At 36.3% G+C, this 72,089-nt stretch overlaps 1 protein-coding gene and 1 pseudogene across 1 annotated transcript; both read left to right on the plus strand.

Annotated features, from left to right (window-relative positions):
- Nucleotides 1-4,590: 4,590 nt before the first annotated feature.
- On the plus strand, nt 4,591-19,282 carry LOC128556718 (uncharacterized). The gene is made up of 6 exons (XM_053542368.1): nt 4,591-5,041; nt 9,125-9,341; nt 10,004-10,155; nt 10,684-10,884; nt 12,216-12,297; nt 17,175-19,282. Exons 1-6 carry the CDS (start codon nt 4,591-4,593, stop codon nt 18,163-18,165), a joined length of 2,094 nt encoding a protein of 697 aa, XP_053398343.1. The 3' UTR covers nt 18,166-19,282.
- A 2,944-nt stretch (nt 19,283-22,226) lies between these two features.
- Nucleotides 22,227-59,865, plus strand: LOC123550825 (uncharacterized; annotated as a pseudogene).
- The last annotated feature ends 12,224 nt before the right edge of the window (nt 59,866-72,089 follow it).

The following is a 72,089-nucleotide window of genomic DNA, read 5'->3' on the forward strand; positions in this document are numbered from 1 at the left end:
TCTGAAATCTACATCAATAATAATAAACATTCTAATATGCTTGTTAAACATGGCTGCATAAGCTAAATTGATGTCACATTAATTTGTGATGACATTAATATTTTTGTTTTATAATAAGAGCATATTAGAATCGAAATAATGTAGAGCAAAATCAGTGTTTTACTTAAATTAATACACTCAAATCAGTTGTACATCCCCGGAATAATTCACTCCGGCTATGCCCTTGTGAAATTATTCCGCAGACGTATAACCTATTTTCGTGCATTAATAATGTTAAAACACGGTTTATCTATACATTATTTCCTAATTAATTTATTCCACACTGCTAAATATTTATGCAGATATTTATTTGATATTATATACCAAAACCTACATCAAATATCTTAAGAACATAATGACTACATGCCTTGTATAATACAACCATAATAATGTGGTGTGTGCCTGCTATAAATTAATTAAACAGAGCTGTTGGAAGCAGCATGTACTCCCAGCTCACAGACTTGCTGATTATAGAATAGCATCTGTTATATTATTACCATCATAATATTTTTATAGCTGTAGAAAGTATTACACATTTACAGACCACTTTTATTAGACTCTTTTGTTGTAAAAATATCTTAACCTTCACATCCATAATATCGTACCCTAACTTTAGCATGAAGATACTTGAACATAGTACCACCACACATCAATATATGGCGTGATCCCCCGCCTCTAGAGAGCTACTCCAGATTTCAAACAGTATCTAAGGATGTTATATGATATCTGCATTAAAATAACATATGTACAGTATGTTCTGGCAGTATGGGCTCAAACTGTATCTAAAACCTTCCAAGATATGGTCAAAATAGTGAAATCATAGACTAAGTCTTAAACTTTGAACACTACCTGATCACTTTCAGTTTCTATGACCTCTCCTGAAAATCTAGAGCTACCCAGGTACCCATTCTTGTTCATAAATACATTTTCATGTAGAGTGTTTCTATATTTCTTTGCCATATGGGCTCAAACTGGGTCGAAAACCTTCAAGACATAAACATGGTTAAGAATATATCATTGCCTCCTAAGCTTATATGACACCACTGGCCTTTCCCCCTTACTCAAAATTTTGACTTAGGTACTAAAAAATTTTATATAATATATCGGAACCAAAATATCCAGTTAGTAACTTGAAATTTTAAGTCAGTATCTTAATGTGATGTTTTAAACAAAGTTATTGCACCAAAATCACTTGCAACCCATTTGCACTGTCATAACTTTATCATGACATCAGGGGTTCTAACTGACCAATCAGACAGCTGCATTTTCGAGTACCTGCCAGTTTCCACTTGGGCAGAAGGAAGTATTTTTACAATGAACATAATTATAGTGACTTTGAAAATAAATATCAATCAAATTAAGATTTTTTACTGCACAATGTCATGCCCAAGATGATGCTACAAACATCAAAACTGCAAAAGTTCATTGAAATATTATATGGATTTAATACTTTGAATTTAGTTTTATTCAAGTTTGAGATTTTACACAGGAGTCTATGATAAAGTCTGAGTAAAATTTAATCATGACCCAAGTGAAATTAGTATCATTCCGCAATGTTTCTGACATGTTAAAATTATGAATCAGTTCCGGAAATATGAACAAAATAAAGTTATAGCAAACTGGAAACGTTCAAAGGATTACGATTAAGTTGGCAGAAAATTGGTGTTAACAGATGACATATAGATTCAGCTGCAATTATTGATACTTATTAAGATAATCGGCACTAAATGTCAGCATTTTCACAAGTCTGATTAGAAACCAACATAATTTCCATACTCCTAAAATCACCATACACAAGTGTACAATTATCTCCCTTTATAGTCTCTTTTTCTAAAAGGTGCTCTTCATAGTGGAGGTGAACAAATAATAAATGCAATATATTTTCAGCTGATTTATCTATTAATTTAGTATTTCGGGAAGAGATAGCTGCCTAATAACTCACTTTGTGAGAGTAGAATGAGCCAGAAGCCTCACAAAACTCAATTATTCCTCTGTCATTGGATACAACAACTCACAATTTGTGAGGGGAGGAAAAGCCAAGAGCCTAATACACAACTCAATAATTTCCCTGGCATTTGATACAATAAGAAATAAGTAATGACTATAAATAAAGTCACAAATGACAGAAATTGAGATATCTGTTGGCAAACATAAAAATATTACTTTAAGGCTTATTGACTGTTATTTATGAACAAGAGGGCCACCATGGCCCTAAAGACGCTCACCTGACCATGACTTTAGCTATATGCCATGACATATTATATCATTAAATGCAACAATTTGTTTTGAGAGAAAAAAAATGATCCCAAAATATGATAGAGGGGACCCAGGTTAGAAAGAGGACTAGTCAAGTTGACCCATCATGTCATATAGGAAGCCTGCGATAACTAGATAGACATTATACAAAGTTACAAATAGGTCCTTTTACACAATGTCATGTCAATATGGAGCATCAAACTTCATGATAGTTTTATGCAGCACAATCAATACAACCTAAACTAACATTCATGTTATACTTTAAGGTAGTTAAGGTTGTGTAATAACAATGAACAATGTATGTATCTCTGTATGATAGTTCATCATTCTCCAGCTTTTACGAAAAGTCATTTGTGCATTGAGCTACATTTACAACCAAAGAATGCCTAATTAATGCCTAACGGAAATTGTCGAGTGCCATTACAGGTTCATTACTTTAAACGTAACGTATGTAAATATCAACAATAGATGTTAATTGATTACATGTGTGTATTAAACTGAAAATGACAAAGGTTGCAACTGATTTCACTTATTATTTCTGGAAAGAAGTTGTAGATCTAATTGCACTGCCTAACATGATGCTAAAAACTTTGACAATACCAGTAAAATTTTGACTCAAGAGTCAAATAGCTGTGTCAGAATTTGGAATATGAACACGGCAACTTTATGCTTGATCCTCGAACTTGCAGTTCTGGTAAAATACCAACATCTTCACAGCACAAGGTACTAAAAAGTTGTTTCTTTAAACAATTTTAAGATACCGTTTTAAGCTTATCTGAGTTTACATTAATTAGAACCAATTTAACTAACAGTACATGTACCACTTCTAGTTCCATTTTGAAGTTAATTAACAAATTGTTCAAGGTTTTAAGTTAACAGGATTTTGAAATGGCGTGCCTTTTAAAACATGAATTAAATACGAGCCTAAAATGTAATTTCGTATCTTAACCACATTTTACAGATCTTGAGATTTCAAACTAAACAGCTGCTGATCATGTTATTTCATCAGTGGCTTGTCTGCAATATGCACATACAACTTTTTGTTATATATCAAGGTCACAGTTGTGAGCGGTGGTGTATTGAATATTAGAAGTTAGCCATAAACCAGGATATTACTGGTCTGAAACCTTCTATACATTGGGCTGTATGTAGGGCTGTCTGTTACTGTAAAGGACTATAATATATTGTTTGAAGGTTCTGGGTCAAGTGGTTCTCAAGTTACTGGGCGGAAACCATTTTCAGTGCTGAGGCCCTGTGACCTAGATGCTTGATCTATTGACCCCAAAAACTATAGAGGTCAGCTGTTTCACAAGGCCAAAGTGCTTCTCTAGTTATTGGGCAGAAACCATTCACTCTACCGATAGACAGACAGACTGAACAACCTACCGAATATCTCTTCAAAGCTGAAAGAACAATGTCACTTTTCCCCCAAAGCAGACTTTAGAGTGTCTCTAAGCAGGCTTTAATTAAGTACAAAACATGCATTTTTATGTAGGACACTATGTTAAAACTAAAATAATACATGCTAAACTGAACAGTGATTTTATCATTGTCAGACAAAATGATTGTTTAGATTTCAGGTGTATAGAAATTATATCATGAGGGCTGTATTATTTCTAAAACAAGATACAGACAGAAAGCTGCACTGCTGATTTTTGTATGTACATGTAACTTACATGCTTTCCCATATATTCTATACATTTTTGATATAACAATAGCACTTAGAAACCAGTGAATATCTGTATGCACGTGCAAACCACTGACAGCCTGACTTTTAACCGTACAATCAGCTGACACTAAAATATCTGCTGATTTTGGTCAACTCTTTAATAGGCTATGTGAAAGGTGGATTACATGAAGCAATTCTGCAACAATATTGGTGTCAGAATCCGACCACAAGTGCTTGTAACTCGCAGACCACCAACTCTACAAGAGGCAGTAATTAAGTCAAGTACTTCCTCTTCAATCAGTCATATACTCTGTATTGACACAATTCTCACAAGCTCTTAAAGTGACTTATTCCATTTCTCCTATATTTTCATGCTAGCTAATGTACGTGAATGAACAAACTTATGTCAATAAAAAGACAAGAACTAATCAACCATATTGGTAGACATTCATTCAATCATTCAGTCATTCAGCCAACCAGTTGGTCAGTCAACAAACAGCACTATGGTATAACTCGTTTAAAAGGGTCAACCGTGTTGTTGTACTTATAAAATAGACTGGCCTGGTTTATAGGCTGGTCAGGACTACGATATGTATTGTATTTTGCCATCGAAATATTTCTATAAAATGCTTCTTCCCCTTCCGTATGGATCCATCCATGTTTACAAACACGTTTGTTTATTTTATGGACTGTATATTAAAACAAGGATTGTTTTTATTACAGGGGTATACACAGCCAACACACATAACATATACTCGAGTGGTTGCAGCAATGAAGGAATCAATCTTGTATGTCCCGACAACCACAAGATCGCCATCAAGCGTCTTTTCTACGGAGTGAAGAACGATGCTAGGTGTTCAGGAAAGGGCCGCAAACATTCAGTCGACTGCTGTCAGCCTACACACAATGACTGTTTGGTTGTCGACGACACAAAATACCCATTTTTAAATATGCTGTGTTCGGGACAGTGGAATTGTGATATTGAGGCAAAGAGTATAGAGTCGGGAACATCGTGTCGAGCAAAAGGATACGGTCAAATGACAGATTATATGTCTGTTATACATGATTGCATACCAGGTATATCTTAGTATAGATTTTATATACACGTTTATACAACTACATGTTCTTAAAGACACTTGCTGCAGTTTCTTGTATGAGAGATGGGGCAAAAATTTCCAATAATAGAATTTGTTCAAACTTTGTATATGAACACAGTTTCATGTCAGAAAAATGCAAAAACAGTCATAGTTCCGGAGTTATCTGCCCTTGAAACTGGATTTTTCCTCAGATTTGCACATTCAAAGGCAGATAACTCCTGAACAAGCAGGGTGACCTTCGATTTTTTTTTCATAATTCTGTTTCTAACATGACGCTGTGTTCATATACAAAGTTTGGACAAATTCTATTATTGGGATTTTTTTACCCAAAACTGCCGCATTTGTCCTTAAAACTGTATTCAATTAATTTACAGTCTCAATACTCCCTAAACTTGTATCCTGTAGTATTTTACATAGCAGTAGTACTGTAGTTACCAGTCCAAGTGGCTACTTCTTACAGTAATTCCTATAGAAATCTTATCATAGTCTCATATAAATTTAGATGCCCTGTAAAATTGTAGTTTTTCATCAGCCTCTGGACTATGTAAGGACCTGTTTGAGTCACACCAACTTACTGTTACATAATATATATTTGAATATAAAATTATGCTAAACACTAGAGCTGCTTTTGAGAAAAGCACATGTCTCCCACAGCTGCCTAATCATCTGAATAGTAATATATGAGTCAATCATGCACTAAGACCTCAACTGCCTTATCAGACTTTGAGTGCTTTGATTATCAAAAATAAGTTTCAAGGGCCATAATTCCGAAGTGCCTGGGCCGATTTGACTAATTATCGAACTTGGCCGAGGACATATTAGCAAACACATTTTGTTTAAGTTTGGTGAAGATCGGACGAGAAATGTTCGACTAAGAGTGCGGACAAGCTTTGTGACAGACAGACACACAGACAGGAGTAAATCAATATGTCTCCCACACCACTCTGTGGTGGGAGACATAATTATTACTGAAGAAAAGGGATGGAGAGCCACTCTACATTTTACATTGGAAACAATTCTAGGAAATACTTTAACAAATCATTTCATTTATGCTTCTGGACAAGGGGGCCATGAAGTCCTTGTTTCTCTCACCTGACCTAGTTGATACATCTGATGACCTAGAACCATGCTAAATTTCTAAAATGAACTTGACTGCCCGTCTTTCAATTGGGACAGTACCATTAACTGTTAATAGGGGTGCATACCAAAAATAAACTAACTGAATAGCGAACATCCATGCAGTCTGATCATGATCTACACTGGTTGCAAAGACAGAAGCAGTCGTGTCCAGCATGATAAGGTTTAACTATCTGCGTACACTTTAAAATACTGTATGAACCAAAAACACAGGTCAAGGATAAAGTGCAAACAGAAGACAGATACATTCATACACATTTGAGCCACATCATGAGAAAACCAACATAGTCCATTTGCGACCAGCATGGATCAAGACCAGCCTGTGCATCCGCACAGTCTGGTCAGGATCCATACTGTTCGCTAACAGTTTCTCTAATTGCAGTAGGGTTTGAAAGCGAACAGCATGGATCCTGATCAGACTGCGCGGATGTGCAGGCTGGTCTGGATCCATGCTGGTTGCAAATGCACAACGTTAGTTTTCTCATGGCGCGGCTCATTTACATTCATTATACAGTCCTGGCTCCAATCTGTCCAAATACAATAACACTTTGCACTTTGAAATACAACTACAAATCTTGTTATTTGATAATTGTTTCCTCTTTTCATTGAAATCTTGTTTCATTTTTCTTTCTATGTTTTTTTTTTCTTTTGTAAAATAACAACTGAACATTGTTTTCTACAAGTTGTATATATACTTTTGGGTGGCCTTGGCAAGTTGCTTTATGATCTGTGTAAATGTTCAGTAAGAATTTGATAGCACACCAGATATGACTAACATTCAAAACAGAAGACACAGCATGCCACATAATTATATACAGATTTTAAACTTTAAACAAGAGGGCCATGATGGCCCTATATCGCTCACCAGAGTTGATCTGGCCTACTGATCTAGTATTTGACCCACATGACCCAGTTTCAAACTTGACATAGAGATCATCAAGACAAACATTCTGACCAAGTTTCATGAAGATAGGATCATAAATCTGGTCTCAAGAGTGTTAACAAGCTTTTCATGTGATTTGAGCATGTGACCTAGTTTTTGATCCCACATGACCCAGATTTAAATCTGACCTAGGGATCATCAAGATAAACATTCTGACCAAGTTTCATGAAAATAGGGTCATAAATGTGGCCTCTAGAATGTTAACAAGCTTTTCCTTTGATTTGAGCGGGTGACCTAGTTTTTGACCCCACATAACCCAGTTTCAATCTTGGCCTAGGAATCATCAAGATAAACATTCTGACCAAGTTTCATGAAGATAGGGTCATAAATGTGGCCTCAAGAATAATAGCAAGCTTTTTCTTTGAACTGACCTAGTGACCTAGATTTTGAACCCACATGACCCAGTTTTGAACTTGGCCTAGAGATCATTAAGATAAACATTCTGACCAAGTTTCATGAATATAGGTTAATAAATCTGACCTCTAGAGTGTTAACAAACTTTTCCTTTGATTTAATCAGGTGACCTAGTTTTTGACCCAAAATGATCAAAATATGAATTTATCCTAAAGGTCATCAAGACAAACATTCTGACCAAGACTCATGAAGATAGGGTCATAAATGTGACTTCTAGAGTATTAACAGCTTTTCCATTGATTTCATTGAATGACCTAGTTTTTGACCCCACATGACTCTGATTCAAACCTGACCTAGAGGCCATCAAGCCAAATATTCTGACCATTTCTCATGAGTTTCAAACTTTGTGGTTTCTAGAGTGTTAACAAGTTTTCCTTTGACCTGGCCTAGTGACTTAGTTTTTGACCCCTGATGACCCAGTTTCAAACTTGACCTAGAGATCATCAAGACAAGCATTCTGACCAAGTTTAATGAAGATAGGATCATAAATGTGGCCTCTAGAGTGTTAACAAGCTTTTCCTTTGATCTGACCAGGTGACCTAGTTTTTGACCTCACATGACCCAGATTCTAATATGATCTAGAGGTCATCAAGACAAACATTCTGACCAATTCTCATGAGTTTCAAACTTAAAACTGTGAACTCTAGAGTGTTAATAAGATTTTCTTTTGATCTGGCCTAGTGACCTAATTTTTGACCCCACATGGCCCAGTTACCAAACTTGACCTAGAGATCATGAAGACAAACATTCTGACCAAGTTTCATAAAGATTGGTTCACAAATGTGGCCTCTAGAGTGTTAACAAGGCAAATGTTGATGCATGACGCACACCGCATGACGACGGACAATGACCAGCCACAATAGCTCACCTTGAGTACTTTGTGCTCTGATAAGTTAAAAAATAAGTTGCAGTGACAGTCTAATGGATATGGTGTAGTCAACACAAACCTGAGGTCATAGGTTCCAACACATGCTCTAAAGACAAGACCCTAAACCAAGACAAAATACCCTTCTTATGTCCAAAGAGCTATAAAATAAATAGATCCGCAACTTGAAAGGCATATAGAGCAAACCTCACCAATATCACATGGGAACTGAATGAGATCTCGTTTTACTGGTGTATAAAGCAGACAGCAGAAGGAGAAAAATTTGTGTCATGAAAAACTTTCTATCAGATTGTTAGTTTATAATGATAATGGTGTTTTTTTTAATGTTATTAGTATTTTATTTTCTACATGAGCAAGGAATGAACTGATGATTGGAAGTCTGAGAAATCAACAGTTGTAATTTGAAAATTGGACCCAATTCGGTTTATTACGTGCCGGCTGTATCACCGGTGTAATACTTTAGTAAGCGTCTGTTGATTTGTCGGCAAACGCTTCAAGTAAGATAATGCACTGACACAAGCTTATGCAAGATTATCTCCTGCTGCCATTCTGTGTATTTTATATATCTTTGTTATGTCTACCAAATGAAATAGTTGTTAGTCGTACATACACCAGTTATTTTATATTAATATTCTTACCAAAAGAGTAAAACAAGTTCATGAGTTGTATTTATTTTGTTTCAGACAAAGACATCACATTTCTCTGTTCAGACACTCATAAACGCGGCAAGCTCCTATATCTTGCCAATGAGAACTATCCTAAACCAATGGTACCTGGCAAACAGCAATGTCAGTGCCTCATCAAGACTGGGAACCATGTGGGTATTGACATCCATGCTCTTGACATAATCATAACTCGCTCTGAAGCTGGGAACCAATGTAACCAGGACATCGAATTAAGGTATGGTACATTAAGTTTTTAATTAATACGGAATGATTGTTATTACAAAATGTATACATTATCTGTTACGCTATATTTAAGCTTGAACAAATTTCATTTGTCCTTTCTTGCAAAGGGATATAGCGTACAATTTATCAACAAAAATATTTGTTATTGGCAAAACACAAGCATGAATCTACCTTCCAAAACAAAAAGTATCAAAAAGCCAAGTCAGTCTTAGAAAATTATCCATGAAACATAGTTGCTCAAACCCATTATATAATATGATATGTATAATATATATGTTTGAGCTATGACCTTGATCTTGATATTACAAAAAATTATTTCAAATAAAAATGTTTAATATATAACTACTGAAGATGCATAATATAAATCATATTTGTCTTGTCTGAGAGGTCTGTAACAGATTGCTAAATATTGAATGATGAAACATTTTAGTCAATGAAAAAGGTGTAGACTGCTAAATTTTGAATGATGAACTACTTTAATTCAATGAAGAAGGTGTAGGCTGCTAAATACTGAATTAACAACTACCTTGATTAAGTGATAAAGGTCTTCAAAAAATATCTGAAGCCTAGACTTTAACTCTAAAAGGTAAAATAATGATATACAAAGTATGTAATACATGTATATATAAACTTTTTTTTTTATTATTATCAAAGGGATGATGAGGGTCATCGTAAAGAGATAACATGTGGTCATCCTGGGCTCTATGCCTTCAGAAATATCTATAACAGTGATGTTAGGTCAGTGACATTGACCTTGAACAACAATGCTCCTAAACCACAAGGATATGTCTGGATTCAAGCTAAAGGTATTTTTCAAATATTTTTATTTGTCTGAAACCTTAAAGCAGCTTGTCTCAGGATGTATGTCAAATCACCACAATTTCTCAATATCTGCACAAAAAACATAACAGCTCTTTCCAAAAAAAAGATACCAGTCCTGGATTCCTTTAGGAAGTTAACATATGAGAAAGTTTGTATGAATAGAGACATTATTTAAACATTACCAGAATTGTGTGCAATCTTACAAAGACTTTCAATTTCTGACTTACATTTTCCAAGTACTTTAGAACCATGTAAAAATTGATTCTCGCTTACATCGGATACCCTGACTCATATTCAGTGCTGGCCCAGAGGTTAATATGACTCTAGCCTTTTTATCCATTCCAGGAGCGTGAGCATTTGTCAACTACCCTCATTGTAGTAGAAACATTTACCTTTTCTGCACTTAAAAAATTAATTATACTACAGCAGTATTTCCTGTAAATTTAATATGCTCTTCAGAAATACATTTGTATTCACAATCTATTTTACATTTTCTCATATTTTCTGAACAGCCAAAGAAGATAAGGACTTTGTTGAGATATTTTGTGGTGAAGAAATGAGACGCCATCTTGGATATCCAGTTGATGACGCTGAAAGCCGAACAATTGATAATAAAGTTCCGGAGAACAGAGATCCGATTGTTGAACCTACTGATGTTGGGGGTCATACCAACAGCTCGAGTGCAGGAACACCAAATGTTGTCTCAGACATGGGTACAAATTCATTATTTATCATTTCGATAATGTCATAAGTTAATCATCAGATTTTTAACCAGGTAGGGTTAGGAACGTTATTCAACTGGGTGCAGAAGTAGAACACACTCAAAAACTACATGACATTAAGACCTATATAATGGGGAATATCTAAAACCACTAAGTCTGTCTTGTATTTTTGTAAAATTTTAATCAGTTTCTTATCTTAAAGATAATGCTCTTTCAATTCTCCATATAAGATTTTATCATTGTAGTGATTTTATATAATTCATCAAGAAACAAGGCAGGTAGATCTTTAGAAAAATCTTGTATAGATCGAAGGTTTTCAGTACTGGAAGGTATGAAAAGTAACAGTAAAATGAGCCGTGCCATGGGAAAACCAACATAGTGGGTATGCGACCAGCATGGATCCAGACCAGCCTGCGCGTCCACGCAGTCTGGTCAGGATCCATGCTGTTCGCTAACAGTTTCTCCGATTCCAATAGGCTTTAAAAGCGAACAGCATGGATCCTGACCAGACTGCGTGGATGCGCAGGCTGGTCTGGATCCATGCTGGTCGCAAAGCCACTATGTTGGTTTTCTCATGGCGCGGCTCATTTGTTATAATGTAAGGCACTTGATACTGCAGTTCTTTCCTAAAGATAAAATTTTACACTGAGTAACAGACTCAAATCAATATGCATTGCTACAAAATTTAATATTATTCACATTTATAAGGGACTGCTAGGGTAAGCCACTAAGGGGTGGTTGTTAGCAAAATGTATCAGGACTATTTGTAAAACTTACACCAAAATTTGTTAAGGATATTATTAGTTTTATATTCAGAATGTAAGTTTTGTTGTGTTTTGAAGTCACACTGGCAAATTAAAGGTCGTACGGCGGCACTCAAGGTTTTTAATTGGTAGAGGAAGACAACAGGTACCCCCAAGCAAGTAGGCACCTGGGCAGAACCACAAACCTTCTGTTAAATGCATAAGTGAAAAAAGTGTATGAAATACTATTTGTTTGTTTTTGGTTTAACGCTGTTTTTAACAGTATTTCAGTCATGTAACGGCGGGCAGTTAACCTAACCAGTGTTCCTGGATTCTGTACCAGTACAAACCTGTTCTCCACAAGTAACTGCCAACTTCCCCACATGGATCAGAGGTGGAGGACTAATGATTTCAGACACAATGTTGTTTATCATATAGTCACGGAGAACATACGCCCAGCCCGAGGATCGAACTCACGACCCCGCGATCCGTAGACCGACGCTCTACCTACTGAGGTAAGCGGGCGGGGTATGAAATACTACCGTATGACTCACCTTATATATTTTATGTTTACTGCAGTTTTGCTGATAGTTGGTCTGGGAGTTGCTGTGGGAATTGTCATCTGCCTTGGACTTATAGGCATTGTCATTCTCTGTGTCAGGTAGGTGCTTTCTGTGTTATGTTCTCACAATCTGTGTCTGGTAGGTGCTTTCTGTGTTATGTTCTTACAATCTTTGTCTGGTAGGTGCTTTCTGTGTTATGTTCTCACAATCTGTGTCTGGTATGTGCTTACTTAATCACAATCTAAAATAATGATTATGAACCTGTGTCATATGATAATTCTAAAATGGTTTAACTCATCAATGCTTTCAGAAGAAAATAAAATAACATCAGTCTGTAAATGCCAAAAAAAGAAACTAATTCTGAGTGGGCCAATATTCAAAGGTATTAGTCTGAACTAATACAGTTTTAACACTTTTCTTCACCAAAGACTTTATATTCAGGAACAAGTAACAATTTTCCCCAAAGTCTACTTCTTCCAAAACAAACAACAACACAGTACCAGATTGCCAGTTTCTACCAGAATTTAATCAGTCAATAAGGTGTCTTGGCTATTTTCCCCTCAAGCTCTGCACAGTCGGTTTTTCTTTGAACACCAAAGTGTTAGCTGATCTGGAAGTTTTCAGACTAGACTATTACTCATCAAGAAAACTTTTTTTTCTGCACACAGTTTAAACATGTTTCCTTGATAAATCCAATACAGTAGACTGGTACAATATTTTCTCCTCTCGCAATTCCAGATATACACTCAAAAAAATTAAAAATGCAAGATTTGTATGCAGATATTTTGATTTATTATATGCCTATATAAAGTCTGTCAAAAATTCCGATTGTAGTTCACAAGTAAATATAAACAGCCAGAAAAAATTCTGTATTGTACCATTTGTATTGTATGTTGCCAGACTACTTTCTTTTGATATGCATTACCTGACACAGTTCTATAAAAAAGAGCACATAAAAACTTCACTCAGTTCTGTTTTAACACTGAGTGAGAAACATGGAAGATTTTGTTCAATAACAAAACAAAACAGCTCTCGTGGATTTTGCAAGGTCAGATCACACTACTTTTTCAAATTTATCCTAGATTTCAAAATGACAATCAGTCTGACCAGGATTCTCAACATCAAGTTGAAAATATGGCCTCTTGAAAGTCAACATAGTTTTTCTATGATTTTGCCTGGTGACCTACTTTTTCTTACCCCAGATGACCCAGTTTTGAATTTAATCCAGATATTATAAAGACAAAGATTCTGACCAAGTCTCATTAAAATTGGTTCAAAATTGTGACCTCTACAGTGTTAACAGTGAAACTGTTGGGAACACATAAAACAGACATAGGGGTATCTCAAAAGCTCACCTTGAGTGCTGTTTAGCTCATAAAAACACAAATTATACTTGATGACAATGGCCTTGACCTCTTGGAAAGAAATAAATCGAACAAATGATAAGGCAATTAGCAGTATGGTTTTAAATTTTAATGGAACTTTCTATAAAAACTACATCGGCAAAAATTACAGTAAGCTTTTAGCAAATGTAAGAAACTCTCTAAATTCAGATCTCCCCTACCAGTGGCAGGGACAACCAAGTAATTAATGCACTTGCAATATGCTACTCCCTTCAGGCAGTTCAGTGCAGACATTTAGCTGAAATGTTAGAATCCTGTGCCAGTACACAGATTACTGAGCCACGGGTGTCTGGATGGTGCAATTTTCTGCACCGTATTTCCGTGCACTGACCCCCCTGGTGAGTAGGAAGTAACTATTTACATACACTGAATTAGTACCTTCAAGCATTCCACAGCATTACCTAGTGCCAATAGATAGATTACCAAACCAGGCTTATCTGGGTGGTGCATTGTTCAAGCCAACAGACACAATGAATATTAATGAAGTTTCTGAAGCACTTTTAGTGTGCTGGAAAGATAATTTGAGCCGTGCCATGAGAAAACCAACACAGGCTGGTCTGGATCCATGCTGTTCGCTTTTAAAGCCTATTGGAATTGGAGAAACTGTTAGCGAACAGCATGGATCCTGACCAGACTGCGCGGATGCGCAGGCTGGTCTGGATCCATGCTGGTCGCAAACCCACTATGTTGGTTTTCTCATGGCACGGCTCATTTCTATTGTATGTGGAACGTAAGTTTAGAGCCTGTTAAACTAATCTGAAAATAAAAATGGTAATTTGCATCTTAAAATTAGAAAAATGTCTTTCATTATCTCCCTTTCCTTACTGTAAAGTCTCACAGGGCTTTGAATAATTATATTAAAAACAAAAACAGTAGAATATTTCCTATTTTGTAAATCAGGTATTCAAAGTTTTGACATTTAGATGAAAAAAAAAAATTAATTCATTTTTTGTTCATAGCAAAACATGCTGCAGCCAGATTACATTGTATGAACTGCAGAGAATATAGTTTTTACCAACTTCAAAATAGCACTTAACTAGAAATAGTCAACAGTATTTCAAAACAACTTTCTCAAATCACTTCAAAGTAGAGTCAAAGTGATATTTTCATTTACAAAAAACTTGTATATCATGTACTCAGTTTGCAAAAATATCATCCGTGGTAACATAGCAGTATCTTATTTTGAATTTAAAGGCGTACACTAGAGTCTCGATCTGTATATTAGATGGTCGAAATTTTTCCCAAAAATATAATTTCTTCAAACTTTGGATATTGAAGGCCAATCATCTAAAAAAAAACAAAGACATGCGATAAAAGTCATAGGTCACCAGTACTGAAAAAAGAGTTACCGTAGATACCCATGTATAATGCGCACCCGTGTATAATGCGCACCCCCGATTTAAGCCCAAAATCCTGGGAAAAAAACATTTTTGGTCAATTTTGAGGTGGATGGAAAACGAAAGTAGAGTTTACATTGACGCAGGTAATTAATTTTATCTCCGCGGCAGAGAGCAGCATCGGTCTCGCGGTACTATCGATTTTTGTTTTCTTGAAAATAAAACCAGTAAAATAATGTAATATTTCTTGTTTTACCTTTTTAGTTTACTATTTTGAATAAATAGATAGCAGCTAATTCAATATTTCGGAATAGTATCTTTCAAAATGACATGAGCTTCTCAATTCAAACCGATAACAAAAGGTGTGATAGTCTTTTTGTCACGATCAAATAGCCAGTAATTACCGGTAATTAACGTGTCACCTTGTGTCAATTATGTTGTTCACAGTTTGATCTCGTTTAAAGATAATTCCCGATCTTTAATTAGTATCATAATTTTTGTAATTTATTAACATTTCTTTCATCAAAATACTTTTAAATTTATATGAAATTAATTTTGTTTTAAAGAAAAATAAACCATTCGATCTTTTACAGAACGTAACGGCAATCTTAGATTTTAGCGGTGACAGTAAGCGCGGGGAGCAGTTTCCCTTTACCAAAATGGCGAACATCGGTGACAAACTTGTTTTGAAGTTGGAAAATTGTCTATACCTGTGTATTATGCGCACCCACGGTTCGCGGGTGGTCCCGGGGGTAAAAAAACTGCGCATTATACATGGGTATCTACGGTATCTGCCCTTGAAATGGCATTTCCTCCCAAAATCCAAATTATTTTGATCTTCAAATCTGCAATCCCTACAAAATAGCCATTTTGGCCAAAACAACAACATTTCTTAAATGATATCAGAGCACAATTGCCAGAGTTATCGTATGAAAATGCAATCCCATTTATAAATTGATGGTTCAAGCTGCATTATATATGACTGAAACTAAAAGTCACTGTTGCAGTTATAACTTGCAGTAAGTACATAATGCAAAACCAAATTTTTTCATGTAAAAATGCAACCAAGACTGATAAGCATTAATAAAAATGATTAAACAAATATTAGTTATATCACACTGTTAAAGTATGAAACTGGCACAAAAAATGTACATTCTCAAATTATCTATGAGGTTGTTGGAAGTTTGTGCCCTACATTAAGATCCAGGGATTCTTTTCTTTGAAGTTCAAAAATACCTTCAGTCAGTCATGTTTCAGATTTAAGTTTTAAGCCAAACAGGCTTATCAGCATTGATACAGTGTTGTTTAGCCCTGTAATCTTGTTTCAGAATATTAGATTGAAAGCCAAAAGGCTTATCAGCATTGATGGGGTTACCTTGATTATTTAACAGGTACTTCCTTTCAGAAATTCCCCAATCTCATCAAAAACTGATTTGAGATAAACCCTCTTCGGTTTGAAGAATTAAAGCAATCCTTTATATATTTTTGAAATTGATATAATGGAGTTTGATCAAGTGGCCTGTGGTTCTATTTATTCCTGAATATATTATAGCACATATTTTTGAACAGCTTTGCCAAGCTTAGTATGGTCAGTTTTAATGGTTACACCAAATTTCTAAATCCATAAATATCCACGTTATTACACAGTGTGTAATGTACAGCAAGAATACTGAAAATATTTTCACTCCATCTGTGACTGAATAGCTTTAAAACAGAAGGAATCAAGGCTTATCTTGTTCCAAATATTAGCAGATAACAGGGTATCAGAAAAAACTACATATAATACAGTATAAACTGATATTTCAAGCTCTGATTACATTATAAGATGCCAAATTAACCTTTAAAAAACTCCAGCTTTTTGTACAAAGTAATGAAAATCGGTATCAAGGGGAGGCTAGTCAGTTATTCAATGATAGTTCTATTTAAACATAATGGCCTCCCTTAACATATTGTAATGAGGAAACTTTATACAAAAATTTATGTCAAATGTGCTAGATGACTGTGTAACATGTTGTTATTTTACATGTTAACGTATTAAGGATACCTACATGTAGAAAGCCTGTATAATTATGTTATTTATATTAAAATATCTTGAAAATTGGTTTACTTATTTAATCAAGTTTATCTGCAGTTTTAGATCATTCTAATTTATTTAAGGTCGACTTTGATGAAAGCTTGGAGCATGTATGAATCTTAATTGGATATCTGACAACTTACTATTAATTTTCATTTCAGAAGAAGCCGTGAACAGAAAAGGCCAAGACGACTTGAGCCGCCACCCTTTCCTTCTCCAGTATTGAAAGGCAAGGATACAAACCATGCATCAAACACATACTGTCACTATGACTACGACGAAGACAAATATTGCTCAATTAAACGAAGCCCAATGAGAATGACAAAGTTATCGGATATGGACAGATCGGCTGGGAAACGTCTGAAAGAAGCGTTCTCGCAAGGTGTTGCATCAAACGAATCAATCAATCAAAATGGTTATGTTAATTACTTAGAACACATGGATCATCTTGATCAACTACCTCTGGAACAGAATGAACCACTCTTAGAGAAGGTTGACGAAGTTGATAACACGGTAGAAAGTGACGAAGATGAGGTTATTATGCCAAGATCTGAATTTATCACAATCGGCAAGGCGATACAACCACGAACTACGGATCGTGAAATGATTGGAACAACTTTACCACCAAAAAAAAAAATTAAAAATAAAACTGTAACATTTTCTCCTGTTGCTATGGTAACACCACTGCCTTCAGGCTCGGAGGAATCTGTTCCTGAAGATTTTGTCGATGATCCAAAATCTAACTACTTAGAAATGTATAGTAAAACAATGCCATCAAGGTCACCCGATAAGGTCAAGAAAATTATTCTCGCACCTGGAACACAAGACGATATGTTTATTGGTTCGTTTCAAGCAGCAGACTGTGAAAATGTTACCGAGGAGGATTTATGGAAAGCATTTCATATAAAACTTAGTGATAATGTCTCATCTGATCCTGAACTGAACCTAAAGAGGAGAGAAGTACCCAAAGTACTGGAAGAAGAGGACCCGGATTATGACGAAAACCCATATGACAATCTCCCTTATATGAATGTCGGGAGTTTACGAAGACATAATAATCCTGAAGATAAACAAAAAGATCTTTATAAGGAAGTGATCAGAAGAAACTTCAGTCACGAACCAACGATGGAAGTTATTCCAGAAAACTGTTAAATTTCAGAATGAAACCGCAGAATTCTGATCCGACTGACTGTAGTGTGTGGTGGAATGTTACAATATTATTTTGGTAATATTGTCAAAATAATAAAGAAATAAATCTAAGCAAAGCTGTTGTAAGTAAACTCATTCAAGAGGTTAGAGGGTTCAAATCCCACTAACATCACAGCCGTTTATTAAAGCGCTTGTACATTTTGTGAAATGAGCTCTGAAATAGTTTAAAGTTAGATTAAACTAATGTAAAACAAGTTTAAAGACCTTGAACTTAAAGGTTTTGGTGAATCTCACAATGTCTATATTTTTTCTTGTGAATGTTTCATGTACTCCCTACGGCCTTAACTCACTGTGATTCCAGATTTCTACAAGGGCACATTATGTTGTAGAACAAATTGTACTAGACTGTGCATACCGGTAGCTTATTCATTGTGTTTTTTGATAGAACTGTGTTTTCTGTTTGTTAAGGTAGAAATAGATGAAGTATTGTGGAACTAGATGGCATTTCTGTATCAATTTCATGGGTTTTGTTCTCATAAAAACTAAACTAACTTCAGTCTGTCTTAAGTTAGTAAATTGAGGATATCAACCAAAATTCACTAAAAACATACTGTTTGTTAGAAATAAAGGTCATTTCTATATGGATAAATAGGATGATGTTGGCAAAAACATGACATTTTAATGCTGCAAAAGGCCGATTTTAATTAACAAAAAAAATTAAATAAATTGAACAGAACTTACTGACATGGTGCTTTGAACTTCTAATAGTAAACTACTGGAAAGGAGCCTGCCAGTGTGTTAGTATCTCCATGTAAGTCTAGCCAGAAGCCAGGAAAAACAAATCTTCCTTTACTGTCACTGACATCAAAAGTAACATTTTCTAACAAAACATGGAAATGTAGGAGAATAACCTGAAAAAGACAGAATAAGGTATTAAAGGGTAACTGTGCAATATAGTTGGGTAGTGTATGTATATAATGTATAAACCATATCATGTGCTGCATTGTATATACTGATCATTATTGAGAATCATTATTGTTTTTATCCTGTATTTACTTATGTACTATGTGTATGAAATATACAATAATCAAATACTGAAATAAAAACAAAGAATTTATAATCAAGTGTTGGTTAATAAAACAAATGAACTTTGACCTTGAGATTGACCTAGTGACCTACTTTCACATTTCTCAAGCTACAGGCTTTGTGTTCTGAATTGAAATTTGACCTTGATTTTTACCTAGTACCTACTTTCATGTTTCTCAAGCTACAGCCTTCAATTTGAAGCACATGCATAGTTTTGTGTACAGAAATGAACTTTGACCTTGAAATTGATCTAGTAACCTACTTTCATATTTTTCAAGCTACAGCTTCATATTTGGACTACATGCATGGACCACATGCAGTTTTATGTACCGAAATGAACTTTGACCTTGATCTTGACCCTGATCTAGTCTTGAAATTTGGAACATTCAAAAATGGCTCAATGGTGGGTGCCAAGATCACTCTGTGATCTCTTGTATTAATTTATTTGAGCTCAATTGTGAGGAAAGCTTATTTAGCTTATTTGAAACACTCTCATGTCCATTTCCTTGAAAAAACAGTAATGATGTCATGTGAGAAGGCATGGTTGTGAACCCTGTGGACCTTGAACCCATGACTACACTATGATGTTCTTCTTCTTCTTCTTCCAATAATATGCTGGGCCCTCTCTGGAGTAACATCGCATATGTGACTGTACAATGCCGTTGTGAGGCGCGCCGTGCAAGTAAAATGGTTAAAAGCTGATAAAAAAAACCCTAGTTTGGGTGTCTAGTGGAGTCTAGCTACCCCAGCCTTGAAGGACTCCAAGGTCTGGGCGGTCGCGATGGACTCTGGGAGCTGGTTCCACAACCGGATGCCAGCAGGGAAGAACGAGTGGCGGTACACGTCAGTTCTGCAGAAGGGTAGCATGTACTTCTGGCTATGGCCACAGGTGGACAGTGCTGCTGGGTGTAGATATGTATTCCGGGGAATGGCAACTAGGTCGTTGGTAATCCGGTACATCATAACCAGCTTTGCATCGGTCCGCCGCTGCTGTAGCGTGTCCCAGCTGAGTTTCTGGATCATTCCTGGTGCTACTGGTGGTTCTGTAGTTGCCCATAACAAATCGAGCTGCTCTACACTGTATCCCTTCCAGCTGGGTGATGTTCTTGCTGATATGCGGGTTCCAGGCTGGCAAGGCATATTCCAGTATGGGCTTGACTAGGCTGGTGTAGCACTGGGCCTTGGTGTTTCTAGGGCACCTGATCAGGTTTCTGCAGAGAAAGCCTAGGGTGTTGTTGGCCTTTCTTGTCTTGTCTTCTATGTGGGCATTCCAGGTCAGGTTGTCTGCTATGGTCACTCCAAGGTATTTTCCGGTTTTGGTGAAGTTCAGGTTATGGCCATGGATGGAATAGGAGGCTTTGATGAAAGTTCTTTTCCTGGAGATGCGTATGACTTCGCATTTGGTAGGGTTAAATGACATCTGCCAATCAGATTCCCACTGCTGTAGCTGATCAAGGTCTTCTTGTAGTAACAGGGTGTCCTGGACAGTGCGGATCTTCCGATAGAGGAGGCTGTCGTCGGCAAACAGGCATGATGTGGACCGATGAGACTTTCTGCGGTAGGTCGTTAATATACACGAGGAACAACAGGGGCCCTAGTACAGTTCCCTGGGGAACACCAGAGGAGACATCGGCTGAACTTGACTGTTGTCCTTCAACAATGACCTTCTGGGTTCTGTTGGCGAAAGCTCTGTATCCATTTCAGGGTGTTGCCGTGGATACCATAGTGGCGCAGTTTAAGGGATAGGCGCTGATGCGGGACCTTGTCAAAGGCTTTGCTGAAGTCCAGCAAGATGTTCATAAAAGGAACAATATCATTTGCTAATAAGGTTACCTAAAGTTAGTCCAACTCGTGACATAATTCTCACTTTCATTTCATGTCAGTCTGATACTAAGTCCAACTCAGTCACATCTGAAAACAGGCCTAATCAATTATTATCATAAGTGATTCACATTCAAAAATAAAGTTTAAGCTCCATAGAGTAGGAAACAAAAGAAGTATTTTAATTTGCTGTAGGCAATACATTTATCTCACAAACAGAAATGTTCTTCAGCATGTTCTGCATAAAACCTGTAGAAAAACAGCTATTAAAAATAGACATGAACATACAGCATTTAGCACAGTGTAAAGGTGTGCTCGGCTTATCTGCCACACTTTATCCCTGATGTTCATGAAAGAACAAGCACACAAGAATAGATATAAATAGATCAATCCCTATATATTTTTTGCTTTCAAAGGTTGTAAATTGATGTTAGATCCTTGTAAAAATATAACTAATAATACGCTAAGAGACTTAGTATTAGCCTCGAGATGGTGTGCTCCCCATTAAGTCTTATCCGGTATGTCTACATGATAGTGAATGAAATACACCAACAGTGACGTAATAAAGCTGTGAAGTCATCAATGGAGGAAAATAATTAGATAATATAGGTCAGTAGGTGACTTTCTTCAGGTACTGGAAAGTGCTCATGACAGGACATATAGCATATTACACAAAAACACAGATCGACTGACAAGCTCACTCCTATATACCCCCAAAACTTTGTTTTGTGGTGGTATCATAAGTTTACTATTCAGAAATAGTTCACTTTCACAATTACATCAGTATTGTGCTGGCAATCATATATGAAAGACTGAAGTACTTGAATTATGCTGAATTTATATAGCTGTTGCTTGTGACTCTGCAGACAGAACATCTGGGGAGGTAACTAGAGTCACTGATTGGGACTACCTAAAGTAGTGCCTGATCTAGATCAAAACCACAGGTAGAATCTGCATTATAAATCTGGTTCCCTCATGCACACAATGAAATCTATATGATAGAAAGGTGTGGAGATCAGTGGCAAGGTGGTGTTGTAAACATTGGAGAAATCAGTGTCACATAGCAGAGAATTTGCTTCAAGAACTGCCTTGGCCAACCTCCCAGCAACATAGGGATACTAGGAGTAAAGGGTTTTGAGTCATTAAAATCATAAAACATGATCACAGCATCTATCAAACAGAGAAGCCCTCGAGGTAACTGCTGAAATGGTCCTCAATCTCTGATAAACAAAATGATGTTTTATAACCAAACTAAAAGTAAATCAAACCTGGATTATTTGTTTTGGTCATTTTTACTGCAAAATTAAAATTAAATTCAATGGCACAAAAATTCATCTTTTTGGCTGAGAATGGTCAACTATTTCCTTGAGACATTTTATTTGTTTATTTTAAATTTTATTTGTTCTTTCGAAATTCAGTTTTGTTGATTGATGCAATGACACAACCTAAACAAATTTGAAATTCTCACTGCCCCCCACCAATCAAGACACTGATTTTTGCAATCTTCCTAAACCTGTACTCCTGCTGGTACTTTTGAGCAGTAGCTCAGAAGGTACCTGTAGTGTTTAACGACCGAACCATTCAGACAAGCTTCTCATTGAAGCCACTTGTTCTTTGGGAAATCAGACTGTCTCATATAACCGTTTAAAGATTTATTTCCTTTTAAAAATGTGCAAGAGTTTATGCCCTTGTCAGTCTCGAATATAAGACGAGCAAAGTAATTCGAAGAAATAAGTAAGATGAAAAAAAAAAAGAAAATTAAAAACTGGTACCCTGTGTAAATGGATACACAGAATTTGTACAAGTCCTAAGGTGCATGGAAGTGATTACACAGGTAACTGAAATTTATCAATATTTTGTAACAAGAGGACCATGATGGTCCTGAATCGCTCACCTATCCCCACATGACCCAGTGTTGAACCGAGTATGATGTCGTTATTTCTATTACTTGACACAGTGACCTAGATTTTGAGCATATGTGACCTAGATATCATCAAGATAAAAAATTCTGACCAATTTTCATGAAGATCCATTGAAAAATATGACCTCTAGAGAGGTCAAAAGGTTTTTCTATTATTTGACCTAATGACCTAGTTTTTGAAGGCACGTGACCCACTTTTGAACTTGACCTAGATATCATCAAGGTGAACATTCTCACCAATTTTCATTAAGATCTCATGAAAAATATGGCCTCTAGAGAGGTCACAAGGTTTTTCTATTTTTCGACCTACTGACCTAGTTTTTGAATGCACATGACCCAGTTATGAATTTGACCTAGATATCATCAAGCTGAATACTCTCACCAATTTTCATGAAGATCCATTGAGAAATATGGCCTCTAGAGACGTCACAAGGTTTTTCTATTTTTAGACCTACTGACCTAGTTTTTGACCGCATGTGATCCAGTTTCGATCCTGACCTAGATATCCTCAAGTTGAACACTCTGATCAATTTTCATGAAGATCTCTTGAAAAATATGGCCTCTAGAGAGGTCATAAGGTTTTTCTATTTTTAGACCTACTGACCTAGTTACTGACCGCACGTGACCCAGTTTCAAACTTGCCCTAGATATCATCAAGGTGAACATTCTGACCAATTTTCATGAAGATCCATTGAGAATTATGGCCCTTAGAGAGGTCACAAGGTTTTTCTATTTTTAGACCTACTGACCTAGTTTTTGAACCCATGTGAAAAGTTTCGAACTTGACCTAGATATCATCAATGTGAACATTCTGACCAATTTTCATGAAGATCCACTGAGAAATTTGGCCTCTTGAGAGGTCACAAGGTTTTTCTATTTTTAGACCTACTGACCTAGTTTTTGACCCCACGTGACCCTGTTTCAAACTTGACCTAGATATCATCAAGGTGAACACTCTGACCAATTTTCATGAAGATCTCATGAAAAATATGGCTTCTAGAGAGGTCAAAAGGTTTTTCTATTTTTAGACCTACTGACCTAGTTTTTGAACGCACGTAACCCAGTTTCAAACTTGACCTAGATATCATCAAGATGAACATTCTGACCAACTTTTATAAAGATCCCATGAAAAATGTGACCTCTAGAGTGGTCACAAGCAAAGGTTTACGCACGCACGGACGGACAGACGCACAGATGGACGACGGACGCCAAGCCATCACAAAAGCTCACCTTGTCACTTTGTGACAGGTGAGCTAAATATCTAATATCAGATTCTGGACTTAAGGTATTAGATCACTAATACCGAACCTCCTTTTTGAGGAATATTCAGTTCCTACCATAAACCTACTTTGACAACAATTGTTAGGGGTGCGTAGGTTCAAGCCCTACTGGGACCAAATTTTTTTTCCCTTATTTTCCTTTTTTTCTAGTAAGTTTTTACTTCTTTCAAGACTTATTATTGGTTTCTTGTACAAAAATGGAAAAAGATGAATCTTATAAGCAATTTCTTGGTGTTCAAAGTGAATTTACTACTTAAACAGAAGGTGTAGAGCTACACATCTTCAAAAATATCGAGTTACACGCGGTGAAAGTTCTCTATTTTGCTTTCACTCTTAGATTATATATTGTGGAAGAAATTTGGATAGGTTTTACGTCTGTCCTAAGGTTATTTTTAAATGGAGTAAGCAAAATTCAAAACAGAAACACAGCATTCGACCTTATTTTTTCAATGTTGAAGTATGAATTCTGTCTCATTAAATCCGTTTACTTGAGGCACCATAGAAAAAATGATATTGACATTTTTATTTTGTGTTTTATAATTATTTACCAATAGTTTGATGTTTCTTTTATTAAAATTAAAAGTAAAATGAGTTCTCTGCAAACGTTTTGGATATTGGCTATCACTTTGAAATTTGTCTGTACTTCAGCTTGAGGAGATACCATAAGTTGTACACAATTTATAAACAAGAGGACCATGATGGTCCTGAATCGCTCACCTATCCCCACATGACCCAGTGTTGAACTGAGTATGACGTCGTTATTTCTATTATTTGACATAGTGACCTAGTTTCTGAGCACATGTGACCTAGATATCATCAAGATAAAAAATTCTGACCAATTTTCAGGAAGATCCATTGAAAAATATGGCCTCTAGAGAGGTCACAAGCTTTTTCTATTATTTGACCTACTGACCTAGTTTTTGAAGGCACGTGACCCACTTTTGAACTTGACCTAGATATCATCAAGGTGAACATTCTCACCAATTTTCATGAAGATCTCATGAAAAATATGGCCTCTAGAGAGGTCACAAGGTTTTTCTATTTTTCGACCTACTGACCTAGTTTTTGACCGCACATGACCCAGTTACGAACCTTACCTAGATATCATCAAGCTGAACATTCTCACCAGTTTTCATGAAGATCCATTGAGAAATATGGCCTCTAGAGAGGTCACAAGGTTTTTCTATTTTTAGACCTACTGACCTAGTTTTTGACCCCACGTGGCCCAGTTTCGAACCTGACCTAGATATCACCAAGGTGAACATTCTGACCAATATTCATGAAGATCTCATGAAAAATATGGCCTCTAGAGAGGTCACAAGGTTTTTCTATTTTTAAATCTACTGACCTAGGTTTTTACCCCACGTGACCCAGTTTCGAACTTGATCTAGATATCATCAAGGTAAACATTCTGACCAATTTTCCTGAAGATCCATTGAAAAATATGGCCTCTAGAGAGGTCACAAGGTTTTTCTATTTTTAGACCTACTGACCTAGTTTTTGACCGCACGTGACCCAGTTTCGAACTTGACCTAGATATTATCAAGGTGAACATTCTGACCAATTTTCATAAAGATCCATTGAAAAATATGGCCTCTAGAGAGGTCACAAGGTTTTTCTATTTTTAGACCTACTGACCTAGTTTTTGATCCAACATGACCCAGTATCGAACTTGACCTAGATATCATCAAGGTGAACATTATGACCAATATTCATGAAGATCTCATGAAAAATATGGCCTCTAGAGAGGTCACAAGGTTTTTCTATTTTTAGCTCACATGTCACAAAGTGACAATGTGAGCTTTTGTGATCACGCAGCGTCCGTCGTCCGTCGTCCGTGCGTGCGTGCGTGCGTGCGTCCGTGCGTGCGTAAACTTTTGCTTGTGACCACTCTAGAGGTCACATTTTTCATGGGATCTTTATGAAAATTGGTCAGAATGTTTATCTTGATGATATCTAGGTCAAGTTCGAAACTGGGTCAACTGCAATCAAAAACTAGGTCAGTAGGTCAAATAATAAAAAAACCTTGTGACCTCTCTAGAGGCCATATTTTTCATGGGATCTGTATGAAAGTTGGTCAGAATGTTTATCTTGATGATATCTAGGTCAAGTTCGAAACTGGGTCAACTGCGATCAAAAACTAGGTCAGTAGGTCAAATAATAAAAAAACCTTGTGACCTCTCTAGAGGCCATATTTTTCATGGGATCTGTATGAAAGTTGGTCAGAATGTTCATCTTGATGATATCTAGGTCAAGTTCGAAACTGGGTCAACTGCGGACAAAAAGTAGGTCAGTAGGTCAAATAATAAAAAAACCTTGTGACCTCTCTAGAGGCCATATTTTTCATGGGATCTTCACGAAAGTTATTCAGAATGTTCATCTTGATGATATCTAGGTCAAGTTCGAAACTGGGTCACGTGCCGTCAAAAACTAGGTCAGTAGGTCAAATAATAAAAAAACATTGTGACCTCTCTAGAGGCCATATTTTTCATGGGATCTGTATGAAAGTTGGTCAGAATGTTCATCTTGATGATATCTAGGTCAAGTTCGAAACTGGGTCAACTGCGGACAAAAAGTAGGTCAGTAGGTCAAATAATAAAAAAACCTTGTGACCTCTCTAGAGGCCATATTTTTCATGGGATCTTCACGAAAGTTATTCAGAATGTTCATCTTGATGATATCTAGGTCAAGTTCGAAACTGGGTCACGTGCCGTCAAAAACTAGGTCAGTAGGTCAAATAATAAAAAAACATTGTGACCTCTCTAGAGGCCATATTTTTCATGGGATCTGTATGAAAGTTGGTCAGAATGTTCATCTTGATGATATCTAGGTCAAGTTCGAAACTGGGTCAACTGCGGTCAAAAACTAGGTCAGTAGGTCTAAAAATAGAAAAAACCTTGTGACCTCTCTAGAGGCCATACTTGTGAATGGATCTTCATGAAAATTGGTCAGAATGTTCACCTTGATGATATCTAGGTCAGTTTCGAAACTGGGTCACGTGCCTTCAATAACTAGGTCAGTAGGTCAAATAACAAAAAAACCTTGTGACCTTTCTAGAGGCCAAATTTTTCATGGATCTGTATGAAAATTGGTCAGAATTTTTATCTTGATGATATCTAGGTCAAGTTCGAAACTTGTTCAACTGCGGTCAAAAACTAGGTCAGTAGGTCTAAAAATAGAAAAACCTTGTGACCTCTCTAGAGGCCATACTTTTCAACGGATCTTCATGAAAATAAGTCAGAATGTTCACCTTGATGATATCTAGGTCTTGTTCGAAACTTGGTCACGTGTTTTTAATAACTAGGTCAGTAGGTCAAATAACTAAAAAGCCTTGTGACCTCTCTAGAGGCCATATTTTTCATGGGAACTATATGAAAATTGGTCTGAATGTTCATCTTGATGATATCTAGGTCAGGTTTGAAACTGGGTCAACTGCGGTCAAAAACTAGGTCAGTAGGTCTAAAAATAGAAAAACCTTGTGACCTCTCTAGAGGCCATACTTTTGAATGGATCTTCATGAAAATTGGTCAGAATGTTCACCTTGATGATATCTAGGTCTTGTTCGAAACTGGGTCACGTGCCTTCAATAACTAAGTCAGTAGGTCAAATAATAAAAAATCTTGTGACCTCTCTAGAGGCCATATTTTTCAGTGGATCTTCATGAAAAATGGTTAGAATTTTTATCTTGATGATATCTAGATCAGATTCAACACTGGGTCACATGAGCTCAAAAACTAGGTCACAATATCAAATAATAGAAAAAAACGACATCATACTCGGTTTAAAACTGGGTCATGTGGGGACAGGTGAGCGATTCAGGACCATCATGGTCCTCTTGTTAGATCTACTGACCTAGTTTTAACCCCCACGTGACCCAGTTTTGAACTTGACCTAGATATCATCAAGGTGAACATTCTGACCAATTTTCATGAAGATCCATTGAGAAATATGGCCTCTAGAGAGGTCAAAAGGTTTTTCTATTTTTAGACCTAATGACCTAGTTTTTGACCCCATGTGACCCAGTTTCGAACTTGACCTAGATATCATCAAGGTGAACATTCTGACCAATATTCATGAAGATCTCATGAAAAATATGGCCTCTAGAGAGGTCACAAGGTTTTTCTATTTTTAGACCTACTGACCTAGTTTTTAACCCCACGTGACCCAGTTTCGAACTTGACCTAGATATCATCAAGGTGAACATTCTGACCAATTTTCATGAAGATCTTGTCAAATATATGGCCTCTAGAGAGGTCACAAGGTTTTTCTATTTTTAGACCTACTGACCTAGTTTTTGATGGCACGTGACCCAGTTTCGAACTTGACCTAGATATCATCAAGGTGAACATTCTGACCAACTTTCATAAAGATCCCATGAAAAATGTGACCTCTAGAGTGGTCACAAGCAAAAGTTTACGGACGGACGCACGCACGCACGGACGGACGACGGACGCCGCGCGATCACAAAAGCTCACCTTGTCACTTTGTGACAGGTGAGCTAAAAACGGCACGGTGAAAGTTGTTTAAAAATTGCAAAATAGTGCAAAACATGGTTACCTTTCAGAATATACCAAGCAAAGGCCATTTTGTAAACATTACTATTAGTGCTCTAATACCTTAAGTGTTTCCAATCTCGGAATATAAATGGAGGTTCAATGATATTGTCTCTAACTGACATTAATGACACTAATGTGTTGGCAGAAAATATCCTAAAATAAACAAAACAGGTAGACCAGTGAACTAAAAGGAGGTAGAATACACTCCAGTAAACAAATGATGAAGCCAAAGAAAAATAATTAGGGGTGGTAAAATATCTCCCAGTGGAAATTTATTTTGTTTCTCAATAAAAGAGAACCGATTAGCATTGGCACTATCTTTTTCCTGTGATAATCTACAGTAAACCTGCTGATGTCAAAATAGAATTTCTGGATCTATCCTGTCAGAGCTTGCAGTTTTATCTGCAGGCTGAATAGGTTCTGCTTCTATTCCTGGACTGGTTGATTTCACTTTAATTAATTTCTTTGAATATTGTTGAAGCCTGTTAATTATTTCCTTGATGAAGGCACAAACAAACTATCTTAATTTTGTACTTTCTATAAAGCATTTCCTGGTGCATGGCCTGGATATCAAAATGGGAAAATCTGATGATCCTTCATCAAACTTAAAAATTCCATCATGGTCAAGAATTTATCTGAATCATATCCAGTATTCTAAAAAGACCCAATTTGTTTTCCTATTAAACAAAGAAGGCTGAAAACTGTGTGTTATTATTCAACAATTCATTTTTCTGACGTCATAATAATTAAATCATGGCGTTAGATGGCATAGCGACGTGCTGGAAAAGAAATCAACAAAAATCAGGCAAATATTTGATAGATATCGGCAAGGATGTACATAATTGCATAATTATCCTTGACAACATGTTAGAATCGAAATAATATATCTCACATGAATAAAATCATTGTTTGTTGTTTAGATGCATATTATTATATCACTTGGGCTGCACCCTCGTGATATAATTCTTTCGAATCTAAACTCCAAACAATGATTTTATTCAATGACAAATCACTTTTTAGCTCACCTGTCACAAAGTGACAAGGTGAGCTTTTGTGATAGCGTGGTGTCCGTCGTCCGTGCGTGCGTCCGTCCGTAAACTTTTGCTTGTGACCACTCTAGAGGTCACATTTTTCATGGGATCTTTATGAAAGTTGGTCAGAATGTTCATCTTGATGATATCTAGGTCAAGTTCGAAACTGGGTCACATACCATCAAAAACTAGGTCAGTAGGTCTAAAAATAGAAAAACCTTGTGACCTCTCTAGAGACCATGTATTTCACAAGATCTTCATGAAAATTGGTCAGAATGTTCACCTTGATCATATCTAGGTCAAGTTCGAAACTGGGTCACATGCCATCAAAAACTAGGTCAGTAGGTCTAAAAATAGAAAAACCTTGTGACCTCTCTAGAGGCCATATATTTCATAAGATCTTCATGAAAATTGGTCAGAATGTTCACCTTGATGATATCTAGGTCAAGTTCTAAACTGGGTCACGTGCCTTCAAAAACTAGGTCGGTAGGTCAAATAATAGAAAAACCTTGTGACCTCTCTAAAGGCCATATTTTTCATGGGATCTATATGAAAATTGGTCTGAATGTTCATATTGATAATATCTAGGTCAAGTTCGAAACTGGGTCACATGCCTTCAAAAACTAGGTCAGTAGGTCTAAAAATAGAAAAATCTTGTGACCTCTGTAGAGGCCATATATTTCATGAGATCTTCATGAAAATTGGTCAGAATGTTCACCTTGATGATATCTAGATCAAGTTCGAAAGTGGGTCACATGCCATCAAAAACTAGGTCAGTAGGTCAAATAATAGAAAAACCTTGTGACCTCTCTAGAGGCCATATTTTTCATGGGATCTGTATGAAAGTTGGTGTGAATGTTCATCTTGATGATATCTAGGCCAAGTTCGAAAGTGGGTCACGTGCCCTCAAAAACTAGGTCAGTAGGTCAAATAATAGAAAAACCTTGTGACCTCTCTAAAGGCCATATTTTTCATGGGATCTGTATGAAAATTGGTCTGAATGTTCATCTTGATGATATCTAGGTCAAGTTCGAAACAGGATCATGTGCGGTCAAAAACTAGGTCAGTAGGTCTAAAAATAGAAAAACCTTGTGACCTCTCTTGAGGCCATACTTGTGAATGGATCTCCATAAAAATTGGTCAGAATGTTCACTTTGATGATATCTAGGTCAAGTTTGAAACTAGGTCACATGCCTTAAAAAACTAGGTCAGTAGGTCAAATAATAAAAAAAACCTTGTGACCTCTCTAGAGGCCATACTTTTCATGGGATCTGTATGAAAGTTGGTCTGAATGTTCATCTTGATGATATCTAGATTACTTTTGAAACTGGGTCAACTGCGGTCAAAAACTAGGTCAGTAGGTCTAAAATTATTAAAATCTTTTGACCTCTCTAGAGGCCATATTTTTCAATGGATCTTCATGAAAATTGATCTGAATGTTCACCTTGATGATATCTAAGTCAGTTTCGAAACTGGGTCACGTGCGGTCAAAAACTAGGCCAGTAGGTATAAAAATAGAAAAACCTTGCGACCTCTCTAGAGGCCATATTTTTCATGTGATCTTCATGAAAATTAGTGAGAATGTTCACCTTGATGATATCTTGGTAAAGTTCAAAACAGGGTCACATACCTCTGAAAACTAGGTCAAATAATAAAAAAACCTTGTGACCTCTCTAGAGACCATATTTTTCAATGGATCTTCATGAAAATTGGTCAGAATTTTTATCTTGGTAATATCTAGGTCAAGTTCAAAACTGGGTCAAATGAACTCAAAAACTAGGTCACTATGTCAAAAAATAGAAAAAACGACGTCATACTCAAAACTGGGTCATGTGGGAAGAGGTGAGCGATTCAGGACCATCATGGTCCTCTTGTTGGGATATATTATCTCTTAACAAAAACTAGGTCACTATGTCAAACAAGAGGACCATGATGGTCCTGAATCGCTCACCTATCTCCACATGACCCAGTGTTCAACTGAGTATGACATCGTTATTTCTTTTATTTGACAAAGTGACCTAGTTTTTGAGCACATGTGACCTAGATATCATCAAGATAAAAAATTCTGACCAATTTTCATGAAGATCCATTGAAAAATATGGCCTCTAGAGAGGTCACAAGGTTTTTCTATTATTTGACCTAATGACCTAGTTTTTGAACGCACGTGACCCACTTTTAAACTTGACCTAGATATCATCAAGGTGAACATTCTCACCAATTTTCATGAAGATCTCGTTAAAAATATGGCCTCTAAAGAGGTCACAAGGTTTTTCTATTTTTCGACCTACTGACCTAGTTTTTGACCGCACATGACCCAGTTACGAACTTGACCTAGATATCATCAAGATGAACATTCTCACCAATTTTCATGAAGATCCATTGAGAAATATGGCCTCTAGAGAGGTCACAAGGTTTTTTCTATTTTTAGACCTACTGACCTAGTTTTTGACCCCACGTGACCCAGTTTCGAACTTGACCTAGATATCATCAAGGTGAACATTCTGACCAATATTCATGAAGATCTCATGGAAAATATGGCCTCTAGAGAGGTCACAAGGTTTTTCTATTTTTAGATCTACTGACCTAGTTTTTAACCCCACGTGACCCAGTTTCGAACTTGACCTAGATATATTCAAGGTAAACATTCTGACCAATTTTCATGAAGATCCATTGAAAAATATCGCCTCTAGAGAGGTCACAAGGTTTTCCTATTTTTAGACCTACTGACCTAGTTTTTGACCGCACATGACCCAGTTTCGAACTAGACCTAGATATCATCAAGGTGAACATTCTGACCAATTTTCATGAAGATCCATTGAGAAATATGACCACTAGAGAGGTCACAAGGTTTTTCTATTTTTAGATCTACTGACCTAGTTTTTGACCCCACATGACCCAGTTTCGAACTTGACCTAGATATCATCAAGGTGAACATTCTGACCAATATTCATGAAGATCTCATTAAAATTATGGCCTCTAGAGAGGTCACAAGGTTTTTCTATTTTTAGATCTACTGACCTAGTTTTTAACCCCACGTGACCCAGTTTCGAACTTGACCTAGATATCGTCAAGATGAACATTCTGACCTATTTTCATGAAGATGCATTGAGAAATATGGCCTCTAGAGAGGTCACAAGGTTTTTCTATTTTTAGACCTAATGACCTAGTTTTTGACCCTACGTGACCCAGTTTCGAACTTGACCTAGATATCATCAAGATAAACATTCTGACCAATATTCATGAAGATCTCATGAAAAATATGGCCTCTAGAGAGGTCACAAGGTTTTTCTATTTTTAGACCTACTGACCTAGTTTTTGACCCCACGTGAGCCAGTTTCGAACTTGACCTAGATATCATCAAGGTAAACATTCTGACCAATTTTCATGAAGATCTTGTGAAATATATGGCCTCTAGAGAGGTCACAAGGTTTTTCTATTTTTAGACCTACTGACCTAGTTTTTGATGTCACGTGACCCAGTTTCGAACTTGACCTAGATATCATCAAGATGAACATTCTGACCAACTTTCATAAAGATCCCATGAAAAATGTGACCTCTAGAGTGGTCACAAGCAAAAGTTTACGGACGGACGCACGCACGCACGCACGGACGGACGACGGACACCGGGCGATCACAAAAGCTCACCTTGTCACTTTGTGACAGGTGAGCTAAAAATAGAAAAAACGACGTCATACTCAAAACTGGGTCATGTGGGAAGAGGTGAGCGATTCAGGACCATCATGGTCCTCTTGTTGGGATATATTATCTCTTAAATACATATATACATCAGGACATTTGATTTGTTCTGTTTAACTTTTCAAGAAGATTTTCAACCAGATATTGACTGATCCCCATTATAACAGGCAATGTTACCATTAATTCTGAAAGTTTTCTGATACAATAAATGAAAGGCTGAAAAAGCATTGCTCAAAATTCTAAAAAAAATCCAAGAACCACTTTATTTTGTAATAAAGAATTAGTTATGTCAGACTCTGCCTAGATTGAAGCAAAAAAGAATGAATTTTTTCTTACTACATTACTGAGCTGCCAGATTTCAGTGATACTATCATGCTAGTCTGACAGTTGCTCTATGGGTTTATGTTTTATATATTTCATCAAGATACTCTACAATATATATGATAGAAGCTCAACTCTGAATAGGGAGATTTTTTATTTGTTGTTTTCACTGTCTGAAACTGGCTAATGGTTGAATTTAGGGCAAGTTGTGGATCTTGCTTGACATTATCATGATAAAACTTTCACATCATTTCTCATTGACTTTACTTCCATTTATTGCATCAATCATAAATGCTGCAGAAGAAAGAAGAAACATCTCAGCTAAGACAGCAATTTTGCTAGACTATGAAAAACATTCAGGATTTTCTAATAGATTTTATCTTAACCAATTCTGATAAAAAGTCCCCTGGTAGCAGACCTCCAGACATAAGAGATATCATAAATACACAAAATAACTGTAAATATGAAAGGTATTCTATACAGATGACCAGATAATATTGTGTTAATTGCTCTGAAGGTAGAACCGATGGCATAGAATGGTTAATACATGTGTACCTGTACTTAATAGGGAATTTGTATGCTGATTCAACCAAGTTCTATTGAAACATTCATGTATCCCTGATGAGCTAGAAGTCTGGTGGTCTGCTGGCATTGTGATAAGATGAATATACAAATAACTGTAAATATCAAAGGTATCTTATACCAGATGACCGGATAATTGCTGTGTTAATTTGTCTGAAAGTGCCCCCTATCATAATTATGATTGAACTGGTGGAACTCTCCAGGATTATCACACTTATAGTTTTCATACACTTGCAGTGTTGCAGATGTTTTTAGCCCACCATCATCAGATGGTGGGCTATTAAAATCACTCTGCGTCCGTGGTCCGTCCGTCCGTCATTCCGTCCGTCCGTCCGTCCATCCGTTAACAATTTCTCGTTATCGCATCTCCTCAGAAACTACTGGGGGGATTTTGACCAAACTTTGTCAGAATGATGTATTGGTACCCTAGTTGTGTCCCCCTGAAAATCAGACTGGTTCAACAATTTATGAGTGAGTTATTGCCCTTTGTTTATTTCTATAATTTACATAGATTTATATAGGGAAAAACTTTGAAAACCTTCTTGTCCAAAACCACAGAGCCTAGGGCTTTGATATTTGGTATGAAGTATTATCTAGTGGTCCTCTACCAAGATGATTAAAATTATTTCTCTGGGGTCAAATATGGCCCCGCCCTGGGGGTCACATGGTTTATATAGACTTGTATAGAGAAAAACTTTGAAAAACCTCTTGTCCAAAACTACAGGGCCTAGGGCTTTGATATTTTGTATGTGACATCATCTAGTGGTCTTCAACTAAGATTATTCAAATTATACCCCTAGGGTCAAATATGGCCCCACCCTGGGGGTCATATGGTTTACATAGACTTACATAGGGAAAAACTTTGAAAATCTTCTTGTCAAACCACAAAGCCTAGGGCTTTGATACTTGTAATGTAGCATCATCTAGTGGTTCTCTACCAAGTTTGTTCAAATTATCCCCCTAGGTCAAATATGGCCCCGCCCCGGGGGTCACATGGTTCATATAGACTTATATAGGGAAAAGCTTTTAAAATCTTCTTGTCAATAACTACAACATTCAAATTTGGACATGTATATTTTTGAGTGCAAGATGAACCTTGACATGAGTTGACCTTGATTTTGACCTAGTGACCTACTTTCACATTTCTGTAGCTACAGCCTTCAATTTGGACCACATGCATAGTTTTGTGGCACTTGAAAAAAACTTTGACCTTGATTTTGACCTAGTGACCTACTTTCACATTTTTGAAGGAAAAGGTATCAAATTTGGACCATATGCATAGTTCCTTGTTTCAAATGAAATTTGACATTGATTTGACCTAGTGACCTACTTTCACATTTTTGAAGGTACAGTCTTCAAATTTGGACCACGTGCAAGTTTTGTGTTCCGAAATGAAATTTGACCTTGATTTTGACCCAGTGACCTACTTTCTCATTCTCAAGCTACAGCCTTCAAATTTGGACCACATGCATGGTTTTATGTACTGAAACAAACTTTGACCTTTACATTGACCTAGTGACCTACTTTCACATTTTTGAAGGTACAAGCTTCAAATTTGGACCACATGCATAGTTCTGTATTCTGAAATAAAATTTGACCTTGATTTTGACCTAGTGACCTATTTTCACATTTCTCAAGCTACAGCCTTCAAATTCGGACCACATGCATAGTTTTGTGTACCGAAATGAACTTTGACCTTAAGATTGACCTAGTGACCTACTTTCACATTTCTGTAGCTACAGGCTTCAAATTTAGACCACATGCATAGGATTGTGTACCAAAACAAACTTTGACCTTGACATTGACCTAGTGACCTACTTTCACATTTTTGAAGGTACAGGCTTCAGATTTGGACCACATGCATAGATTTGTGTTCTGAAGTGAAATTTGACCCTTGATTTTGACCTAGTGACCTACTTACACATTTCTCAAGCTAAGCCTTCAAATTTGGACCACTTGCATAGTTTTGTGTACCAAATTAAACTTTGACCTTAGATTGATCTAGTGACCTACTTTCACATTTCTCAAGCTACAGCTTTCGAATTTGGACCACACGCACAGTGTTACATGTGTACGGAAATGAAATTTGACCTTGAGCTAGTCAGTAAGTCTTGAAATTTGGAACACTCCAAAATGGCACATTGGTGGGCGCCAAGATCACTCTGTGATCTCTTGTTTTAAAACATTTTTTCTGTAAAATATGGAGATACATACACGCTGCACAGGGAAACTGTTGAATAATCTTTTTTATTATAGTATGCATATTTTTCTCTTTAGATAGTGAAAACTTGATGCAGACTTACATGATTCAATATTAAATAACAGTCTATCAAACATTTACCAGTGTAACATTTAATTGCATATGCCAAAATGTTTTGAAAATCAGAACAAGAGGGCCATGATGGCTCTATATCGCTCACTAGAGTTGATCTGGCCTACTGATCAAGTTTTTGATCCCACATGACTCAGTTTCAAACTTGACATAGAGATCATCAAAGTTTTTCCTTTGATTTGAACAGGTGAACTAGTTTTTGACCCCACATGACCCAGATTAGAACTTGACCAAGAGATCATCAAGACAAACATTCTGACAACGTTTCATAAAGATTGATCGAGTCACAACTGTGACCTCTAGAGTGTTCACAAGCTTTTCCTTTGATCTGGCCTAGTGACCTAGTTTTTGACCCCATATGACCCAGTTTTGAACTTGACCTGGAGATCATCAAGACAAACATTCTGATTGACGACGATGCACGCCGGACAATGACCGGTCACAATAGGTGAACTAAAATTTAGATATAGATTAGTGGCATAATTACAAACAATATAAGTATAACCTGAAGGCAGTGAGTTGAATTAATCTGACAGTGATAAATTTGTCCTTTAATAAAATAACTGTTTGAAATTCAGATATCAAAAGGGCACAGGCCGAGTGATATGCATCCCAACAGCAAACAATGATCTTATTCATGTTAAGTCACTGTTCGAGATAAATTATTTTGATTCTAACACAAAATCAAAGTTTTGACTACATCCACCAAAAAAGTGCATGTTTTGCGTTGCATTTATTTTCTGTGCACAGACTAAGCAGCAGCAGCTGGGACATTATGTTACCGCTTAGTATGATGTAATTTTCTATGACGTACAAACACTTATTGTGAAATCATTAAATTTCGTGGGCATGAAATTTCGTGGTTTTGGTCAAAACAGCTATTTCGTGGGGATATGAATTCGTGGATTTCAACTTTTGAACATAAAATGAATAGGAATTTTACTTGTTTGTTGGCATTAAATTTCGTGGATTGACTCAACCACGAAATCCACGAAAATTAGTCCCACACGAATATTAATGATTTCACAGTATTTTGTTGCATAATAACATACACCTTCATCATTTTTTGTTTAATAAGAAAACAGATCAGGTTTTTTTCAAGAACTAACTGTATGGAATTATTTAAATCACAGCAGACTTTCTGAAATCTGCATCAATAATAATAAACATTCTAATATGCTTGTTTCTGTTAAACATGGCTGCATATAAGCTAAAATGAGGTCACATTAATTTGCGATGACATTAATATTTTTGTTTTATAATAAGAGCATATTAGAATCGAAATAATGTATAGCAAAATCAGTGTTTTACTTAAATAAATACACTCAAATCAGTTATACATCCCCGGAATAATTCACTCTGGCTATGCCCTTATGAAATTATTCCGCAGACGTATAACCTATTTTGGTGCATTAATAATGTTATTAAAACACGGTTTATCTATACATTATTTCCTAATTAAGTTATTCCACACTGCTAAATATTTATGCAGAAATTTATTTGATATTATATACCAAAACCTACAACAAATATCTTAAGAACATAATGACTACATGCCTTGTATAATACAACCATAATAATGTGGTGTGTGCCTGCTATTAATTAATTAAACAGAGCTGTTGGAAGCAGCATGTACTCCCAGCTCACAGACTTGCTGATTATAGAATAGCATCTGTTATATTATTACATCAAATATTTTTATAGCTGTAGAAAGTATACACATTTACAGACACTTTTATTAGACTCTTTGTTGTAAAAATACCCTTAACCATCACATCCATAATATCGTACCCTAACTTTAGCATGAAGATACTTGAACATAGTACCACCACACATCAATATATGGCGTGATCCCCCGCCTCTAGAGAGCTACTCCAGATTTCAAACAGTATCTAAGGATGTTATATGATATCTGCATTAAAATAACATATGTACAGTATGTTCTGGCAGTATGGGCTCAAACTGTATCTAAAACCTTCCAAGATATGGTCAAAATAGTGAAATCATAGACTAAGTCTTAAACTTTGAACAATACCTGATCACTTTCAGTTTCTATGACTCTCCTGAAAATTCTAGAGCTACCAGGTACCCATTCTTGTTCATAAATACATTTTCATGTAGAGTGTTTCTATATTTCTTTGCCATATGGGCTCAAACTGGGTCGAAAACCTTCAAGACATAAACATGGTTAAGAATATTTCATTGCCTCCTGAGGTTATATGACACCACTGGACTTTCCCCCTTACTCAAAATTTTGACTTAGGAACTAAAAAATTTTATATAATATATGGGAACCAAAATATCCAGTTAGTAACTTGAAATTTTAAGTCAGTATCTTAATGTGATGTTTTAAACAAAGTTATTGCACCAAAATCACTTGCAACCCATTCGCACTGTCATAACTTTATCATGACATCAGGGGTTCTAACTGACCAATCAGAGAGCTGCATTTTCGAGTACTTGCCAGTTTCCACTTGGGTAGAAGGAAGTATTTTTACAATGAACATAAAGTGACTTTGGAAATAAATATCAATCAAATTAAGATTTTTTACTGCACATGCACAAGATGATGCTACAAACATCAAAACTGCAAAAGTTCATTGAAATATTATATGGATTTAATACCTTGAATTTAGTTTTAAGTTTGAGATTTTACACAGGAGTCTATGATAAAGTCTGAGTAAAATTTAATCATGACCCAAGTGAAATTAGTATCATTCCGCAATGTTTCTGACATGTTAAAATTATGAATCAGTTCTGGAAATATGAACAAAATAAAGTTATAGCAAACTGGAAACATTCAAAGGATTACGATTAAGTTGGCAGAAAATTGGTGTTAACAGATGACATACAGATTTAGCTGCAATTATTGATACTTATTAAGATAATCGGCACTAAATGTCAGCATTTTCACAAGTCTGATTAGAAACCAACATAATTTCCATACTCCTAAAATCACCATACATAAGTGTACAATTATCTCCCTTTATAGTCTCTTTTCTAAAAGGTGCTCTTCATAGTGGAGGTGAATAAATAATAAATGCAATACATTTTCAGCTGATTTATTTATTAATTTAGTATTTCTGGAAGAGATAGCTGCCTAATAACTCACTTTGTGAGAGTAGAATGAGCCAGAAGTCTCACAAAACTCAATTATTCCTCTGTCATTTGATACAACAACTCACAATTTGTGAGGGGAGGAAAAGCCAAGAGCCTAATACACAAACTCAATAATTTCCCTGGCATTTGATACAATAAGAAATAAGTAATGACTATAAATAAAGTCACAAATGACAGAAATTGAGATATCTGTTGGCAAACATAACAATATTACTTTAAGGCTTATTGACTGTTATTTACGAACAAGAGGGCCATCATGGCCTTAAAGACGCTCACCTGACCAATGACTTTAGAGATATGCCATGACATTTTGTATCATTAAATGCAACGATTTGTTTTGAGAGAAAAAAAATGATCCCAAAATATGACAGATGGGACCTGGTTTAGAAAGAAGATTAGTCAAGTTGACATATCATGTCATATAGGAAGCCTGCAATAACTGGATAGACATTATACAAAGTTACAAATAGGTCCTTTTACACGTGTCAATATAGAGCATCAAACTTAATGATAGTTTTATGCAGCACAATCAATACAACCTAAACCAACATTCATGTTATATACTTTAAGGTAGTGTAATAACAATGAACAATGTACCTATCTCTGTATGATAGTTCATCATTCTCCAGTTTTTACCAGGTCATTTGTGCATTGAGCTACATTTACAACCAAAGAATGCCTAATTAATGCCTAACGGAAATTGTCCAGTGCCATTACACGTTCATTACCTTAAAGGTAACATATGTAAATATCAACAATAGATGTTAATTGGTTACATGTGTGTATTAAACTGAAAATGACAAAGGTTGCAATTGATTTCACTTATTATTTCTGGAAAGAAGTTGTATATCTAATTGCACTGCCTAACATGATGCTAAAAACTTTGACAATACCGGTAAAATTTTGACTCAAGAGTCAAATAGCTGTGTCAGAATTTGGAATATGAACACAGTAACTTTATGTTTAATCCTTCTGGTAAAATACCAACATCTTCACACCACAAGGTACTAAAAAGTTCTTTAAACAATTTTAAGATACCGTTTTAAGCTTATCTGAGTTTACATTAATCAGAGCCAATTTAACTAACAGTACATGTACCACTTCTAGTTCCATTTTGAAGTTAATTAACAAATTGTTCAAGATTTTAAGTTAACAGGATTTTGAAATGGCATGCCTTTTAAAACATGAATTAAATATGAGCTTAAAATGTCATTTCGTATCTTAACCACATTTTACAGATCTTGGGATTTCAAAATAAACAGCTGATGATCATGTTATTTCATCAGCGGTTTGTCTGCAAAATGCACATACAACTTTTTGTCATATATCAAGGTCACAGTTGTGAGCAATATTAGAAGTAAGCCATAAACCAGGATATTACTGGTCTGAAACCTTCTATATGTGGGGCTATATATTGGGCTGTATGTAGGGCTGTCTGTTACTGTAAAGGGCTATAATATATTGGTTGAAGGTTCTGGGTCAAGTGGTTCTCAAGTTACTGGGCGGAAACCATTTTCAGTGCTGAGACCCTGTGACCTAGACGCTTGATCTATTGACCCCAAAAACTATAGAGGTCATCTATCTAAGGCCAATTATGCTACCAAGTCTGAAGGTTCTTGGTCAAGTGCTTCTCTAGTTATTGGGCAGAAACCATTCACTCTACCAATAGACATACAGACTGAACAACCTACTGAATATCTCTTCAAAGCTGAAAGAAAAATGTCACTTTTCCCCCAAAGCAGACTTAAGAGTGTCTCTAAGCAGGCTTTAATTAAGTACAAAACATGCATTTTTATGTAGGACACTATGTTAAAACTAAAATAATATATACTAAACTGAACAGTGATTTTATCATTGTCAGACAAAATGATTGTTTGGATTTCAGATGTATAGAAATTATATCATGAGGGCTGTATTATTTCTAAAACAAGATACATGTACAATGCAGACAGAAAGCTGCACTGCTGATTTTTGTATGTACATGTAACTTACATGCTTTCCCATATATTCTATACATTTTTGATATAACAATAGCACTTAGAAACCAGTGAATATCTGTATGCACGTGCAAACCACTGACAGCCTGATTTTTAACCGTACAATCAGCTGACACTAAAATATCTGCTGATTTTGGTCAACTCTTTAATAGGCTATGTGAAAGGTGGATTACATGAAGCAATTCTGCAACAATATTGGTGTCAGAATCCGACCACAAGTGCTTGTAACTCGCAGACCACCAGCTCTACAAGAGGCAGTAATTAAGTCAAGTACTTCCTCTTCAATCAGTCATATACTCTGTATTGACACAATTCTCACAAGCTCTTATTTCCCCTATATTTTCATGCTAGCTAATGTACGTGAATGAACAAACTTATGTCAATAAAAAGACAAGAACTAATCAACCATATTCATGGTAGACATTCATTCAATCATTCAGCCAACCAGTTGGTCAGTCAACAAACCGACAGATGACTGATCCATCATTCAATCAGTCAAAAAATTGTTCAGTCAGTCAATACTTTTATCTATAAATTTAACTTGTAACAGCCATTGTCACTGTATTAACAGCACTATGGTACAACTCGTTTAAATGGGTCAACCATGTTGTTGTACTTATAAAATAGACTGACCTGGTTTATAGGTTGGTCAGGACTACGATATGTATTGTATTTTGCCATCGAAATATTTCTATTAAATGCTTCTTCCCCTTCCGTACGGATCCATCCATGTTTACAAACACGTTTGTTTATTTTATGGACTGTAAATTAAAACAAGGATGTTTTTATTACAGGGGTATACACAGCCAACACACATAACATATACTCGAGTGGTTGCAGCAATGAAGGAATCAATCTTGTATGTCCCGACAACCACAAGATCGCCATCAAGCGTCTTTTCTACGGAGTCAAGAACGATGCTAGGTGTTCAGGAAAGGGCCGCAAACATTCAGTCGACTGCTGTCAGCCTACACACAATGACTGTTTGGTTGTCGACGACACAAAATACCCATTTTTAAATATGCTGTGTTCAGGACAGTGGAATTGTGATATTGAGGCAAAGAGCATAGAGTCTGGAACATCGTGTCGAGCAAAAGGATATGGTCAAATGACAGATTATATGTCTGTTATACATGATTGCATACCAGGTATATCTTAGTACAGATTTAAGACACTTGCTGCAGTTTCTTGTATGAGAGATGGGGCAAAAATTTCCAATAATAGAATTTGTTCAAACTTTGTATATGAACACAGTTTCATGTCAGAAAAATGCAAAAACAGTCATAGTTCCGGAGTTATCTGCCCTTGAAACTGGATTTTTCCTCAAATTTGCACATTCAAAGGCAGATAACTCCTGAACAAGCAGGGTGACCTTCGATTTTTTTTTCATAATTCCGTTTCTAACATGACACTGTGTTCATATACAAAGTTTGGACAAATTCTATTATTGGGATTTTTTTACCCAAAACTGCCGCATTTGTCCTTAAAACTGTATTCAATTAATTTACAGTCTCAATACTCCCTAAACTTGTATCCTGTAGTATTTTACATAGCAGTAGTACTGTAGTTACCAGTCCAAGTGGCTACTTCTTACAGTAATTCCTATAGAAATCTTATCATAGTCTCATATAAATTTAGATGCCCTGTAAAATTGTAGTTTTTCATCAGCCTCTGGACTATGTAAGGACCTGTTTGAGTCACACCAACTTACTTGTTACATAATATATATATTGAATATAAAATTATGCTAAACACTGAGTGCTTTTGAGAAAAGCACATGTCTCCCACAGCTGCCTAATCATCTGAATAGTAATATATGAGTCAATCATGCACTAAGACCTCAACTGCCTATCAGACTTTGGAGTGCTTTGATTATCAAAAACAAGTTTCAAGGGCCATAATTCCGAAGTGCCTGGGCCGATTTGGCTAATTATCGAACTTGGCCGAGGACATATTAGCAAACACATTTTGTTCAAGTTTGGTGAAGATCGGACGAGAAATGTTCGACTAAGAGTGCGGACAAGCTTTGTGACAGACAGACACACAGACAGGAGTAAATCAATATGTCTCCCACACCACTCTGTGGTGGGAGACATAATTATTACTGAAGAAAAGGGATGGAGAGCCACTCTACATTTTACATTGGAAACAATTCAGGAAATACTTTAACAAATCATTTCATTTATGCTCTGGACAAGGGGGCCAATGAAGTCCTTGTTTTCTCTCACCTGACCTAGTTGATACATCTGATGACCTAGAACCATGCTAAATTTCTAAAATGAACTTGACTGCCCGTCTTTCAATTGGGACAGTACCATTAACTGTTAATAGGGGTGCATACCAAAAATAAACTAACTGAATAGCGAACATCCATGCAGTCTGATCATGATCTACACCGGTTGCAAAGACAGAAGCAATCGTGTCCAGCATGATAAGGGTTAACTATCTGCGTACACTTTAAAATACTGTATGAACCAAAAACACAGGTCAAGGATAAAGTGCAAACAGAAGACAGATACATTCATACACATTTGAGCCGCATCACGAGAAAACCAACATAGTCCATTTGCGACCAGCATGGATCAAGACCAGCCTGTGCATCCGCGCAGTCTGGTCAGGATCCATACTGTTCGCTAACGGTTTCTCTAATTGCAGTAGGGTTTGATAGCAAACAGCATGGATCCTGATCAGACTGCTCGGATGTGCAGGCTGGTCTGGATCCATGCTGGTTGCAAATGCACAACGTTAGTTTTCTCATGGCGCGGCTCATTTACATTCATTATACAGTCCTGGCTCCAATCTGTCCAAATACAATAACACTTTGCACTTTGAAATACAACTACAAATCTTGTTATTTGATAATTGTTTCCTCTTTTCATTGAAATCATGTTTCATTTTTCTTTTTATGTTTTTTTTTTCTTTCGTAAAATAACAACTGAACATTGTTTTCTACAAGCTGTATATATACTTTTGGGTGGCCTTGGCAAGTTGCTTTATGATCTGTGTAAATGTTCAGTAAGAATTTGATAGCACACCAGATATGACTAACATTCAAAACAGAAGACACAGCATGCCACATAATTATAAACAGATTTTAAACTTTAAACAAGAGGGCCATGATGGCCCTATATCGCTCACCAGAGTTGATCTGGCCTACTGATCTAGTATTTGACCCACATGACCCAGTTTCAAACCTGACATAGAGATCATCAAGACAAACATTCTGACCAAGTTTCATGAAGATAGGATCATAAATCTGGTCTCAAGAGTGTTAACAAGCTTTTCATGTGATTTGAGCATGTGACCTAGTTTTTGATCCCACATGACCCAGATTTAAATTTGACCTAGGGATCATCAAGATAAACATTCTTACCAAGTTTCATGAAAATAGGGTCATAAATGTGGCCTCTAGAATGTTAACAAGCTTTTCCTTTGATTTGAGCGGGTGACCTAGTTTTTGACCCCACATAACCCAGTTTCAATCTTGGCCTAGGAATCATCAAGATAAACATTCTGACCAAGTTTCATGAAGACAGGGTCATAAATGTGGCCTCAAGAATATTAGCAAGCTTTTTCTTTGAACTGACCTAGTGACCTAGACTTTGAACCCACATGACCCAGTTTTGAACTTGGCCTAGAGATCATCAAGATAAACATTCTGACCAAGTTTCATGAATATAGGTTAATAAATCTGACCTCTAGAGTGTTAACAAACTTTTCCTTTGATTTAATCAGGTGACCTAGTTTTTGACCCAAAATGATCAAAATATGAATTTGTCCTAAAGGTCATCAAGACAAACATTCTGACCAAGACTCATGAAGATAGGGTCATAAATGTGACTTCTAGAGTATTAACAGCTTTTCCATTGATTTCATTGAATGACCTAGTTTTTGGCCCCACATGACCTAGAGGCCATCAAGCCAAATATTCTGACCATTTCTCATGAGTTTCAAACTTTGTGGTTTCTAGAGTGTTAACAAGTTTTCCTTTGACCTGGCCTAGTGACTTAGTTTTTGACCCCTGATGACCCAGTTTCAAACTTGACCTAGAGATCATCAAGACAAGCATTCTGACCAAGTTTAATGAAGATAGGGTCATAAATGTGGCCTCTAGAGTGTTAACAAGCTTTTCCTTTGATCTGACCAGGTGACCTAGTTTTTGACCTCACATGACCCAGATTCAAATATGATCTAGAGGTCATCAAGACAAACATTCTGACCAATTCTCATGAGTTTCAAACTTGAAACTGTGAACTCTAGAGTGTTAATAAGATTTTCTTTTGATCTGGCCTAGTGACCTAATTTTTGACCCCACATGGCCCAGTTACCAAACTTGACCTAGAGATCATGAAGACAAACATTCTGACCAAGTTTCATAAAGATTGGTTCACAAATGTGGCCTCTAGAGTGTTAACAAGGCAAATGTTGATGCATGACGCACACCGCATGACGACGGACAATGACCAGCCACAATAGCTCACCTTGAGTACTTTGTGCTCTGATAAGTTAAACAAGAGCTGTCGGATGACAGCGCGCTCGACTATTCGAAGAATTGATTGAAGAATGGGGTCAAAATATTTCCATAGATTTTCAGACTAAACAAAAAAATGGATTAAACAAAAAATGTTCCTGTATTTGTGGATTTCGATTAGTCTTGCACTAAATGGCAATGTGTGACCATGATAGCAAATATGTTAAGTTATATGTTAGGCAAAACATGGACTTATATGAAAAATTTAACTAATTTCTAAGTCCAAAAAGGGCCATAATTCAGTCAAAATAGTTGACAGAGTTATGTACTCTTGCCTACAGATGGAAATCATGTTGATAAACTAGTGTTAAAAGTTTCAAAGCCACAGTTCAAACAGTTTTGACAAAACGCTGACTTGTAAGAAAAACTGAACAAATTTCAAAGTCCAAAAAGGGCCATAATTCAGTCAAAATAATTGTCAGAGTTATGTACTCTTGCTACAGATGGAAATCATAATGAGAAACAAGTGTTTTAAAGTTTAAAAGCCATATGTCAAATAGTCTTGACAAAACATGGACATTTACAAAACAGAACCAATTTCCAAGTTCAAAAAGGGCCATAATTCAGCCAAAAAAAGATGAGAGAGTTACGTACTCTTGTCTATTGATAGAGACTATTATACTGAACAAGATATAAAAGTTTCAAAGCCATATGTCAAACACTTTACACAAATATAAACTGGTACGAAAAAACTTAACCAAGATTTCTAAGTCAAAAGGGGCCATAATTCAGTCAAAATGCTTGATGGAGTTATGTACTCTTGCCTACAACTGGACATTGTGATGGTAAACAAGTGTTGAAATTTCAAAGCTTTATCTCAAAAGACTTTGTCAAAATGTGGACTGGTACGAAAAACATAACCAAGATTTCTAAGTCAAAAAGGGGCCATAATTCAACCAAAATGCTTGATGGAGTTATGTACTCTTGCCTACAACTGAACATGGTGATGGTAAACAAGTGTTGAAAGTTTCAAAGCTTTATCTCAAAAGACTTTGTCAAAATATGAACTGGTACGAAAAACTTAACCAAGATTTCTAAGTCAAAAGGGGCCATAATTCAGTCAAAATGCTTGACAGAGTTATGTACTCTTGCCTATAACTGGACATGGTGATGGTAAACAAGTGTTGAAAGTTTCAAAGCTTTATCTCAAAGACTTTGTCAAAATGTGGACTGGTACGAAAAACTTAACCAGGGTGTGACGCCGACGCCGACGCCGTGGTGAGTAGGATAGCTCTACTTATTCTTCGAATAGTCGAGCTAAAAATAAGTTGCAGTGACAGTCTAATGGATATGGTGTAGTCAACACAAACCTGAGGTCATAGGTTCCAACACATGCTCTAAAGACAAGACCCTAAACCAAGACAAAATACCCTTCTTATGTCCAAAGAGCTATAAAATAAATAGATCTGCAACTTGAAAGGCATATAGAGCAAACCTCACCAATATCACATGGGAACTGAATGAGATCTCGTTTTACTGGTGTATAAAGCAGACAGCAGAAGGAGAAAAATTTGTGTCATGAAAAACTTTCTACCAGATTGTTAGGTTATAATGATAATGGTGTTTTTTTAATGTTATTAGTATTTTCTACATGAGCAAGGAATGAACTGATGATTGGAAGTCTGAGAAATCAACAGTTGTAATTTGAAAATTGGACCCAATTCGGTTTATTACGTGCCGGCTGTATTACCGGTGTAATACTTTAGTAAGCGTCTGTTGATTTGTCGGCAAACGCTTCAAGTAAGATAATGCACTGACACAAGCTTATGCAAGATTATCTCCTGCTGCCATTCTGTGTATTTTATATATCTTTGTTATGTCTACCAAATGAAATAGTTGTTAGTCGTACATACACCAGTTATTTTATATTAATATTCTTACCAAAAGAGTAAAACAAGTTCATGAGTTGTATTTATTTTGTTTCAGACAAAGACATCACATTTCTCTGTTCAGACACTCATAAACGCGGCAAGCTCCTATATCTTGCCAATGAGAACTATCCTAAACCAATGGTACCCGGCAAACAGCAATGTCAGTGCCTCATCAAGACTGGGAACCATGTGGGTATTGACATCCATGCTCTTGACATAATCATAACTCGCTCTGAAGCTGGGAACCAATGTAACCAGGACATCGAATTAAGGTATGGTACATTAAGTTTTTAATTAATATGGAATGATTGTTATTACAAAATGTATACATTATCTGTTACGCTATATTTAAGCTTGAACAAATTTCATTTGTCCTTTCTTGCAAAAGGATATAGCGTACAATTTATCAACAAAAATATTTGTTATTGGCAAAACACAAGCATGAATCTACCTTCCAAAACAAAAAGTATCAAAAAGCCAAGTCAGTCTTAGAAAATTATCCATGAAACATAGTTGCTCAAAGCCATTATATAATATGATATGTATAATATATATGTTTGAGCTATGACCTTGATCTTGATATTACAAAAAATTATTTCAAATAAAAATGTTTAATATATAACTACTGAAGATGCATATATAAATCATATTTGTCTTGTCTGAGAAGTCTGTAATTGAATGATGAAACATTTTAAGTCAATGAAAAAGGTGTAGATTGCTGAATTTTAAATGATGAACTACTTTAATTCAATGAAGAAGGTATAGGCTGCTAAATATTGAATGAACAACCACCTTAATTCAGTGATAAATGTCTTCAAAAAATACCTGAAGCCGAGACTTTAACTCTAAAAGGTAAAATGATGATATACAAAATATGTAATATATATAAAGATTTTTTATTATTATTATCAAAGGGATGATGAGGGTCATCGTAAAGAGATAACGTGTGGTCACCCCGGGCTATATGCCTTCAGAAATATCTATAACAGTGATGTCAGGTCAGTGACCTTGACCTTGAACAACAATGCTCCTAAACCACAAGGATATGTCTGGATTCAAGCTAAAGGTATTTTTTAAATATTTTTATTTGTCTGAAAGCTTGTCTCAGGATGTATGTCAATTCACAATAATTTCTCAATATCTGCACAAAAAACATATCAGCTCTTTCCAAAAAAAAAGATACCAGTCCTGGATTCCTGGACATATGAGAAAGTTGTATGAATGGAGACATTATTTAAACATTACCAAAATCGTGCGCAATCTTACAAAGACTTTCAGTTTCTGACTTACATTTTCCAAGTACTTTAGAACCATGTAAAAATTGATTCTCGCTTACATCTGATACCCTGACTGGTATTCCGTGCTGGCCCAGAGGTTAATATGACTCCTTCCTTTAATCCATTCCAAGAGTGTGAGCATTTGTCAACTACCCTCATTATAGTAGAAATGTTTACCTTTTATGCACTTCAAAAATTAATTATACTACAGCAGTATTTCCTGTAAATTTAATATGCTCTTCAGAAATACATTTGTATTCACAATCTATTTTACATTTTCTCATATTTTCTGAACAGCCAAAGAAGATAAGGACTTTGTTGAGATATTTTGTGGTGAAGAAATGAGACGCCATCTTGGATATCCAGTTGATGACGCTGAAAGCCGAACAATTGATAATAAAGTTCCGGAGAACAGAGATCCGATTGTTGAACCTACTGATGGGGGTCATACCAACAGCTCGAGTGCAGGAACACCAAATGTTGTCTCAGACATGGGTACAAATTCATTATTTATCATTTCGATAATGTCATAAGTTAATCATCAGATTTTTAACCAGGTAGGGTTAGGAACGTTATTCAACTGGGTGCAGAAGTAGAACACACTCAAAAACTACATGACATTAAGACCTATATAATGGGGAATATCTAAAACCACTTAAAGTCTGTCTTGTATTTTTGTAAAATTTTAATCAGTTTCTTATCTTAAAGATAATGCTCTTTCAATTCTCCAAATAAGATTTTATCATTGTAGTGATTTTATATAATTTATCAAGAAACAAGGCAGGTAGATCTTTGGAAAAATCTTGTATAGATGGAAGGTTTTCAGTACTGGAAGGTATGAAAAGTAACAGTAAAATGTTATAATGTAAGGCTCTTGATACTGCAGTTCTTTCCTAAAGATAAAATTTTACACTTAGTAACAGACTCAAATCAATATGCATTGCTACAAAATTTAATATTATTCACATTTATAAGGGACTGCTAGGGTAAGCCACTAAGGGGTGGTTGTTAGCGAAATGTATCAGGAATATTTGTAAAACTTACACCAAAATTTGTTAAGGATATTATTAGTTTTATATTCAGAATGTAAGTTTTGTTGTGTTTTGAAGTCACACTGGCAAATTAAAGGTCTTACAGCGGCACTCAAGATTTTTAATTGGTAGAGGAAGACAACAGGTACCCCCAAGCAAGTAGGCACCTGGGCAGAACCACAAACCTTCTGTCAAATGCATAAGTGAACAAGAGTGCAAGAATGTCACAATATACGCCCGTCACAGCAAATTTCTTTACTCTAGCACCTGTATTTGCAAATGGAATTTTAATTTTGTGGTTGTTTAGTAATAACTAAGTGTTTTGTTTTTCTAAGTCCACAAAAAAGCTCCTTACCAGGTAGAGATACCTTAAAATACACCTAAAATTGAAAAGTAACATCTATGTTGTACCACAGAAAAGTGGTCTTGGTTTTTCCCTACGGTCAATTATAAAAAAGTTACAATATAAGTTATTTATAGTAACAACTAAGGGAAGTTAATCTTAAAAAAAAAAAAAAAAAAAAAAAAAAAAAAATCAAAAAAAAAAATTGTAAGTCCTCACAAAAATCTTTACCAGGTAGAGACTGGTCAAAATACACCTCAAAATTGGATGTAGCATGCATGTTGTACTACAGAAAAGTGGTCTCAATTTTTCCCTATGACTAGTAATGAAAAAGTTACAATATAAGCTATTTATAGTAACAACAAAGGGAAGTAATTCGAAAGAAGGGAACTGCGCATGACACTTCGTCTCATGATGGTGTATAATTGTGTCAAGTTACATCAAAATCCCTCCATGCATGAAGAAGAAATGCTTCGGACAAAGTCATTCTTGTATCTGACCTTTGGCCTCTAAGTGTGACCTTGACCTTAGACCTAGGGACCTGGTTCTTGCGCATGACACTACGTCTCGTGGTGGTGAACATTTGTGCCAAGTTATATCAAAATCCCTCTATGCATGAAGAAGAAATGCTCCGGACAAAGTTTTCATTCATGTATCCTTTGACCTCTAAGTGTGACCTTGACCTTAGACCTAGGGATCTGGTTCTTGCGCATGACACTCCTTCTCATGATGATGAACAATTGTGCCAACTTTCATCAAAATCCCTCTATGCATGAAGAAGATATGGTCCGGACAAAGTCATTCTTGAATTTGACCTTTGACCTCTAAGTGTGACCTTGACCTTGACCTAGGGACTGGTTCTTGCGCATGACACTCCGCCTCATGGTGGTGAACATTTGTGCCAGTTATATCAAAATCCCTCTATGCATGAAGAAGAATGCTCGGACAAAGTTTTCATTCTTGTATCCTTTGACCTCTAAGTGTGACCTTGACCTTAGACCTAGGGATCTGGTTCTTGCGCATGACACTCCTTCTCATGATGATGAACAATTGTGCCAACTTTCATCAAAATCCCTCTATGCATGAAGAAGATATGGTCCGGACAAAGTCATTCTTGAATTTGACCTTTGACCTCTAAGTGTGACCTTGACCTTAGACCTAGGGACCTGGTTCTTGCGCATGACACTCCGTCTCATGATGGTGAACAACTGTGCCAAGTTTCATCAAAATCCCTTCATGCATGTAGAAGATATGCTCCGGACAAGGTCTGTGGACGCCGCCCGCCCGCCCACCCGCCCGCCCGCCCGCCCGCCAGGGGCGTTCCCATAATACGTCCCGTTTTTCAAACGGGCGTATAAAAAAGTGTATGAAATACTATTTGTTTGTTTTTGGTTTAACGCTGTTTTTAACAGTATTTCAGTCATGTAATGGCGGGCAGTTAACCTAACCAGTGTTCCTGGATTCTGTACCAGTACAAACCTGTTCTCCACAAGTAACTGCCAACTTCCCCACATGGATCAGAGGTGGAGGACTAATGATTTCAGACACAATGTCGTTTATCATATAATCACGGAGAACATACGCCCAGCCCGAGGATCGAACTCACGACCCCGCGATCCGTAGACCGACGCTCTACCTACTGAGCTAAGCGGGCGGGGTATGGTATGAAATACTACCGTATGTACTCACCTTATATATTTTATGTTTACTGCAGTTTTGCTGATAGTTGGTCTGGGAGTTGCTGTGGGAATTGTCATCTGCCTTGGACTTATAGGCATTGTCATTCTCTGTGTCAGGTAGGTGCTTTCTGTGTTATGTTCTCACAATCTGTGTCTGGTAGGTGCTTTCTGTGTTATGTTCTCACAATCTGTGTCTGGTAGGTGCTTTCTGTGTTATGTTCTCACAATCTGTGTCTGGTAGGTGCTTACTTAATCACAATCTAAAATAATAATTATGAACCTGTGTCATATGATAATTCTAAAATGGTTTAACTCATCAATGCTTTCAGAAGAAAATGAAATAACATCAGTCTGTAAATGCCAAAAAAAGAAACTAATTCTGAGTGGGCCAATATTCAAAGGTATTAGTCTGAACTAACACAGTTTTATCACTTTTCTTCACCAAAGACTTTATATTTAGGAACAAGTAACAATTTTCCCCAAAGTCTACTTCTTCCAAAACAAACAACAACACAGTACCAGATTGCCAGTTTCTACCAGAATTTAATCAGTCAATAAGGTGTCTTGGCTATGTTCACTTCAAGCTCTGCACAGTCGGTTTTTCTTTGAACACCAAAGTGTTAGCTAATCTGGAAGTTTTCAGACTAGACTATTACTCATCAAGAAAACTTTTTTTCTGCACACAGTTTAAACATGTTTCCTTGCTAAATCTAATACAGTAGACTGGTACAATATTTTCTCCTCTCACAATTCCAGATATACACTCAAAAAAATTAAAAATGCAAGATTTGTATGCAAATATTTTGATTTATTATATGCCTATATAAATTCTGTCAAAAATTCTGATTGTTGTTCACAAGTAAATATAAACAGCCAGAAAAAATTCTGTATTGTACCATTTGTATTGTATGTTGCCAGACTACTTTCTTTTGATATGCATTACCTGACACAGTTCTTTAAAAAAGAGCACATAAAAACTTCACTCAGCTCTGTTTTAACACTGAGTGAGAAACATGGAAGATTTTGTTCAATAACAAAACAAAACAGCTCTCGTGGATTTTGCAAGGTCAGATCACACTACTTTTTCAAATTTATCCTAGATTTCAAAATGACAATCAGTCTGACCAGGATTCTCAACATCAAGTTGAAAATATGGCCTCCTGAAAGTCAACATAGTTTTTCTATGATTTTGCCTGGTGACCTACTTTTTCTTACCCCAGATGACCCAGTTTTGAATTTAATCCAGATATTATAAAGACATTAAAGATTCTGACCAAGTCTCATTAAAATTGGTTCAAAATTGTGACCTCTACAGTGTTAACAGTGAAACTGTTGGGAACACATACAACAGACATAGGGGATCTCAAAAGCTCACCTTGAGTTCTGTTTAGCTCATAAAAACACAAATTATACTTGAAGACAATGGCCTTGACCTCTTGGAAAGAAATAAATCGAACAAATGATAAGGCAATTAGCTGTATGGTTTTAAATTTTAATGGAACTTTCTATAAAAACTACATCGGCAAAAATTACAGTAAGCTTTTAGCAAATGTAAGAAACTCTCTAAATTCAGATCTCCCCTACCAGCAGCAGGGACAACCAAGTAATTAATGCACTTGCAATATGCTTCTCCCTTCAGGCAGTTCAGTGCAGACATTTAGCTGAAATGTTAGAATCCTGTGCCAGTACACAGATTACTGAGCCACGGGTGTCTGGATGGTGCAATTTTCTGCACCGTATTTCCGTGCACTGACCCCCCTGGTGAGGAGAAAGTAACTATTTACATACACTGAATTAGTACCTTCAAGCATTCCACGGCATTACCTAGTGCCAACAGACAGATTATCAAACCAGGCTTATCTGGGTGGTGCATTGTTCAAGCCAACAGACACAATGAATATTAATGAAGTTTCTGAAGCACTTTTAGTGTGCTGAAAAGATAATTTGAGCCGTGCCATGAGAAAACCAACATAGTGGGTTTGCCACCAGCATGGATCCAGACCAGCCTGTGCATCCGCACAGTCTGGTCAGGATCCACGCTGTTCGCTTTTAAAGCCTTTTGGAATTGGAGAAACTGTTAGCGAACAGCATGGATCCTGACCAGACTGCGTGGATGCGCAGGCTGGTCTGGATCCATGCTGATCGCAAACCCACTATGTTGGTTTTCTCATGGCACGGCTCATTTCTATTGTATGTGGAACGTAAGTTTAGAGCCTGTTAAACTAATCTGAAAATAAAAATGGTAATTTGCATCTTAAAATGAGAAAAATGTCTTTCATTATCTCCCTTTCCTTACTGTAAAGTCTCACAGGGCTTTGAATATTTATATTGAAAACAAAAGCAGTAGAATATTTCCTACTTTGTAAATCAGATATTCAAAGTTTTGACATTTAGATGAAAAAAAAAAATTAAATCATTTTTTGTTCATAGTAAAAAATGCTGCAGCCAGATTACATGTATGAACTGCAGAGAATATAGTTTTTACTAACTTCAAAATGGCACTTAACTAGAAATAGTCAACAGTATTTCAAAACAACTTTCTCAAATCACTTCAAAGTAGAGTCAAAGTGATATTTTCATTTACAAAGAACTTGTATATCATGTACTCAGTTTGCAAAAATATCATCCGAGGTAACATAGCAGTATCTTATTTTGAATTTAAAGGCATACACTAGAGTCTCGATCTGTAGATCAGATGGTCGAAATTTTTCCCAAAAATATAATTTCTTCAAACTTTGGATATTGAAGACCAGTCATCTAAAAAAACAAAGAAATTTGATAAAAGTCATAGGTCACCAGTACTGAAAAAGAATTATCTGCCCTTGAAATGGCATTTCCTCCCAAAATCCAAATTATTTTGATCTTCAAATCTGCAATCCCTACAAAATAGCCATTTTGGCCTAAACAACGACATTTCTTAAACGATATCAGAGTACAATTGCCAGAGTTATCGTATGAAAATGCAATCCCATTTATAAATTGATGGTTCAAGCTGCATTATATATGACTGAAACTAAAAGTCACAATTGCAGTAAGTACATAATGCAAAACCAATTTTTTTCATGTAAAAATGCAACTAAGACTGTAGACTAGCTAGCTCCTAGACTATGATATATCTTTTTTACATTTTTATGATTAAATGAAGTGAACAGAGCCAGTCTATATTCTATGTCCAACATCATTCCTCTGTGAAAATCTCTAAAATAGACTGGCTTTTGTCTCTATGAAATTAAATTCGTCAAAAAAGGAAAACTGTAGAAATATATTATTATCAGTCTAGTGGCTAGTCTACTAAGACTGATAAGCATTAATAAAAATGATTAAACAAATATCAGTTATATCACACTGTTAAAGTATGAAACTGGCACAAAAAATGTACATTCTCAAATTATCTATGAGGTTGTTGGAAGTCTGTGCCCTACATTAAGACCCAGGGATTCTTTTCTTTGAAGTTCAAAAATACCTTCAGTCAGTCATGTTTCAGATTTAAGTTTTAAGCCAAACAGGCTTATCAGCATTGATACAGTGTTGTTTAGCCCTGTAATCTTGTTTCAGAATATTAGATTGAAAGCCAAAAGGCTTATCAGCATTGATGGGGTTACCTTGATTTTTAACAGGTACTTCCTTTCAGAAATTCCCCAATCTCATCAAAAACTGATTTGAGATAAACCCTCTTCGGTTTGAAGAATTAAAGCAATCCTTTATTATTTTTGAAATTGATATAATGGAGTTTGATCAAGTGGCCTGTGGTTCTATTTATTCCTGAATATATTATAGCACATATTTTTGAACAGCTTTGCCAAGCTTAGTATGGTCAGTTTTAATGGTTACACCAAATTTCTTAATCCATAAATATCCACCTTATTACACAGTGTGTAATGTACAGCAAGAATACTGAAAATATTTTCACTCCATCTGTGACTGAATAGCTTTAAAACAGAAGGAATCAAGGCTTATCTTGTTCCAAATATTAGCAGATAACAGGGTATCAGAAAAAACTACATATAATACAGTATAAACTGATATTTCAAGCTCTGATTACATTATAAGATGCCAAAACTCCACCTTTTTGTACAAAGTAATGAAAATCGGTATCAAGGGGAGGCTAGTCAGTTATTCAATGATAGTTCTATTTAAACATAATGGCCTCCCTTAACATGTTGTAATGAGGAAACTTTATACAAAAATTTATGTCAAATGTGCTAGATGACTGTGTAACATGTTGTTATTTTACATGTGTATTAAGGATACCTACATGTAGAAAGCCTGTATAATTATGTTATTTATATTAAAATATCTTGAAAAGTTATTTAATCAAGTTTATCTGCAGTTTTAGATCATTCTAATTTATTTAAGGTCGACTTTGATGAAAACTTGGAGCATGTATGAATCTTAATTGGGTATCTGACAACTTACTATTAATTTTCATTTCAGAAGAAGCCGTGAACAGAAAAGGCCAAGACGACTTGAGCCGCCACCCTTTCCTTCTCCAGTATTGAAAGGCAAGGATACAAACCATGCATCAAACACATACTGTCACTATGACTACGACGAAGACAAATATTGCTCAATTAAACGAAGCCCAATGAGAATGACAAAGTTATCGGATATGGACAGATCGGCTGGGAAACGTCTGAAAGAAGCGTTCTCACAAGGTGTTGCATCAAACGAATCAATCAATCAAAATGGTTATGTTAATTACTTAGAACACATGGATCATCTTGATCAACTACCTCTGGAACAGAATGAACCACTCTTAGAGAAGGTTGACGAAGTTGATAACACGGTAGAAAGTGACGAAGATGAGGTTATTATGCCAAGATCTGAATTTATCACAATCGGTAAGGCGATACAACCCGAACTACGGATCGTGAAATGATTGGAACAACTTTACCACCAAAAAAAAAATTAAAAATAAAACTGTAACATTTTCTCCTGTTGCTATGGTAACACCACTGCCTTCAGGTTCGGAGGAATCTGTTCCTGAAGATTTTGTCGATGATCCAAAATCTAACTACTTAGAAATGTACAGTAAAACAATGCCATCAAGGTCACCCGATAAGGTCAAGAAAATTATTCTCGCACCGGGAACACAAGACGATATGTTTATTGGTTCGTTTCAAGCAGCAGACTGTGAAAATGTTACCGAGGAGGATTTATGGAAAGCATTTCATATAAAACTTAGTGATAATGTCTCATCTGATCCTGAACTGAACCTAAAGAGGAGAGAAGTACCCAAAGTACTGGAAGAAGAGGACCCGGATTATGACGAAAACCCATATGACAATCTCCCTTATATGAATGTCGGGAGTTTACGAAGACATAATAATCCTGAAGATAAACAAAATGATCTATATAAGGAAGTGATCAGAAGAAACTTCAGTCATGAACCAACGATGGAAGTTATTCCAGAAAACTGTTAACTTTCAGAATGAAACCGCAGAATTCTGATCCGAATGACTGTAGTGTGTGGTGGAATGTTACAATATTATTTTGGTAATACAGTGAAACACCGCTCGCTCGAGGTCGCAAGGGGATGTGCAAAATGCTCGAGTTATCCATGGTTTCGAGCGACCCAAACATTGACCAACATACGAAGAAAAATTGAAGTTTTATTGTATCAATTGTCATCGGAACCATTTGCAGAGGAAACGGTGATGCATAATAATAACAAACCCGTGACATTTAAAAAGAACGTATCACAAACGTTATCTATGATGTAATAAGTAATAACATACTTGCTTTAATCTAAAGCACAGAGTAATTGATCAATATTTGATCAATAAAACTTTTCTTTAACCTTTCATCAATAATTAGTCTCATAATCAGATCAAATATACCGGCAAACAAACATTTAAGATAGTCGGGAATAGACAACGCAATTTACACGTTTTCACGGCGTGCGAAAAATTTTAATTTACCGATACATTCAGATCGCCGAAGCTGTGAAAAATTTTGACACCTCTGCTCGAGTTAGCCAGAAGCAAAAAAGAGTAAATCAATACACAGGGACCAGGTGTCATGCTCGAGTGATCGAGTTATCGATGCTCGACCCAGCCATAGTAATTTAACATAGAAAATAGAAGGAAATCGGCCGGGACCACATGAACTGCTCGAGCGAGCCCGGGTGCTCGAGCCATCGATGCTCGAGCGAGCGGTGTTTCACTGTATTGTCAAAATAATAAAGAAATAAATCTAAGCAAAGCTGTTGTAAGTAAACTCATTCAAGAGGTTAGAGGGTTCAAATCCCACTAACATCACAGCCGTTTATTAAAGCGCTTGTACATTTTGTGAAATGAGCTCTGAAATAGTTTAAAGTTAAATTAAACTAATGTAAGACAAGTTTAAAGACCTTGAACTTAAAGTTTTTGGTGAATCTCACAATGTCTATATTTTTTCTTGTGAATGTTTCATGTACTCCCTACGGCCTTAACTCACTGTGATTCCAGATTTCTATAAGGGCACATTATGTTGTAGAACAAATTGTACTAGACTGTGCATACCGGTAGCTTATTCATTGTGTTTTTTGATAGAACTGTGTTTTCTGTTTGTTAAGGTAGAAATAGATGAAGTATTGTGGAACTAGATGGCATTTCTGTATCAATTTCATGGGTTTTGTTCTCATAAAAACTAAACTAACTTCAGTCTGTCTTAAGTTAGTAAATTGAGGATATCAACCAAAATTCTCTAAAAACATACTGTTTGTTAGAAATAAAGGTTATTTCTATATGGATAAATAGGACGATGTTGGCAAAAACATGACATTTTAATGCTGCAAAAGGCCAATTTTAAGTAACAAAAAAAAATTAAATAAATTGAACAGTACTTACTGACATTGTGCTTTGAACTTCTAAAATAATTGTAAACAACTGGAAAGGAGCCTGCCAAAGTGTGACAATACTTAAGAACTGTGATCTCTGTGTAAGTCAAGCCAGGAAAAACAAATCTTTCTTTACTGTCACTGACGTCAAAAGCAACTTTTGCTAAGAATACTTGGAAATGTAGGAGAATAACCTGAAAAAGACAGAATAAGGTATTAAAGGGTAACTGTGCAATATAGTTGGATAGTGTATGTATATAATGTATAAACCATATCATGTGCTGCATTGTATATACTGATCATTATTGAGAATCATTATTGTTTTTATCCTGTATTTACTTATGTACTATGTGTATGAAATATACAATAATCAAATACTGAAATAAAAACAAAGAATTTATAACCAAGTGTTGGTTAGTACTACAAAGCCAGGGAAGAGACCTGGCTATTGAAAAATTCTACACTTCCAAATGTCATTCTCTGTAAGGCTCTCAGACTAACCACCAATAGTTTCTGCAACTATTCTTCTCCATAATCAAGGTCTTGAGAGTGCAACTTCTGCTATATACATAGGGTTCTCATTTAACACCTCACTACCCTGGGGAGCCTGCATCCAGCATCAACTGTAACCAATGGACCATATGCTTCCATAGTCGAGACTGCCTTAGCCATCCCCTGAATTTAGCGACTCCCTGTCATATGTGACCCTATTTTATGCTGCGGACACAATTTACTACAAAAATAGCTTGAATTAAGCAACCCGCTGCCTTATGCACAAAAACTGTAAAAATCAGTCTCCCGAATCGATTATCAGGCCATTTTCAGGGCATGTTCTAATCTCTGGCCTGGCCTGGCCTGGCCCGATGAGCCCATTTTTCAACTGAACCGGGCCAGGCCAGACCATAGATTTCAATTTTGTAAAAGGTGAAAGTGATTTCTAAAGAATCTTTAAAATCTGACTTTTGGAACTTATTAATTGAGGAATAAGTTTGGATATTTCAGACATTATATAAATACATTTTGAATTCCCACTCTGTAAAATTATACACCTGGGATTAAGCATGTAGCTAACATAACTATTAAGTCTAATTTAAAAGTGATGCCTGATTAATTGTTACGACTATTATCAGGGGATCTCCACCTCAATTGACTCTTGACTGGTGGCTTGGTTCGCCCGCCCCCCCCCCCCCACCCCCCGCAGTTGAATAACCTAACTAATTATTATTATTTTGTCTATAATAGTATTGAGGATTATTTAGTATTGTCCAAAATTATTGAACTACCACTCAAGAATATTCCGTATGCTTCCGTAAATAAATTTTCGGTGCCCAAACATAAATAAAAATACAAATATTGAAAACCAAATAAAATATAAACATTTCTTTACCGCCAGGTCATACATGCAGATATAGTTGTGCTGACAAAACGTTCAGCTACCAATCTCGGGACTGTGAGTTCAAGACACCTGTTTGACCATTTTCATTATCTTTTTTTTTTTAATTTCATCTGTAAACTTAGAATGCAGGAAAATTTTCACTTATCATGATTTATTGTTCATTTATTGAAAGAAATACACAAGTATTTGACATTCTTCTACATACAAGTTATTACCATAAATTGTTGTAAGAATAAGAACAGTATCAATAAAATGACATTATATTGATTTAATGAAAACAATCTGAATTGAAATCGAACCCACGTTAACATGCGTAAAAGTCAGAGAACTTATCACTACGCCACTGTGCCATTGGTAAACTATGCATGTTATTTTGGTCAATTTAGATATTTTCAGGTTACAAATATGGTGTAAAAAAGGAAACGCCCGAAAATGTTGGCAAAGATTAATGAGTAGCACCTGTCAATACTAATGGACAACAACTTTCAATTTATAAAATAATGTTATCTCCGTTCTAGGATCTGGGATAGTATGATGCAGGGAAGCGATAAATAAATTTTGGAGTTTAGGTTATACAAATACTAAATATTTTTGTAAGACTGTTTTTATATTGATCTAAGTATGTGAAAAAAATCCTACAGTTTTGTGAAACAGGCTCAAGAGCATCTTTTAGCATTAAATAGAAATAACATTAACACAATGCACCATCATTTTTTGTGCAAGAAAAATATCAACAATTTAAAATGCCAACACCCTGACAATGAGTTAGAGGTCCCACAATGAATATTATTTTCATTACTCTTCCATAAATTGAACATCAGCTTAATTAAACCAAACACACATTAAAAGTTCATCTGAACTAATTTCAAATCCCAAAGAGATGCATTCACTGCATGCAAATATTCAGTTATATTGCAGCAGGTAAACTTATCAATGAAATTAGCCATTAGTTTTAAAACCAAGTGTTAAAGTTGACTTTAAATAATTTAATCACAGAAAAAATGGGTATTTATCATTTAGTTACACCATTTTCTTCAGTGCAAATCTGTATTTCAAATAAGATGAATGACGGCTAATTAATGATTTTTTAGAGGATTGGTTTCTCATTTTGTCTGACCTGCAGCAAGTAAACAATACTACTGTAATTGTATATTTAGATTTTATGCCATTCATTTCTCTATGTACAATAAAATCTGGCCTGGCCTGGCCTAGTTGAAAACTGGGCTCGTCGGGCCAGGCCAGGCCAGAGATTAGAACATGCCCATTTTCAGTGACTTTGAGATGCTCACTCGCAGTTTTTTACCCGACAGAGTTACTGTTTGTTTTCTGGCATGAAGTTGTCTGAGACGAGAACTTATTTGTTTACAAAAAATGGCCAATGAAAAATGTAGAAAAGAACTGTTTTGACATTAGAACATCGTGTTAAGACATTAGATTTGCTCACTCAGGAAAAACCGGCTTATAAAGTTGCTGAAGAATTCAGAGTCGTGGGACAAAGGAACATTAACCTCAGTATGTAAACAGTTCATCCAATTATATTTCAACATTCCAATTACTGTTCACCTTTATTCTCTTGCCAGATCATGTGCTTAAATTTTAAAGTTTTCTCATCATCTTACGAATGATGCAAACTATTTTAAATGTTTTATTTAATCAAAATGTAATTAAAGAAATATAACATTTTTCACTCCTCCCTTCAAAGAGGCCTATATCCGATATACATGTACTTAATTGGAAATATCAATCAGATATAATTATGTATATATGAAACCAGCATCAGCCGGTTGAGTGAGACTCCCTTTCATATTATGACCTTTTTTTCTGCTTTCTCTAACTTGGTCTCTTAAAACAGTCTTGACTAGGGTTTATACTAATTAATTTTAGATCAGCTGTGACGAAAACTTAAAGTTTCTTCGAAACAATCTTATGTCCGTTTTTCTGGAAAAACCAGTAATGATATGTCATATGAGAAGGCATGGTTGTGACTTCAGCGGGCCTTGAACCCATGACTACCATATGATATAAAAGGAACAGTGTCATTTGCTCACAACGCCACCTATAGGAGTCTGTATCAAGATCACAGGTAAAATTTGCATTTTAAATTTGGTTTCCTCATGCACACATTAAATGAAATCTATATGTTAGAAAGGTGTAGAGAACATTGGCATGTTGGTGTTATAAACAGTGGAGAAATCAGTGTCACATAGTGGAGATGGTTGAAGAACAGTCTTTAAACCAACCTTCCAGCAACAAGGGGATATTAGGAGTCTCAATTTCTTTTTAAATTTCACCAAGGTTTTAAAAATTGTCCCTATTTACTGGAACAAAGTTAATAAAATTAATATCTGTCTCCTATTGTATAATTACAATCATTAAGGTCTTCCTTTACCAATCCGTTTCTGTATATGATTAAAAATTTACTATCATGTCAGACTGTTTGAGTGACTGTCCATGGGTTTCAAGTCTTAAATTGTCAAATTACTGTACCATCTGCAACCTTAGGTAGGTAGGTATATCACTGTCTATAGACAAAGATAATTACAATTGAAAGATGAGCGAACCCTTACCCTGCTGAATTAAAATAATGAACTTGTCCATCTTCCAATTTGGACAGTACAATTAACTGTTAAAAGGGGTGTTTACCAAAAAAATACAGAATGAATGGCAAACAGTGCAGATCTAGTTCAGACTGCATGGATGTGCAGTCTGATCATGATCTACACTGGTCACAATGGCAGAATCAATCATGTCCAGCATGATAAGGGCTAAAATAACAGCTCCTTTGGCTATTTGAAAACATTTGCAAATAGAGAAGTGAAAATGACAGTAATACTTAAAATTTTTGTAGTATTACAACAAAATAAGTCTTTTCAATCCCGCCGAGTTATAAATTTTATAAGAAGAACAAGGAGCTGCGTTCAATAAACGCTTGATGCCCCCGGTGGCATCCTTGTTGATACAAAGCAACCTAAGTCCAAAACGTGGTCAAGGTCAAACTGAGGTCAGGTGATGTTTGAAGATGAGGAACGGTCACAGGTTACATCTATATTAGTATCCATTCATTCTTGTTAGCGGTATTAATGCTAGACGAAACGGTCCCATTTGGTTAACCAAGAGATGGCCCATATAAAGCAGCCTTAGTCCAAAATGAGGTCAAGGTCAAACTGAGGTCAGGTGATGTTTGAAGATGAGGAATGGTCACAGGTTACATCTGTATTAGTATCCATTCATTCTTGTAAGCGGTATTGATGCTAGACGAAACGGTCCCATTTGGTTAACCAAGAGATGGCCAATATTAAGCAACCTAAGTCCAAAATGAGGTCTAGGTCAAGGTCAAACTGAGCTCAGGTGATGTCTAAAGTTGAGGAATGGTCACAGGTTACATCTGCATAAGCATCAAGTCATTCTAGTAAGGGGTATTGATGCTAGACGAAACGGTCCCATTTGGTTAACCTCGTACGGACGGACGGACGGACGGACGAACGAACGAACGGACGGACAGGATGATCACTATATGCCTCCCGCATCAGTAGATGCCGGGGGCATAATTAAAAGAGAATTTTGATAAAATGTTTATTTTTATCATAAAATTATTATATTTACGCTATGTAAAGCGCATTTGAACGTGTTTTCATGAAAAGGGCGCTATATAAATCTGGTATAATATTTATAACATAAAGTAAATGAAACAAGAGCTGTCTCCATAGGATGACACATGCCCCCGATGGCACTTTGAATGAATAGTTATGGCCGATGTTAGAGTCTAGGACCTTTGACCTGGGTCTTGTGCGCGACACGTCGTCTTACTGTGGTACACATTCATGCCCAATAATTTTAAAATCCATGCATGAATGACAAAGATATGGACCGGACACGCCCATCAATGCACTATCATGAAATATGACCTTTAACGTCTAAGTGTGACCTTGACCTTTGAGCTACAGACCTGGGTCTAGCGCGCGACACGTCGTCTTACTGTGGTACACATTCATGCCAAGTTATTTGAAAATCCATCCATGAATGACAAAGATATGGACCGGACACAAATGTACTATCATGAAAAATGACTTTTAACGTCTAAGTGTGACCTTGACCTTTGAGCTACGGACCTAGGTCTTGCGCGCGACACGTCGTCTTACTATGGTACACATTCATGCCAAGTTATTTGAAAATCCATCCATGGATGACAAAGATATGGACCGGACACGAATGCACTATCATGAAAAATGACCTTTAATGTCTAAGTGTGACCTTGACCTTTGAGCTACGGACCTGGGTCTTGCGCGCGACACGTCTTACTGTGGTACACATTCATGCCAAGTTATTTGAAAATCCATCCATCGATGACAAAGATATGGACCGGACACGAAAATTGCGGACAGACCGACAGACTGACAGACGGTTCAAAAACTATATGCCTCCCTTCGGGGGCATAAAAAAGGGAGGGGTGGGTGTGGGGAACTAAGAAACAATATCAGATATAAGATATAAGCTTGTGAGAAAAATGTAAAAGAATTGCAGTGGGTGGGGGTGGGTGCAGGGAGGAGTGGGAGAGGCAGTGGGGTGTAACTCTGAGGTTGAAGGATACATATTAAGAAACAATTTAAGATATAAGTTGGTTTGTTAGACAGTGAAACTGAGATACTTGCCTTAAAACTTTAACCACTTTACCCAACACTTTTACAAAATCTGACCCCAGTGGCGTACCTGACCATAAACCAAGATCAACCTGCCCCATCCAGTCAGCCTGCAAGTATAGCTCTCATAATCAATGACGTAAATTTTAGCCAAAACAACACTTCTGTATAGTCTATGTCTGGTGCTGCTTCCAGCTGAAAGGAGGCTCATCAGCAGGCCATAAATCTACTGCCAGCACATCTAAAACATGAGGCCTAAATTGACTAAAGTTGTTCACCTGAGAAAGACCTTACTCTTTTGACCTTCAGGGATTTCCATTGGATTTTTCAACTGGGGCCACAGGGGTGTAAAATTCCACTCGCCCGCTCGCATTGGCGAGTTAAAGTCCGAGTAGGACGAGTGGACCTCGCTGTATACTCGACCGATCGGGCGAGTGGTTTTTTACGTCCTTACTTTACCAAAATTCAGAAATTACAACTCCAAAACGTCAACAAACTTTGAGATGGTTCAGTCGCTACCTGGATTGACTGGAATTACCCGCGAATCGTAAAGATATCAAAACGTCATGCCGGTAATTTTCCATTCCACAAGCACGTGCGACCTATCGTATTAAATATCTAATTTACATCGACACGTACACAAAAACCGTGCGTAGTGCATTCATTTTTTAACATTTTCGCTTCAAGTTTTCAACACCTCTTGAGAAATAATACTTTTTGAATTCTGTAATGATTTTAATAAGATATAACAGAAATGTAGGCAAAATTCTATAAAAACGGTCGAATTTCCATATAATCATTTGTAAAAATTCAAACAGCGCGATCTTAGTTACTTATTTCTTTCTAAAAGTAAATAAATGATGAATACTCTGGGCATAAATTCAGACTTTTGACCAGAAAGAACAAAAAACAGAATAAAACAAGAGCTGTCTCCATAGGATGACACATGCCCCCGATGGCACTTTGAATGAATAGTTATGGCCGATGTTAGAGTTTAGGACCTTTGACATACGGACCTGGGTCTTGCGCACGACACGTCGTCTTACTGTGGTACACATTCATGCCAAGTTATTTGAAAATCCATCCATGGATGACAAAGATATGAACCGGACACGCCCATCAATGCACTATCTTTTAACGTCTAAGTGTGACGTTGACCTTTGAGCTACGGACCTGGGTCTTGCGCGCGACACGTTGTCTTACTGTGGTACACATTCATGCCAAGTTATTTGAAAATCCATCCATGGATGACAAAGATATGGACCGGACACGCCCATCAATGCACTATCCTTTAACGTCTAAGTGTGACCTTGACCTTTGAGCTACGGACCTGGATCTTGCGCGCGACAAGTCGTCTTACTGTGGTACACATTCATGCCAAGTTATTTGAAAATCCATCCATCGATGACAAAGATATGGACCGGACACGCCCATCAATGCACTATCCTTTAACGTCTAAGTGTGACCTTGACCTTTGAGCTACGGACCTGGGTCTTGCGCGCGACACGTCGTCTTAATGTGGTACACATTCATGCCAAGTTATTTGAAAATCCATCCATCGATGACAAAGATATGGACCGGACAAGAAAATTGCGGACAGACTGACAGACCGACAGACTGACAGACCGACAGACTGACAGACGGACAGACGGTTCAAAAACTATATGCCTCCCTTCGGGGGCATAAAAATCTTAAATAATGAAAAAGCGGCAGCAATTACAATACATGGAGTAAAACGATTTTTGGCAAACAGATTTCTGTTAGTGTGGCAGAATAGGTTACGTGACCTCGTGAACGTAAATAGAAATGCGATTTTAAAATAAAGCAATGTTTTTAATAAGTTTTAAATGAAACTTTGTACATGTATTTTTTGACCAACAATTTAAAATTTTTTTTTGTCAAACAATAATGTTAATTCCTTGAGGGCAAATAGGTCACAGAGGTAGGATATCCACTATAGTTATAGTAACCATCGTTTGAGACATTTACCTTTTATACGGGATATAGCGCATTCGCTTTTGATAACAAATTAAAGAAGAAACTTTTTATTGATTTCTATTTCTCAGCAATTTTAAGAACCGATGCGGTACGATCAGACAGTGATGTGTCACATGGCGCGAAAACATGACGTAATGCCATGACAATCTCGAGCAAAAATACCGCTTTGATCTCCACTTCAGATGTCAAGATACTGACACTCTTCTTTTAGCTCTGTCTTTGAGGGGGTGTAAATTGATCATGAAAACAAGGTCAATTACTTAGTTTATCAACTGAATAATTACCGATAATCTTTAACGTTTTTTTTCCCTCTCATTCAACACGGGTGGATGAACGATGATTATTGTGTCCAAATTTTTTAGACACTTTTCAAAATAAATATTTTTCGGGAAATAATACCATTGTACATAATACTCCTTTCATAAAAGTGACAGTATTAAAAGTGTCAATTATTAGGGCGAGTGGCTGTTCACTAAGGACGAGTAGATATTACTGGCTACTAGTCCTGCAGGGCGAGTGGTGTGAAAAAATTTTTTACACCCCTGATTGGGGGTCACAGGACCCTCATGATTGCTTTTTTGGGGGTCCTTCGTAATTTTTGTGGGTCCCTATACCTACATGCACCATTTAATTTCCATTGTTTTACAGACTTCTGCATATCAGATTGCAGTTTTAACTTTTGACTGTCCCTACTTTTTTGGTGCCTTATGAGTGTTGACTTCTGGAAATTGCTGCACCCATTGTGAATATATTTTTTTTTCCATTTCACAGAGAGGACAAAACATGTTGTTACCGCATCCTACCATTACCTAAAAAATGGTCGGACCAGTTGGTGCTTTCAGCTTATCATCATATTTGTGGATGACTCTCATGCACTGTCAATAATTTTTTGTGCTTTCATTGATGCTTGCATTGATGTCAGGCCAAGCATGCCTGTTCTGTTGGCCTGTTCCATCTTTGACTCGCTTATTCAGAGGGAAATTTTTACTGTCGGCCATAATGACTAATCATGCGATGTAGACGCTTTACATACCTACCACTTGCTTTTAAGAGCGTCAAAATAATTTGGAATCAATCTTTTATTTAGCAACATATTACTGAAAGCCCGGATAAAGCGACAAACAGCTCAACAGGGTGTCAAACTTTTGGAGGTCCCCAGGATGCAATGTACGTGACAAAAGGGTGTCCTTGGCCCTAACATTTTGTTCAGGAAATCCCTGGACCTTGCTACTGACCAATTTTGGTGAACATCCATTAAGCAGTTCATTCAAAGTAAATTGAAGCTTTTTTCTTTTTTCTACTGTGATTGCCAAAATCTGTGTAACCAAAAGAACAAACTTGAGAGAGGCCCAAACGAGGTTGTTTCAGATCAAGTTTAGTCTATCAAATGTTTCATAAGAAGAATTTGTTATTCTTGCATACCAGACGGGGATTTCTGGCGATTTCACCGGTGCTGGAAAACTCCATCTTACACCCTGGGGTAAGATGACTCTCGTGCTGTAAATGACATACAACGAACTACATATGTACAGATGTGTGTAGTAATAATAATGTTTTTCATAAAACGGGATAAAAATTAAATACCTTGTTAGTTCCTCTTAGTTCCTTATCACATATTTCTTGATTCAAGAAAACGTTATTTTAAGGAAATAACATAACGTTTCAGTGCAGATGATAAAACAAAACCGGAACTCCTACGTTGTTTTCGTCTCTGTAACGTCATGACGTACTTCCTGTTTACGGACGTAAAGTTCCCGCGCTTGTTAATACGCTACTATAAGAAAAAAGTGCTATAAGAAAATCATTTTGTTTGAATACATTTTTTACTCTTCTTTGTTGAATATGGTATGCAAGAAAAAGATTCTATCACTGGCTGTAGGTGCAGATGGGAATATCCGGCTCTCGGGTAACTGTTTAGACAGCCTAAACCGCCTAAACAGTTACCCTCGAGACCGGAAATTCCCATCTGCACCTATAACCAGTGAAATAATCTTATAATAAAGAATGTTATATTTTTAGCTCTGCCTGCCCTTAAAAGTGGTCAAGTGGAAAAATTTCAACAAATTTGACAGAGGTCTATGCATGGATGATACAAGCAATGTTTTGTAATAATCCATCAGGAAGTTCATAAAACAGGTCATTTATAAAGTTTCTCTATTTTTAGCTCTAAAAGCCCCTAAAAGGGGCCAAAAGGAACCGTTTACACAACTTGAGAGAGGTTCATGCATGGATGTTACAGGCCAGAAGATCCATCAAGCAATTCATGAGAAGAAGTGATTAAAATATATTTATTTTTAACTGTGATGGCCCCTTTCATGGGCCAGGAGGAACCATTTGAAAAAAACTAGATAGTGGACCATATAAGAATGCTACAGACCATTGCTGGAGGTCCATCTAAGTGGTTCAAGAAGTCAATTAAAAGTTTTTCTATTTTTTATTCTGAAGGTCAGTCCAAGAATGCTGCAGGCCAAGTTTGGTAATGATCCATCTTATAGTTCATGAGAAGAAGTTGTTTAAACAGCTTTTTAAAAATTATTAGCTTGGGCAACCCCTAAAAGGCATCATTTTAACAAACTTGAAAGAAGACCATGCAAGGATACTACAGACCAAGCTAGGTAAAGATATATCTAGTGGTTCATGAGAAAAAGTCATTTAAAGGTTTTTCTATTTCTCCGAACCAGACAAGCATCCCATTAAGTTTGAGGACTGTAGGCCAAAGTTATCTTTACTTATTGAGCAAAAACCAAAGTGAGTCATCAACTGACCTCTTGCAATTATTCTATGAAGTTTGACCATTGTGACTTTGGTGAGCACAGCTTCGGCTTTTTATTTGCATTTCAACAATATCCACGAGAATAATAGCAGCATGCAGAACGATTTTTCCATAAAAAATGTCAGACAAGGGGTACTGCTGTAAGTATTTTCCAGTGATTTTTTCTCAAAATTGTGAATGGGCCCAACACAAAATATGAAACATATTTCTTATTTTATATGAAATTGAAATGAAAATCGGAAATAAAAAACAGGCTATTTAAGAATAACCAGGAATAACCAGTTCCAATTCACTAACAGGGGAAATAATTGACTAGCAAGGAAAATTGATGAGGGGGGAAAGAATTGACTAGTTAGTTTCCTCCCTCCCCCCCATAAGAATGATCAAGAGTAACCAGTTGCAATTGGGGGGAAAAAAATTGACTAGGGGGGGGGGGGGGGGAAAGAACTGACCAGTCAGTTTCTTCCCCGGGGAAAAAACTGACTAGTCAATTCTTTCCCCCGGGGAAGAAACTAACTAGTCAGTTTTTTCCCCGGGGAAAAAACTGACTGGGGAAAAAACTGACCGTTACACCGGTACCAGAAAAATTGTGAAAATTAGCATCGTTTTGCTCAAAATTGTGTATTTTTTTCCACCTTAATTGTGAATTTTTTTCAATACTTTGTGAATCAAAATTTTTAATGACTGAATATGAATATATGGGTTTTAAAAGATAAGTATCTAAAACTTACATTCATATATTTATTCCATAACAAATGAGGTCACCATTTAAATGATTTGTACTTAATTTGTACCTAAATGCACTATGAATTAACGTTCAAAGGTCGATAATATAGGGTGACGAACGTAAATTAATCTTGATTTCCTCAAAAAGTTCATAACAATTTTTTTACTTCTTCTTGGCTCTTACCGTGCTAAAGATGGATCGATCCGCCTTCCAGATTTTAGCCCTATCTCCCGAGCGTCGGAAAATTTCGCCCTCTTGGGTACCCCATTACATCATACTTTAATCTTAGTAACGGTGTTTCCCAATGCACATGCTCGGTATGATTACTACCAGTAGGCATTGCAAACATGGCAGCCTCCATGAATTAATGCCTCTTTTACGTTTTTCGACATTTTCCTAATATTTTTAAAGGTTTTCAAACCAATTGTGAATGGGTCCAGCGGACCCAATTTGAACATTATGAAAGACCGTTTGCAATTGTGAACGGGTCTGATATATTCGGTACCACTTATATAAGGAAAATAATCACTGATTTTCAGTTGTGAAATTTGTTTAAATAAATGCAAATAACATGAAAATATTACTAACGTTTGAAACAAGATGTTTTAAAGCTACATTAAAAGGAAAAATAATTTTTATTAATATTTTTTATAAGAAATTGTGATAAAAAGCAAGATATAAGATATTTTAAACATCTCTGTTGCAATGGTTACTTCAAACTTTAAGAAAAGTATGGTATCATGTAAAGTGCTTGGTATATTGCTAATAATATTACTCAAACATTCCACATTGGTCATTAACAGAATGGCACTGAAGCCGTTGAAAAACCAGTTTTCATACATAGTTGTTAGTAAATGAGAGAAAATGCGTTACCATGGAAACACGAGCCCCACGACATATACATTTTAAGCTTATATTAGAAAGCTAATGCGCATACTAGTAAAATTGTCAATTATGCAGACTTCTACTGATAACAATGAAACCAAAATACACTGAAAAGTGTTAAATATCTGTATTTCCCTTCTTCTTTCGATATAAAATAGATTTGGAGGGTCATGTACTTCAAACCAAAGCGGTCCCGCACATGAGTGGATTAAGTTT

The sequence above is a fragment of the Mercenaria mercenaria genome, chromosome 4, assembly GCF_021730395.1.
Source record: "Mercenaria mercenaria strain notata chromosome 4, MADL_Memer_1, whole genome shotgun sequence".
NCBI classification, from domain to species: Eukaryota; Metazoa; Mollusca; class Bivalvia; order Venerida; family Veneridae; genus Mercenaria; species Mercenaria mercenaria.

Bases quoted from the DNA above. Each gene is read 5' to 3' on its own strand.
- LOC128556718 (XM_053542368.1), top strand. From the start codon at position 4,591: ATGCTTCTTCCCCTTCCGTATGGATCCATCCATGTTTACAAACACGTT. The intron at 5,042-9,124 runs GTATATCTTAGT...ATTTTGTTTCAG, and splicing joins TATACATGATTGCATACCAG to ACAAAGACATCACATTTCTC. The intron at 12,298-17,174 runs GTAGGTGCTTTC...TTTTCATTTCAG, and splicing joins ATTGTCATTCTCTGTGTCAG to AAGAAGCCGTGAACAGAAAA.